Source organism: Loxodonta africana, chromosome 27 (genome assembly GCF_030014295.1).
Source record: "Loxodonta africana isolate mLoxAfr1 chromosome 27, mLoxAfr1.hap2, whole genome shotgun sequence".
Lineage (NCBI taxonomy): Eukaryota > Metazoa > Chordata > Mammalia > Proboscidea > Elephantidae > Loxodonta > Loxodonta africana.
Genome location: NC_087368.1, coordinates 38,164,186 through 38,234,533, shown reverse-complemented (window position 1 = coordinate 38,234,533; position 70,348 = coordinate 38,164,186). Strand labels below are relative to the sequence as shown.

General features: G+C 48.9%; 2 protein-coding genes, 1 long non-coding RNA gene, 2 other non-coding genes and 1 pseudogene across 8 annotated transcripts; 2 read left to right on the top strand and 4 right to left on the bottom strand.

Annotated features, from left to right (window-relative positions):
- The first annotated feature begins 15,596 nt into the window (after window positions 1-15,596).
- On the top strand, window positions 15,597-15,706 carry LOC111752175 (U2 spliceosomal RNA; annotated as a pseudogene).
- Window positions 15,707-29,388: 13,682 nt separating this feature from the next.
- RPSA (ribosomal protein SA) lies at window positions 29,389-35,709 on the bottom strand. Its single transcript, XM_064277525.1, has 7 exons — window positions 35,608-35,709; window positions 34,063-34,229; window positions 32,704-32,822; window positions 31,167-31,412; window positions 30,304-30,432; window positions 30,027-30,192; window positions 29,389-29,546 (listed from the first exon to the last, which is right to left on the bottom strand). The coding sequence occupies exons 2-7, from the start codon at window positions 34,193-34,195 to the stop codon at window positions 29,452-29,454; spliced, it is 888 nt and encodes a 295-aa protein (XP_064133595.1). The 5' UTR covers window positions 34,196-34,229; window positions 35,608-35,709; the 3' UTR covers window positions 29,389-29,451.
- On the bottom strand, window positions 30,954-31,104 carry LOC111752173 (small nucleolar RNA SNORA62/SNORA6 family). The gene has a single exon (XR_002787176.1). It is a non-coding gene; the product is annotated as a small nucleolar RNA SNORA62/SNORA6 family (small nucleolar RNA).
- LOC111752172 (small nucleolar RNA SNORA62/SNORA6 family) lies at window positions 32,893-33,043 on the bottom strand. Its single transcript, XR_002787175.1, has one exon. It is a non-coding gene; the product is annotated as a small nucleolar RNA SNORA62/SNORA6 family (small nucleolar RNA).
- On the top strand, window positions 35,456-47,914 carry LOC135228774 (uncharacterized). Of its 3 annotated transcripts, none has more exons than XR_010319629.1 (4): window positions 35,456-35,700; window positions 42,729-42,873; window positions 46,723-46,885; window positions 47,768-47,914. It is a non-coding gene; the product is annotated as an uncharacterized LOC135228774 (long non-coding RNA). The 3 variants fall into 3 exon arrangements; XR_010319628.1 differs by having other exon boundaries at window positions 47,699-47,914; XR_010319627.1 differs by having other exon boundaries at window positions 46,723-47,914.
- Window positions 47,915-47,979: 65 nt separating this feature from the next.
- On the bottom strand, window positions 47,980-65,756 carry SLC25A38 (solute carrier family 25 member 38). Of its 2 annotated transcripts, XM_064277522.1 has the most exons (7): window positions 65,623-65,756; window positions 58,748-58,869; window positions 58,463-58,547; window positions 57,411-57,590; window positions 56,463-56,631; window positions 53,860-54,026; window positions 47,982-52,181 (listed from the first exon to the last, which is right to left on the bottom strand). In XM_064277522.1, exons 1-7 carry the CDS (start codon window positions 65,689-65,691, stop codon window positions 52,059-52,061), a joined length of 915 nt encoding a protein of 304 aa, XP_064133592.1. In that variant the 5' UTR covers window positions 65,692-65,756; the 3' UTR covers window positions 47,982-52,058. The 2 variants fall into 2 exon arrangements, with proteins under 2 accessions (XP_064133593.1, XP_064133592.1); XM_064277523.1 differs by lacking the exon at window positions 53,860-54,026 and having other exon boundaries at window positions 47,980-52,181.
- Between the last annotated feature and the right edge of the window lie 4,592 nt (window positions 65,757-70,348).

The following is a 70,348-nucleotide window of genomic DNA, read 5'->3' as shown; positions in this document are numbered from 1 at the left end:
GAAAAGATTGAAGTTATCAAGGATTTCATTTTACCTGGATCCACAATCAACACCCGTGGAAGCAGCAGTCAAGAAATCAAAAGACGCATTGCATTGGGCAAATCTGCTACAAAAAACCTCTTTAAAGGGCTGAGAAGCAAAGATGTCACCTTGAAGACTCAGGTGCACCTGACCCAAGCCATGGTGTTTTCAATCACATCACATGCATGCGAAAACTGGACGATGAATAAGGAAGACCGAGAAAGATTTGACACCTTTGAATCGTGGTGTTGGCGAAGAATATTGAATATACCATGGACTGCCAAAAGAACGAACAAATCTGTCTTGGAAGAAGTACAACCAGTATGCTCGTTATAAGCAGGGATGGCAAGACTGCGTCATACCTACTTTGGACATGTCAGGAGAGATCAGTCCCTGGAGAAGGACATCATGCTTGGTAAAGTAAAGGGTCAGTGAAAAAGAGGAGGTCTCTCAAAGAGATGGATTGACACAGTGGCTGCAACAATGGACTCGAGAATAACAATGATCGTGAGCACAGCACAGGACAGGGCAGTGTTTTGTTCTGTGGTACATAGGGTTGCTATGAGGCGGAACTGACTTGACGTCACCAAACAACAACAACCACAATTACTGAAACCTGTATGTTACATTGCATGGCAAAAAGAAATTCTGCTTATGTACCTTAAGGTTCACAGACCTCAAGACCGTGAAATTATCCTGGGTTGTTTGTTTGGTTGGGTCCCAGCTAATCACATGAGCCCTTAGAAGCCAAGAATTTTCTGGCTGGAGTTAGAGAAATGTGCCAGAAGAGGAGGTCCAAGAGCCTCAAAGCCTGAGAAGAACTTGATCCACCATTGCTCACTTGAAGATAGAGGGGGCCAGGGACCTCAGTCCTACAACCACAAGGAACTGAAGTCTACCCACAACCTGAATGAGCCTGGAAGTAGGTTCTTTCCCTAGAGCCTCCAGATAAGAGCCTAGCTATCCGACATCTTGATTTCAGCTTTGGGAGAGCTCCTCCAAGCCTGCTGGACTTCTGACCCACAGAATTGAGAAAATAAACAAGTGCTGCTTTAAGCCACTAGATTTGTGGTAATTTGTTACGCAGCAACAGAAAACTAACACACCCTCCTGTGCACCACTGGAAATCCATTCATCTCTCTTAATTTTTGGCCTCCCATAATACATACTCTACGGCAGTGGGTTCATAATACGTACACACTCCACAGTCTGTCTGTATCAGCTATCCTTGCTGCTCCAGGGTCTAAATGCTGCCCTCCTCTCACCATGCCCATTCTCTCCAAATATGGACACTGGCCAGTCCCATAACTACCCAGAGCAGTTACACAAGGTTTTCACCTAATGCTTTAGGGGTGAAAGAAACCCCAGAGTGGCCTGCATGGGCTGTTGGAGCCCACAGGTCCAAACCCAGTCCCAGGGCCCAGCCCAGCTCCAGCAGACTTCCAGGTCATGGCAAGAAGCCCTTCCATGAGGCTCTTCCATCCTCCCAAGCCTGCAAGGGCCTGGCCCCCAGTTCTTTTGGCCCCAGCAAGAGAAGGAGGCTCTCATTTTCCACCCTACAATGGTTCATCATGGGAACAGATAATCCTGCAAGAAGAAAACACTTTCTCAAACCACAGAGTAACTTCCTTGACCCAGATAAGGCAATCGTAGTAGCTAATCTACATTTTCCCAAATGCTAGGTTGCTAAGCATTAAACAGCACTAGTGAAGAACCCCAAATCTCTGGTTTAATTCCATATTTAGGAAAGAAAACATTTGTCTACTCGGTCCAGGGAACAGTCCTGTTAAACACACAGTACACTCACTCTACTACAAAGATGGCAGGAGTTCATTAGGCTGCTTTCTGTCTTCAGATTTATGGTTACCTAGGAGTTTTCTCTGAGAAAAAGTGGATGCTTTATATTTGCATATCTAAAGAACTCATTTGGTAGTTTTTCCAAAGCAAAGAAAGTCTGCTAGGAAGTCAGTCTCCACTTCCAGAATGATAAAACTGCCAGCTGCCTCCAAACAGAAGTTCTGCCATTTACAAACAAAATGAATGTTCTGTCTTTACCAGGCTCCCTGCTGTAATGTCTTAAGGGTAGGGACTTGAACTTGACCTTGGAGAGACTGTTTCTTGGTTCTGGAAAAACAACCACAAAAGGTTCTTTTATAAAACCCATTAGAGTTCTCTCATAATTATAGAAATCCCAGGGGGCTTGCGGACCACCATTCATCTGAATGCAAGTATTATACCAAGAAGTGGCCTCTTTGCTCTGCTGATGCAGAGAGAGATCTGTTAGCTGAGTCACAGCTCAGCACATCTTGCTGCTTCTTTGGAGAGCTATGGAGCATATATCTCAGTGCGGGTTCAGATGACTGACTACGTGTAATTATTAACTGTCTGGGTACAGGTCTCACTGGGCAGTTGCAGCCAGCGGTGCAGAGCTGAGATGGAAATGTCTGCAAGAGGGGCATGGCTGCCTACTTTCTGTCACACCTGAGAAGGGGCTGTGAATGGTTCCGGAATGGTGAGGTCCCAGGCTTGGGGTGAGTGAAGACTGAGATATCAACAGGAGCTCCTGTCAGTCTGTTGGGCTCTGGTGTGACTGAACTGTTGAGGTAGGGGAGACAGACCATGGCCTCCAAAACAAGGTATGTACACCCCAGCAGGGGGTCTCAAGATGTTTCATTGGGGTGCAGGAAGATCGGTAGGAGACTCTCCTTTTTATGTTTATTCTTATCTATAAAGATAAAAATGAGATCGTTACATTTAACATTTAATGTATGTATTGACCCTGCCACCCTCACGCTGCACAGCCAGCCACCTGCCCCAACCCAGGCATCGCTGACCTCACCCAACCCCTTGATTTCAGCTTACGTGAAATACTGCAGCTTGTGCCTGGTGAGTGGATGTGCTGACTATACCATCTGGTTTTAGCTAAACTTACCTTTACCTAGGGAGCTAACTAGTAATTTAAAAATATTTACGATCGTACTAATAATATCAGCCCAAATGAATTCAAAGAAAATGGACAGAGCTGATTCCATCCCTACTCCCAGGAAGAATGTTTTATGAGACCCATTAACAAAGAAGGGGAAAAAAAATACCTGGTAATATTTTTGGTGAGAACAAAATGTTTTGCACCGTTAATAAATAAAAATTATGCTTAAAATATTATCTATCTCATCTTCACTTTATTTTTTTTAATTTTAATTTTTGTGAATTTGAACTGTATGACTTTAGTAAAGAAGAACATGCATGTTATCCATAAAAAATCAATGGATGTACAGCCTGTTTTGAGTTCTGGGCTCCACCATTCACTAGCTGTGGAATCACTAGTTTTTGAATCTCAATTGTCTCGTCTGTAATACGTGGATAATATTCTCTACCTCACAGATTCTGTTGAGAAGCTTTGTTTTCAAAATGTTTGGTGCATCTTAGGGATCTCACAGGTTTTGGCTCACGTCCCACGGAGGGAGAGCTCTGTGCTGGGATTCGGGTGCTCATACACGTAGGAAAGTATTGATTGAGAGCCTTTTCCCAATTTTGGCAGAAGTACCTCCTCCAGCAATGCAGACTTCCTGTCGACCTGCTAAAGGACGTCAGTAAAACCGGAGTGGCCATCTGGGGCAGCTCTTTACTGAACTCGCTCTGCTTTCAGCAGATGGTCATGCTTAGAAAGCAGTGACCACATTTATGAAACGATTCCTCATAAAGTGGTAGACGTAAAGAACCAAGGCACACAAATAAGTATCTCACTGTTAGTCTGTAATTATCATTTGTAATTAAAGGGCAGCACTTACACACTCTTCGTCAATGAATACTTGGGAATTATCTGTAAAAGTTCTAGATTTTTTATGTTTTTTCTTGGTTTTTTTTTAAGATTTGGGGTGCTCATTTAAAAACCTAATTACTATTAGATTAAATAAGACTTTGAGTTAAAAGTTTGTGTAATCAGGTTCCGGTATGAATTTCGATATATGTGATCTAAAATGCAAGTATATTCCTTCTAAAATTGCATCATCTGAACCTGGTCATGAGAACACATCAGATCAGACCCAAATTGAGGGACATTTTACAAAAGAACTGACCTATAATCTTCAAAAATGTGAAGGTCATGAAAGAAAGTGACCATCTGAGATACTGGTCCAGATCAAAGGAGGCTGAAGAGATAGGACAACCAAATGCAATGTGTGACCCTGGGTTGCTGCCTGGGACGACTGGTGGGACCTAGATGTCTATAGATTCAATGATGGTATTTTCTCAATGTTCACTTTTTTTATTTAAACCATGTCTGTAATTTAACCTCAAATTGTTCAGACAGAGACTAAAGCAAATGTAGTGAAGTGTTAACTTCACATTTGTGGAATGTGAGTACATCTGTGATTTTCTGTACTGTTTCTGCAACTTTTCAGTAAGTCTGAAACGATCTTTGAAAGCCTCTCACCAAGAAGGGCATTCTAACATAAAACAGCATATCTGTACATCTGTCTGCTTTCTGCCTCCATTTTATTTACAAAGCATTAAAAATTTTCCCTCATTTTCCCCTATACTCTAGACAAGTTCATTACTTTACTGGCCTGCCACATAATCCTTTCTTTTTTCTATCAGCCACACAACCGAAACTGTGATTTCTCGTGCACAACAAAGCACTAATGTCTTGCCATTCCAGGTTGCTGGTCTACAGAGAGCAAAGTCCTAAAAAGGTCTGGACTTTTTGTTTGGCTAGCATCCCCCATACAAAAAACCCAACTGTAGGAGGGAAGAAGCTGTTCTTGTACAAGAAAAACTCACTTTCGAATCATCACAAATAATAAAAAGAAGCTAATCACAGCATTGGTTGAGATCCAGAACTACGGGACTTTGAAATTGAGGGAATCTGAGTTATAGTCCCAAGCCTCCCCCAGGCTCAGAAAATTCTAAACGTTAGCAGGAATTCTTCAGGAGGGCCCCTGGCCCTCATCAGAATAAGCTTGGTGTCCTCTGACTTTGTTTCCTCTGCCCTTTCATGCCTTGTTATCAGAGCAAGTTTCCCCCGGGGTATAATGAAATGTCCCACACAAAAATTTACACTTGCCACTTGAAGCACAAGGTGAAATAAGATGAAAACCAATGGAATTCCCTTACCTTCAAATAGCAGTTGTTGCCGTGAAACAGATTCTAGGCTGTACCAGGTCCTGGGGGGGTTGAGGCTACCTCAATGCATGCAGAATATATAGGGAGAGGTTATATATCTGGGTTTTTCATTACACAAGGTGTTTTCAATGGGTCCTCAGCCAAGATCCACTTAAAAACAAAAGCTACAGAAAGGCTACAAAAAGGCCACACAAAGTCTAAACAAAAGGCCAAAGAAAAGCCAAACAAAAGCCAAAGAAAGTCTAAACAAAGAGTGAAACAAAGACAAAAACAAAGGCCAAACAAAGACCAAAACAAAGGGCGAAAGAAAATCTAAACAAAAGCTAAATTACACACCAAATCTCTCTCTCTCCCTTTCTCCCTCACACACACACACCATATCCATGCTATTGACATGTTCCAGCCTCCCACCTTCTACTTCCCACATAATCTACACCCCATGCCACACGTCTTTCCTCACCAACTCTATCTCACGTCAACCCACATGCCAGGTCCAACCACACCACACATCAGCTCACCTCACCAAACCACACACATCTCCACCACATCCCAAGCATGCCAGCCACCATCCCACCTCATCACACCATGTCTCAACATATATACCATAAACCACGAACAAAGTCAGAGCCACAATAACAAATTCCTATCATTGGGCTCCTGTTTCCATACTCCATGCAGATTAAATACCCATCCACACTCTCCTCCCTCACACACACACACACACACCCCCAAGACTAACGTTCACACATGCATGTCCTTGAACACTTAATTTTAACAAGAGTAGCTTAGTCTATTTACAACTGACATGAATTTGGAAGATTCTATGACAATTACCCTATGCATTGAAATTTGTGAAAACTTTTATAAACCATCTGTAAAAATGGCGTGGGAGAGGCATCTTATCTCCTCTAACTTCATAAGGGGGAGAGAATCACCACCAGCATCAGCCTAAGGCTGATTCCTGTGAAGTAGAGGTCAGACATACCTCCTCTCTACAAACTTTTTACCAACTCTGACACCAAGCATCCCTCCCACAACATTCTCTATTTCTCTGCTGGGTTCGATAACTCATTGCAACGGCCACACCAAACTCACAGACAATACTCATGATTATGAGGTTTATTAGAGAAATAACAGGTTACAGTTCAAGATCAGGAACAACTCAATATATGCTTCTTCAGTCAGGGCAGCTTCTTGGCTGTGCCTACAGGCAGGCCTCTCTCTAGTCCTCAGCCTCTTGGTCCTTGGTCCTCTTGGATCACCCTGGAGTCTGCCCTGCTCAAGCAAGTGTTACAAAGCTCTTTAGCTCCACTAATAAGTGCCCAGAGGCACCTCACTCTGCTAGCAAGCCTTCCTGCCTGAAGGTGCTCAGCTTTCTCGATCCATGGTCCAGGAAGCCCGCTGTGCCATCTCTTACCAGCCTCCTGGTTCTGCTGCCCCTGCTGGTGCGGCTTCTCTGCAGCCGCTTCTCCTGGTCTCTCACCATCTCCAGTGTTACAGCTCTCTCTCTTCGTGTCTAGGTCTAGGAGGTTCTCAGCCCAAGAATCCCAGGTCCAAAGGTTGCACTCCTTTCCTAGCTCTTCTTTCTTGGTGGTAGTGAGGTCCCCCCGCCCCATTCACCTCTGGGATAGCTCATTTTAAGCCTAGAGGGACAGTGAAACTGACCAATCCTCTCATTAGGGTTCCATATACTTTATTTTCATGGTCCTACCCCCCACAAAGGTGCCATGCACCTTATTTGCATTATTAGCAAGCTATCCAATCCCCTGAATGGGCCACAAGCACCTCATTTGCATAGTCCCACCCAGTCATTTGGTGAGAGTTACAAGTCCGTGGCAAGAAAGGCCATATAAAAGCGATCCATCGCACCTCACCATCTCTTATGGTGGATTATTTCTGTAAATGATGAATCTCATTCAATTAACATGGTACTGATTTCACTCTTAGACATTGACATTTTCTTATCACTTCCCAAAAGTTTGGGGCCACCCTATTAGATTCTATAACTGAGCTTCTGTTAAGTTTTATTTTAAATACATATAAATACACGCTAATGATTAAAAGGATTTCTGAAATGAAATCAACCAACAGCTGCTTTGCTCTAGAATTCCCAGCATTTCCTGCATAATAGTAAAATACACTTATCAACAGTATTGTCAAGTCTCCTTTCAGGCTCTTGTCTCAGTATATGCGAAAAAGTATCAGCCAGGAAAACCTTGAAGAGGCAATCTAATGAGACTGCAAACATCCAATATATGTCTCATTGTACGCTAACGCATTGGCTTTCTCTGAGTAAGGTAATGTCTACATGTATGCTGGTGGCTTTTGCTCTTTCTGTGAGACTGCACTTTGCTTTTGCTGTAGTGAATATGGTAGAGGAATGGGGGTAGACTAAGATGGTTCAGAGCACGGCCTATGGGATAATCACCTCATAGGATTAAGATGAAGACTAAGTCGGTTAAGAAATTTACAGTGCTTGGAATGGTGCCTGGCACACAGTGGATACCAGGTCAAAGTTAGGTGTTGCGGTCCTGACTCTATAGAAGCTTGCCAAAAAGAGAAGGGTGAGCATGCTGGGCCAGTTCAGACTAGAGGGCTCCCCAAGACTATTCCCCTGAGATACTCCATAAACCTTTTTATGGATTGAATTGTGTCCCCTAAAAATATATGTTGTAAATCCTAACCCCTATGCCTGTGGTTATAATCTCAGTCGTTTAGGGATGAGTTGTCTTTGTTATGTCAATGAGGCAAGATTAATGTAGGGTGTGTTTTGAGTCAATCTCTTATAGGAGATAAAAGGAGTAGATTAAGCAAACTGAGATGTGGGAAGATAAATTGCAGGCCACTTGGAGATCTCCAAGGAACCAGGAAACAGAAGTTGAAGAAACAAAGACCTTCCCCCAGAGCCAAGAGAAAGATTTCCCTTAGAGCCAGTGCCCTGAATTTGGAATTCTAGGCTCCTAAACTGTGAGAAAATAAATTTCTGTAAAAGCTATCCACTTGTGGTATTTCTGTTATGGCAGCACTAGATGACTAAGACAGTCCTTGAACCAAAACTATCCCCTAAAGTCACCTTTTAGCTAAATAACAGATTGGCTCATAAAGAATATTACCAGTGAGCACTACGTACCTTTAAAAAAAATCATGTGTAGGAGACCAAATGGTCAACAGTGACCCCAAAGCAAAGATGAGGGGGTAAGGGGACAGGGAAACCAGGTTACTGAAAACAAAACATCCAGAAGGGGGAAAAAAAAATGACATTTACACACTGAAAAATGTTAACCAACGTCTCTGAACAATTTGTATAATTGTTAAATGGGAACCTAATTTGCTGTGTAAACTTTGACCAAAACACTAGTAAAATGTAATTTTTTTTAAGAAGGGTGAGCAGCAGTTCTGACACATTTCCTATTCACAAAGCAGTTGGCAACTACATCAGACGACTGAGAAAGCGCACCATGACAGAGTGGTGTATTGTAAAGGCTTATCTTCATTAAAGGACCCCTCTGCTTCTCAAACTTTTCTACAAAGGCCTTTAAGGGCAAGTTTTGGTGACATCTCGTCCTGAGTCTTCTACTCTGTAATGTACGGAGTGATACACAATTTATGCAACCAAAGTATGGAGGTCCCACAAAACACCCATGACACCATCTCTTTTTATTCCTATTTAAATGTTGACATTTGCCCTTTATTCAGTGTCTGGAAGGCTGGCTAGGAGGCCACACTTGGGTCAGTTGTCCCTCCCCTTGAATGGCACCCTTGTGCCAGGGAGGGGAAGACCTCCCAGGACTTCAAGAGGACTTAAACAGATTGCTGGAACTACAGAAGGTTTCCCCACAGAAACTTTGACTACAACTGACAAACCCTCATAGCTCCTGTAAGTACTTTTTTTTTTTAATCAAAGTAATGCTGGCACAAAGCTATCAAGTATTAAAATGCTTATGATGAAAAATAATAGCCCATTTGCTACCTTATTCCAACCCATAATCTCACTCACCAGAGGCAATCACGCTAAACATTTTTTTTTCTATTTCTTCTATATTTGCTTCCATGTTGCTAAATAATTCACATACACAGCCATTTATATACTTTTTTATTGTAGGCTATTCATCTTCTGTTGAGTGTTTCATTTTCTTACACTCTATTCCTTCCTATTTCCCTCACCCACTGAGTATAGTTATGTCCACATTTATATTTTTATGAATATGTAAATAGTACTTCGTATAGAACCTCGTAAGGAACTGCAATAGCTTCCTTTTTTTTTTTTTTTTTACGTTATTGTACTTTAGATGAAGGTTTACAGACACTAGATTCTCATTAAACTGTTAGTACACATATTGTTTTATGACATTGGTTAACAACCCCACATGTCACCATTCTCCCTTCTCGACCTGGGGTTCCCTGTTACCAGCTTTCCTGTCCCCTCCTGCCTTCCCGTCCTTGCCCCTGGGCTGACGTGCTGCTTTAGTCTCGTTTTGTTTTATGGGCCTGTCTAATCTTTGGCTGAAGGGTGCACCTCAGGAGTGACTTCATTACTGAGCTAAAAGAGTGTCCAGGGGCCGTACTTTCACGGTTTCTCCAGTCTCTGTCAGACCAGCAAGTCTGGTCTTTTTGTGTGTGTGTGTGAATTAGAATTTTGTTCTACATTTTCCTCCAGCTCTGTCCGGGACCTTCTATTATGATCCCTGTTAGAGCAGTCAGTGGTGGTAGCTGGGCACCATCTAGTTGTACTGGACTCAGACTGGTGGAGGCCATGGTAGTTGTCATCCACAAGTCCTTTGGACTAATCTTTCCTTTGTGTCTTTAGTTTTCCTCATTCTCTCTTGCTCCTGCAGGGGCAAGCCCAGTGGAGTATCTTAGATGGGCCACTCACAGGCTTTTAAGACCTAAGACGCTATTCACCAAAGTAGAATGCGGAGCATTTTCTTTATAAACTATGTTATGCCAATTGAGCTAGATGTGTCCTGAGACCATGGTCCCCATATCCCCCATCCCAGCAATTTGATCCCTCAGGGAGTTGGATGTGTCTATGGAGCTTTCATGGCCTTGCCTTGGACAAGTGTACTGTCTTACCCTTCACCAAAGTTACCATCTATTATTATCTATTTACTGTTTTTCCATGTAATAGTTCCTTTCTTTGTATAACTTTGTTTCTCCTGGGGTTAGTAATTGTCCTGTTTTTGCTTTCATTTATTTATTTTAATTTGCTTAGTTTTCATTTACCTGTCATTCATCTTTTCCAAGTACTGATGTGGCACAACTCAAAATAACAGCTGCAAATATCCGTTGTTGGCAGAGAATACTGAATATACCACAGATTGCCAGAAGAATGAACAAGTCTGTCTTGGAAGAAATACAGCCCGATTGCTCCTTGGAATCGAGGATGCTGAGACTTCATCTCTTGTACTTTGGACATGTTATCAGGAGGGACCAGTCCCTTGAGAAGGACATGCTTGGTAAAGCAGAGGGTCAGCCGAAAAGATGAAGACCCTCAAGAGATGAATTGACACAGTGGCTGCAACAATAGGCTCAAACATAGCAACAACTGCTATTTTTCCTGTAAAAATCTAAAAAATAAAAAAATGCATATTTTGCTTTACAAATAGCTATAATTTTTTTTTATAAGACCAATTAATGATTGCAAGTAAATTATAATGAATTGATTGACCAAACCTGAGGGTAACAAACCTAGATGGTTTTTCATGTGCCCTTCAATCTTCACTTCCAGAGAAAGTATCTCTCCTCCACAGTTTTGACCTTGATCCTACAGGGTTTTTTTTTTTTTTTTTTTTTTTACGATAAACAGAGGAGTATGATACCAGTTGAGCTGCCAGCCGCTCAGACAAAGCATCTGTGTTTCCAGGCTCCCAATGTTTCCCTTTCTCTCTCTCTGCTACGCCAGGGCCTGGTCACCATTGTGTTCTGGCCAGTGGTGATAATAGTGTATGTTGTGTTCCCTGGTTAAGGGGTTGTGTGATATCCAGTTTGCCGTGCCGAAGCTCATCTGTAGGAGATAGGCTCTGTCATTAACCCTCCTAATGTCAGGTAGTTTACCCTGGGAATATTGCCATTAGACAAGGAGAGGCGGGAGTGGAGGCAGCAAGACGCAAGGATTCCAGCAAAAGGAGAGACCCAGAAAAAGTACACATCAGTGTGACTCTAATTACTGATATCAGTTATCCAGAGACCAAAAAATGTGCACAGTGAAGAAGGTAACTCCAACATTGACGGAAACAATCTTTGAAAAAAGATAGCTACCTTTGTTTTAATCCTGTGCTTGCCGAGCATCTACCATTTTGTTACCTGGTAGTTTGAGGAGACGGTACCTTGAGGAAATCATACGTCCCAGTAACCTGTTTCCACTGTGAGTTAATAGGTGGGAATTAAGGATGAGACTATTTTTTTTAAAGCCTATAACACTGCCTGTCTTGCAATCAGATTTCCATAAACAGAAGTTACCTACTGTAATTTTGAAGTCCCAGCGTGGTGAAAAAGGTTAACACACCCGTCTGCATCTGCTAACGGAAAGTTTGGAGGTTCAAGTCTACCCAGAGGTGCGTCAGAAGAAAGACTTGGCAATCTACTCCCCCAAAATCAGCTACCGTGAACCCTGCGGAGCAGAGTTCTGCTCTGACACACATGGGGCCACTATGAGTTGGAGTCAACTCGACGGCAATCGGTTGGGGGTTTTCCTTACCCTAAATTATTGCCCCTGGAAACCCTGGTGGCATAGTGGTTAAGTGCCACAGCTGCTGACCAAAGGGCCGGCAGTTCGAATCTGCCAGGTGCTCCTTGGAAACTCTACTAGGCAGTTCTATTGCCCCTGAGTAACCTAAAAATCCGGTTTCTGACGCTGTTAATCTGAAGCCCACCGAAGGCACAGAGAGCTCATTGATTGATTATGCTGAGAAAAGCCTATTTTAACATAATTTTTGCCGCAGTTTTCACCCAAGTTTCCCATTGTCCCCCTGCCCTTCACTCCAAGTTCAGCTTCTCAGCTGGTGGCACGGGTTGAGAACAATCTGTACCCTGGCATAGGAGAGATGGCACCACTCACTCCCCCACGCCCTTACAGCTCTCTAGGAAGAAATGGGTTTCACACTGGGCATTCTCAGTACCACCCGAGCTATCTGCTCACTGTCTCAGGCTCTCTCTCCTGGGCCAAGAACGGCTCCTCTCAGCAGCCCGACTCTTGGACTCCACTGAGCAGATGGCTCCGAGACATGACCTCAGCGAGATTTCTATTAAAAACATATGCCCCGGCCAATTAACATTGCTCTAAAAGTTCAGGGTCTGCCAAGCCTAGTCAGTGACCAGTGATTTTTCACTTAAGGCAAACTTGGCCAGGTCCACCCCAAATTACTAACCAAAAAAAACCAAACCAGTTGCCCATGAGTGGATTCCCACTCATGGCTACCCCATGTGTGTCAGAGTAGAACTGTGCTCTATAGGGTTATTAACGGCCAATTTTTTTTTTTAAATAGATCACTGGGCCTTTCTTTCAAGATGCCTCTGGGTGGACTTGAGCCTTCAACCTTTTGCTTAGTAACTGAGGACTTAACTGTAGCTGAGCACTAAATTACTAGATTCACTATTCATTCCCAGCGAGGAAGTGATGTGTACAATTGTACAATTACTTGTATACCCTTGTGACAAAAAATGTTAAATAGTTCTTACAGACAGGGTACAGTAATTATTTCACTGGCCAATAATTTACCATTACTTTTACAGCGCTAAATGCTGGAAGCCTGGCAAACCACACTTTGAAATCACCTGACGATCAATCATCAATAAAGAGAATTTCACACGGTATTTGAAGTAAAGAGAAGAGCAATGTCTTCCCACTTTATAAACAGAAATGTTGAAACAGGAAATGTTTTGTTTCATAATACATTTACTACCATGATTAAAAAAAAAGTGAAATGATTAAACAGACAGGTAATAACACTGAAAAAACAACTAATTCTGTTCTTGGTCAAACCAATGTATTAAACATTTGTTATAAGCAGCCGTTATTTGTAAGGAAGATTCTTGATTCATTTCAAGTAAAATATGTGCAGAAATGTAACTTCTTTGGTGTTGAGTCTTGTCAGCAGTGGCACCGTCCCCTCACGTAATGCCGTTTATATTTTTACGACAGTGGCTAATGAAGTGTCAATGCCATTTCAAAGTTATATTAGAAGTTTCAGAAATGTTTGGAAAAGTAAAAAAATTTGATTGGCACACGAGTACATTCACGGCTATGTCCGCTTAATATCTCTGGGTTCTTTACACAGCTCTTCTCCACAGGCTCTTATTCTGTTTTTTTTTTTTTTTTGATGCTGTCTTGAAATTTCAAATTCTCATGGACTCTAGACTTTCTGGAGCCATGGAGGCTGGATGAACCCCTGAAACGTGCTCTGAGATAATCTTAAACCTTAAACCAAAAATATCCCCTGAAGTCCTCCTAAAACCGAACAATAATTTAGCTTAACTAGTGAAGAATGTCTGCATCATACTGTTTCAAGAAGTATCTATATGGGATCAAACCGACCATAGCAACCCAAAAGATTAGATAGGAACCTTAGGGGGGAGTGAGTTCATGTTAATGAGGGAGGAACAACTCAGAAAAGAAGGGTGAGGATGGTTGCACAACTCCCAGAATGTAATCAATATCAGTGAATTATACGTGTAGAAACTGTTGAATGCCTGTGTGTTTTGCTGTGTATATTCTCAACAACAAAATACATTTTTTTTAACTTAAGTACAAAAAAGACACTTCAAAGAAAACATGTGAATAGTAAATAAGCACATTAAAAGATGCTCAAAGTCATTATTCGTTAGAGACATGTAAATTAAAGCCACAGTGAGATATCACTGAAGACCTATTAGAATGACTGAAACTGAAAACAAACAAACAAACAAACAAACAAGCACCTCACAATACCAAAAGCTTGCAAAGATGGAGTGCAACGGGAACACTGCCGGTGGGGTTGCAAAACAGTAGAGTCACTTTGAAAAACAATTGGCAGTTTCCCATAAAGTTAAACATTAGACTATCTGTAACAGGATTAAATGTTCCAATTAAGACAAAAATTGTCAGACTAAATAATAAAACAATATGCTGTTTCTCCTACTGTCTTCATTCTGACCCTTCAGCTTCTCGCGGGGAGAGAGTAGGATGTGGGAGCTGCAGAGCAGGGCTGCTAGAATCTACCAGGCTCACACCTTCCCAGGTCTCCACTTCCATGGGGACACCTGTTGGCAGGCACCCTGTCCCTTCTCAGCAACAACCGCACCCTCTGCCAGGAGTTTCACTTTACTGCCACATGGGGTGCTCCCCGAGGGGCCTCTGTCTGCTCATCTCACGGCCTAGGTCAGGACCCTGACAGCTTCGTTATTACCGCCTCTGTCCAAGTGCAGGACCCGGGAGGCTGGTCAGCCAGGATACCCCCTGCTACCACGGCTGCACTCACCTGCCTTCAACGTGGCTCTCTGTTTAGTTTGAGGTTGGGCAGGTCCCTCAGCCCCAGTCTCACATGGTGAATCTGAAAAACGGAGATATTAATAGGTACTAGTTTTTTTTTTTTTTTAGTTATTCTTACAAGTTCCTGGGTGGTGCCAATGGTTAACAGGTCCAGCTGCTAACTGATAAAGAGACTGGAGGTTTCAGCACCCAGAGGAACCTCAGAAGAAAGGCCTGGTGATCTACCACCGAAAACTCAGCCATTGGAAACCCTACAGAGCACAGCTCTACTCTGACAATGTGGGGTCGCCATGAGTTGGAATCGATTCTACTCTGACAGTGTGGGGTCGCCATGAGTTGGAACTGATTCTACTCTGACAGTGTGGGGTCGCCATGAGTTGGAACCGATTCGATAGCCAACTGGTTTTCTTCTCTTGGTTAACTAGAAGCTGGGGGGCGGGAGGGATGGGAGTTACTGCCAACGGGGCACTGAGTTTCTGTTTGGGGTGACGAAAACTTGGAAACGGATAGTGGAGATGCTAGCACAACATGGTGAATGTAGCTAACGTCACTAAACTGGACACTTAAAAAATGGTTGAAATGGCAAAATTTTTGCTGTATATATTTTACCACAATAAAAGTTTTTAAAATTAAACAATAAAAGAAAGACACAGTGTACTTATGAGACAGTGACTAAACCAAATATCAGAATGAATAAAACAGATTGACTTCTATACTTTGTTGTTGTTGTTGTTAGGTGCCGTTGAGTCGGTTCCAACTCACAGCGACCCTACGCACAACAGAATGAAACACTGCCTGGCCCTGCACCATCCTTACAATCGTTGTTATGCTTGAGCTCATTGTCGCAGCCACTGTGTCAATCCACCTTGTTGTGGGTCTTCCTCTTTTCCGCTGACCCTGTACTCTGCCAAGCATGATGTCCTTCTCCAGGGACTGATCCCTCCTGACAACATGTCTAAAGTTTGACTTCTATACTAGCAATGAAAATACCATTTCTTGGCCTTTTGGCTAAGACCAAGTGCAGTATCTGGTCTTGTCAGTTTAAGATCTGAAGGGGCCTTGGTGGCCCAGTGGTTAAGAGCTCGGCTGCTAACCAAAACAGCAGTTCGAATCCACCAGCTGCTCCTTGGAAACCCTATGGGGCAGTTCTACTCTGTCCTACAGGGTCACTATGAGTCGGAACTGACCCAACAGCACACAACAACAACTAAAATTAAATATACTTTTGGTTCTGATCCCAAAACAAATGTCTGTGTCTGTATTTTCCTCCTGTGGAGGAAGGTGTCTATGTAGTTCCGAATTTTCTAGGTATGCGTTATGTAATCAGTTACCTAAGAAACTTTCGAACAATGCCTGGAAGAAACAGGCTCTGAGACCCTAACTGCTATTATCGGCAGTTGTAAAGCCGAATATCAATAAACACAATAAGAGAGGGAGTGATGAGATGGTCACTTCTGCCTCCAAAAATAAAATTAAAATGCTGCTGTTGCTAGTTGCTGTCAGGCCACTTCCAATTCATGGCGACCTCACATGTGCAGAGTAGGGTTTTCTGCTCTACAGGGTTTTCAAAGCTGCGATGTTTCAGAAGCAGATCACCAGGCCTGTCTTCCGAGGCACTTCTGAGTGGATTTAAACTGCCGACCTTTCAGCCAGTAGTCAAGTGCTTGACCGTATGTGCCACCCAGGGACTCCAAAGTGGAAATAAAAGGTATATCTGAGCCCTTGGCTCTAAGCAGTCATGTAAGAGACAGCTAGTACCTGTCTTGCCTCATACCTGAAGGTGTCTTATCTCACCGCCTGCTAGGATACCAGGAGCCTTGGCAGGACGGAGCTGTCAGTCTGGGCAGCCACAGTCTCCTGCCCGTGGGCTGCTTCTCAAGGAGTTTGTCCGTCCTTGCCCTTTCTGCCCCATTCTCGTTCTACACATCACTCATCCTTGAGGCCTAAGAAACATTCGACGTTATCTCAGGAAAGAGTCTACTATTTTATCATTAAGTAAGTTGTTTCTTCTAAATTTCTTGAAACTTCCTTTAATCAAGTTGATAAGTCTCTTTCTTTCTCATTTGTGGGAGATTATCTGGTTTTGAGGCAAATAAGGTTTTGTTTTTGTTTTCCTTTTTGACTTTAGAATTGTGTGAAAGAGAAGTACGGTTCTGGGCCTACCGCTCGCCTCTGTCTGGGTGTTAAACGTGACCGAACACAGATACTAAATCACCCCGACAGATAGCACTGCTGTCGCCAGAGGACAGTCTGAGGGCTTTAGGAGGCAGATAAAGTCATCTGATCCTCCCAACACACCAAGAAGACGATTCTCCTCTCTGACATGTAGATGAAGAAACCATGGCACAGAGAAGTTAGGTAACTTCCCCAAGGTCATGGAGCTAAACTGCAAAGACTAGATTTAAATCCAAACTGTCTGGCTCCTGAGCCCACACTGAACACTGTAGTGGAATGCACCTCTGGACTTGTAGGACTCCTGGCATTTTTTTTTTTTTTTTTCCAAATCATCATCTCCCTCCCTTTATTATGGCAAAGAAAAAAAATTTCCAGGAGTACCTCAAGGACTGTAACCCAAGTTCTGGGATCACACTCATTCAGTCATTTCTCCAACAGCTACCAAAATACGACTACTATGGGCCAAGCTTTGTGAGACGCTCTGGGGACAGGACAAAGGCCATGGCCTCAAAGACACAAACGGACAGCTCAAATGTACTAGAAGAAGGCTTGGAGAATGGTGAGTGGAAGATGCCATGAGAACACAGAGCAGGGTACTTCATTCAGCTGAGAAGAGGCTTGGAAGCCTTCATGGAAAGGACTTCCAAGCTGAGTCCAAAGGAACGAGTAGGGACTTGCACAGACATCCCAGGTCCCGTCCCAGACTCCGAGCCCTATTCAGCTGATGGGATTCAGATGGATAAGGAGAGGTCAGCACACCCAAGACAGAAGAGCTCACAGGAGAGGTCCAGATCTGTCTGTCTCTTCCTGTCTCTCTCTGTCTTCCACCAGTCCCCAGTGGAGGATCCCTTCTCCTTCAATGTCCTTCCCTAGAAATAAGGAGACTGCACTAAAGTGTTGGCATCACCATTCTTGGCAGTGGGGCAGGTGATGCTCCTGCTGAAGACTGCTTGTCATAGATTGAATTGTGTCTGCCCAAAATACCTGTCAACATGGCTGGGCCATGATTCCCAGTATTGTGTGATTGTTCACCATTTTGTCATCTGATGTGATTTTCCTATGTGTTATAAATCCTATCTCTACAGTGTCGATGAGATGGGATTAGTGGCAGTTATATTAATGAGGCAGGACTCAATCTACAAGATTGGATTGGTTTTAAGCCAACCACTTTTGAGATATAAAAGAGAGTAGTGAGCAGAGAGACACGAGGACTTCATACCACCAGGAAAGCAGTGCTGGGAAAAGAGCATGTCCTTTAGACCTGAGGTTCCTGTACAGTGAAGCTCCTAGACCAAGGGAAGATCAATGACAAGGACCTTCCTCTAGAGCCAACAGAGAGAAAAAAGTCTTCGCTGGAGCTGGCACCCTAAATTCAGACTTCTGCCTACTAGACTGTGAGAGAATAAATGTCTCTTTGTTAAAGCATCCACCTGTGGTATTTCTGTTACAGCAGCACTAGGTGACTAAGACACTGCTCTTGGCCACTTACTCAGTCGGGAACTCTTCCAGCCTCTGCAGAGCTCCGGCAGATGCACCTTCCAACAGCACCATGAAATGTCAGCTCTGGTTTCCTCAAGCAATGATGACGGCCCACCCTCTCCCAAACCCACTGCAATGTCTCAGACCTCCAACACCTTCAAGTTCATAAGCTGTGCTCCACAGAGGGCCTCTCTTCTGTATACAGCCTCTACTCCCCTCAGGAGAGCCCATGAGAACAGCCCAGACCTACCAATACAAGCAAACGAAGGACCACATTCAGATATTGGTAGTTTTGTTGGCAGCTCTGGACTAAGTGAATGTTACCCTGTCATTCAGTTTTAGTTTATTAATAGTTTTGAGAAATATTCTCTTTTTAAAAATAATATATACCATGTTGTTGTTAGTTTCCACCAAGTTGATTCTGACTTAGGGTGACCCCACGTGTACAGAGCAGACCTGCTCCATACAGTTTTCAACGCTGTGACTTTTTGGAAGTAGGTCACCCAGCCTCTGTGACCCAGCAATTCCACTCCTAGATATACACCCAAAACATTTGAAAGCAGGAATGCAAACAGACACATGTACCCCAGTATTCACTGAAGCACTATTCACAATAGCCAAAAGGAGGAAACAACCCAAGTGCCCATGAACAGATGGATGGATAAACAAAGTGGTATAAAATGGCATATTGTTCAGTCATAAAGAGAAACGAAGCTCTGATACGCGCTACAACATGGACGAACCTTGAAAAAACATCACGCCGAGTAAAATAAGTATTTTGAAACACAAAAGGATAAATATTGTATGCTCCCCCTTACGTGAAATATCTAGAATAGACAAACACATAGAAACAAAAAGTCTGTTAGTGGTTACCATGGACTGGAGGTAGAGGAGGTGGGAGTCATTGCTTAAGGGGTACTGAGTTTCTGTCTGGGGTGGTGAAAGGCTTTTGGAAATAGATAGCGGAGACGGTTGTACAACATGGTGACTGTAATTAATGTCACTGAATTGGACACTTAAAAATGGCTAAAATGGCAACTTTTATTATATTTTATCACAAAAAATTAAAAAACAATATAAACATAACATATAAAATCAAAACCAAACCCACTGCCATCAGGTCAGTTCTGACTCATAGCAACCCTATATGACAGAGTAGAACTGCTCCATAGGGTTTTCAAACCTGCAATCTTTACTGCCACGTCTTTCTTCATGAAGTAGAGCAGCTGGTGAGTTCAGACTGCCCACTTTTTGGTTAGCAGCCGAGCGTTTAACCACTGTGCCACCAGGGCTCCTTAACATGCGTGTAGTACATAATAAATTGCATGCATAAACATTTTCTTGGTTACTAAAAGAAAGAAATGTTATTCTTGAACATTGGAGATTACACATAAATGCATATCCAATTCCAGTGATAGTCAGAAAAAGCAGGAGAGTCCTCATTTATGTAGACTTGGTTTCATGGAGCCAGTAATCAGAAAAAATAAATGCTGAATGGCAGGGTTACATCCAGGCACGCAAATAAGGAACGTGTCCCAGCTGGCATCGTCTGCAGGGCCTTTGTTAGGCACACAAAGAACCTCAGTCCCTTCACATTCTACTTACAAACGCCATCAACTTTGTACAGATTCCAGCCTAGCAAGTCCTAATTACAGCCATTTGATAACATGGGATCCTAAGCTCTTCACAAATTGTTAACATTTTGTGTATCATTAAATCGCAGTCATTGGTCTGAAAAACAAACACAAGGCCAAAAGCCAAGACCCAGTGAAGGTTTTGGCTGAGAGGAGAATCTATTTCAGGAAACCCACTGTGGAGGCTGTATCTTAAGGCCAGTATTTTCATTTGAATATTTGTTGTTGGTTAATTCTATTTTACTCGTTTCTCAGTAAATGTCAGTGAATCACAATGTTCAATGTGATAACTTTATATTTCATTTTTATTATGGAAAATTTAAATGTACACAAAATTAGGGAAAAAATTCATCACTTAGTTCCCCACTTTTCCTTCCTGTTTTATTTCCCCCACTCCCACTCACCACCCTCACACACACATTTTTAGGGGGTGGGTCTGGAGTTTTAAGATCAAATCTCAGACATGTTTCACCCACAAATTTGTGCTATACACTGGATACTCTAACAGACTAAGTGACCACAACGTCATTGTCAAGCCTAACAATTTAACAATTATTCCTTAGTTAACAGGAGTTCTCAGGTGGTGACGACAGTTAAAACTGGTTTCTAGCAGCTAATGAGCACTTTGCAGCCAGAGCATTCTTCAATATTCATAGAAAACAAGAAGAGGCTGAATTGAAAATACTGATATGATAACCAGTAAGTTGTATTTGTTATACAACAAGTAAAGACAGGCATCTCAGTTTTTACACTTCAAGCCAGGGGGCCACACCTCGAGGATACAATGGTGCTAAGCACTTGAGATTTTCCATTGTCAAACTTCTAGAACAACAAATATTTAAGTGAAATTTCTATCCTATTCTACAAAGTCTTGACTCACTTGAAGTAGAAAGAAACCAAGACACTAAACAAGTCAAGAAAAAGTCTTAAGTACCATAAAATATGTATTAAAAAACCCAAAACCAAACCTGATGCCTTGAGTCGATTCCGACTCATAGCGGCCCTATAGGAAGGAACAGAACTGCCCCATAGGGTTTCCAAGGAGTGACCTTTTGGTTAGGAGCCGAACTCTTAACTCCGTCACCAGGGTTTCCAGGTATAAAGAAAGGCATTAGAACTTGAAACGCATTTTACAGGGGAAGGAGTGAAGCAGCAGCTGAATGCTCAGATTTGAAAATAACAAACTCACGGCCCTTAGGCGCTCTCAGAATTAATCTACCCATTCCCTATAAACCGTCTCTTGAACTTTGTGTGTTGGAGACATTCCATCCATTGATTTGTCTTTTGGATAACTGCCAATTCATATCAGTCAGCCATTGTGCTCAGCAAGCAGAAACAGTAAATTCATGCCAATGCTTGAAAGCTGGGGTTTATTGCACACACAAAATATTCACAAAAAGTAACTCTTCATGCTGTTGGAGACGTAAAATTGAAACCAAAATCCCCTGCCAATCAGAAAACCTCTCCACAAATGTAGAAGAGAAAGAAAATAGTTTACGGAATAAGCATTAAACCAGATGGTATGCGTCATAGACAACTTGCTAAAGGGGCTGCAAAGGAATCCGGCCCCTTATAGAGCTGGTGTTGTTAGAAGAGCCCTGGCAGCACAGTGGTTAAAGTGCTCGACTGCTAACACAAAGGTCGGCAGTTCAAACCCCCCAGCCGCTCCACAAGAAAAAGATGTAGCAGCCTGCTTCCGTAAAGGTTTACAGCCTCAGAAACCCTGTGGGGCAGTTCTACTCTGTCCTATGGGGTCAGTATGAGTCGGAATCAACTCCATGGCGGTGGGTGGGTGGGTTTTTGTTTTTAGGTGCTGTTGAGTGGGCTCTGAGGAAAGGCGAGCCTGTGTACAACAGAAGGAAATGTTGCCTGGTCCTGCGCCATCTTCGTGACCATTGGTCTGCTCGAGTCAACTGTGGTGGCCGCTGTGTATTCTGAGTGCCTTCCAACCTAGAGGGCCCATCTACCAGCACTCTGCTGAACAATATTCTGTCCTGACCCACAGGGTTTTCACTGGCTAATTTTTGGAAGTAGATCACCAGGCCTTTCTTCCTGGTCTGTCTTAGTCCAGAAGCTCTGCCAAAGCCTGTTTGCCCTAGATGACCCTGATGGTATCTGAAATAGCAGGAGCACAGCTTCCAGCATCACAGTGACACACCAGCCACCACAGCACGACAAACTGACAGATGATGGTTTATATAGCTCAGCAGATGCGAATCATCTCATAATTGTTCTCAGGATAAACAATAACTAGTCCTCAACTTAGTCCTCAACAAGAGGGCCCAACAGCACCATTTGTCATGCATTGCTGCCCTAAACTCATGTGGTAACCAAGTAGACACCTGTGTTTGCTGATTGCCTTCATCCAAGTGAGAAATAAATTTCATTGTCTCACTGACTTTGGACACATTATCAGAAAGGATCAGCCCCTGGAGCAGGACATCATGCTTGGTAGACGGTCAGTGAAAAAGAAGACGACCCTCAACAAGATGGACTGACACCATGGCTGCAACAACGGGCTTGAACATACCTCCTATTGTGAGGCTGGTACAGGACTGGGTGGCGTTCTGTTCTGTTGTACACGGGGTCACTACGGGTCAGGAAACGGCACCTCACAACAATACAGAAGCAGTTTTGTAACTTGGGCAACTTAGGTTCCTAACCTCCCACGGAAACGGGGAGATGGGGGTGCTATCTTCCTTGATAGTTACATTTCAAAGAGATGGCTCCCAGGTCCTTGAGAAAAACATTCCTAGTTTATAAAACTGGCAAAAGGCTTATTTATTTAGCTTTTTAAAAATTTACATACATATCAAGTGGACCAGGAAATATTAGAACTTTTCTAAAGAAAATGCTCTAACGAAAGGGAGAGGGAGAAGTCTCTTTCCTTGTTTTGTACCCAGGAAAATTAATTTTCTTTTTTGATTTGTAATTACCTTTACATGGCCTATTAAATGCAGGTGGGTGTATTTTAGAAAGCCTCCCAAATTCTGGACTGTTGGATTTTGTAATTATTTATTTTGGTTAATGTAATAAAGAAGGAGCTCTTGTGGTACAGTGGTTAAGCGCTCAGCTGCTAACCGAAAGGTCTGCAGTTAGAACCCACCAGCTGCTCCTCAGGAGAAAAGACCTGGTGATCTGCTCCCGTAAAGATTACGGCCCAGGAAACTGTCCTATAGTGTCACTAAGAGTCGGCGTCAACTCCACGGTACCCAACAAGGACAACAACATCCAGACTTTGGTTCTGGAGGCCAGAGTGCACCAGCCGGAGGATGGGGTTGTGAAGCCAAAGGCAGCTTTTCACCTGAAAACACTTTGAAGCCCATTGGCTAATACAGACATCCCTCGATATGAAGGATTGTTTTATCCTTTAACTTGGTGGTCTTTACAAGCTTCTCCAGCAAAGAACACCCCTCCCTTTTAGCAAAGAAAGAAAAGATGACACTGAACCCCCAGGGTTTCCGGGAAAGCAGCCCAAATAAGGAAGAGTGGCAGTTAAGCTTTCGTTTTTAAAAGCTGTGATATTTTACTCTGAAATACATCTGTTTGTTTTAGTATAAAATGCCGGCTACCCTAGAATCTTTGAGTAAGATTGGCACTGCTTGAAAATGCACCGTTTTAATCCTGGATCCTAAAGACCCTCTGGGTCCTGTCAGCCCCCAGCTCAACGAACAAAGCGTGACCATGTCTTCGCTGCACGCAGAATGCCAAAGAATGGTCAGGAGTTCACCTGACAGAGCAAAAACTTTTCTATTTTAAATAGGCACAGAAGAGACTTCCTTTTTCTTTACCCTCTCCTCAGATATTCCTAAATTTGAAGGGGAAGCAAAGTCCTGTGGCAACGTGTAGTTTCACAATAGCTAATAAATTGCCGGTAGAGCTCTTTCCCGTAACGCCAGCTTGAATTACTGATACCGGCAACAATCATTAATGCATTACGTCAGCTAAGGTTGCTGTGTTTGGTAGCCATCGAGTCAGCTGGCTCACGGTGACCCCACCTGTGCACGTAGAGCTGCTTCGCAGGATTTCCAAGGTTGTGACCTCTCAGAAGTAATCACCAGGCCTGTCTTCCGAGGTGCCTCTAGGCAGGTTTGAACTGCCAACCGTTCGGTGAAACACATTTTTAAATAAATAAGCAAAAATAGGTTCTCTCCCTCTCTGAGGACAAGTGTGAACAGCTGCTGTAAGGGAAAACAAACGTAGGGAGGAAGAGCGCAGGGGAAAAGGTACCGGTGATGGCCTGGAGGGAGCAAGAGCAGGACTCCTCCTGGACATCGGCCTGGACGGAGAATTTCAGCAGGAGGAGAGTGAGATCAGCCTGCAGAGGCAAGCAGAGAAAAATTGTGACGTTCTCTATTGGTCACATGGAGAGTTTAGTTTCTAAGCTGAGCAAAGGCAGTTTATTACCTAAAACTACTGAATTCTGACCATTATTACCCCAGCAACCAGCACGTGTTTGGCTCACCATGGGTTCCCAGTGCATAGTTTTGGGGTAAATAAGTGATTGGATAAATAACTATTGTCTCAGCCATAAGTCGTAGGCCCTTCATTTTTGCAATCACTGTTATTCATCCCCTCTTTAAAATTATTACCTTCAGGGGCCCAAATGAGATTAGCAGGCAAGTGGGGGGTGGGGTGCAGGGTGGTAGGGGATGGGAAACACACAGAGTCCAAGGACTTAAAAAAACAAACCAAACCTGTTGCCATCCAGCCAATTCCGACTCATAGCGATCCTAAAGAGAACTGCCCCGCAGGGTTTCCAAGGAGTGGCTGGTGGATTCGAACTGCTGACCTTTTTTTCGTTAGCAGCCGAGCTCTTAACCAGTACACCACCGGGGTTTCCAAGGACGTAAAAGAGACCAGTTACTGACCTGATGTGTTCTCAAGAGAACCCCCTGAATATCCAGGCCCAGCTGAGTAGACCAGGGAGCTAGTCGGGTTTTTCAGGCCTTGACAACCTCTAGTCTAACCCTGCAGCTGGACACAGATACAGGGTAGTTTTTTAGAGACCTTTTACCATGCTCTTACCAGCTACCACCTGAAGCCACAGCTTAGGGGAAGATGAAAGAGCCGCCATCAGACCATCCATGCCTGGGAGTATGACACACAGAAAGCTTTGCACTTCTTTTCAGACGTGCAGATACCAGTTTACCAAACCTGGGGAGGTGGGTCCTTGTCCGGCACACTCAGACCTGCCAATAATCTTGACGCTGGCCTTTGAAAAAGAGAAAGTAAATCTACTGCAATGCGCAGAGCAAAGAGCCAGAAGGGAGTTCCTCAGCTCTGACGCCCTGAGCTGTGGAGAAGCAGGGCTTATATGTGATTTGGCAGCAAGGTGGCAGCTGCGCAGACATACTGGGTAGGGAAAACTCCAGAAGGCGGCCAGGAAACAGGAGGCAACGTGGTTCTTGTCAGACCTCTCGCTTCAGAACAGGGTCTAGGTGATTATTTTTCTCCTGACTGGTTCCTCCTGCTGCTGCTTCCTCTATTGAGGTCAGTTAGTGGTCACAGCTGGCCCTTCTGCACACACGGGCAAGGCCAAATCTGGCTTGGGCTGGTTTAAGGACTACTGAAAATTTACCGGCATTCGTAGGGTCAGGTTACACCAGTCCCCATCTTGCCACCAAGCAGCTGAGTGACCCCAGGAAGGCAGCCTCACTGCTCCCACACTAAGCAGATTGCCAGGCCTTTCTCCCGTGGAGCGGCTAAGTGAGTTTGAACCACCAACCTTTCAGTTAGCAGCCAACTGCTTAACCACTGCGCCACAAAGTACTTACTGTTATCTACCAAGTGATAGGTGCTGTGCTAGGCTGATTTCAGTGGGGATGCTCAGATTTGCCCTTGTATTTGGGACAATGTAGAAAAATGTGTGTTTATTTTCCAGAATCTTATGAAAGAAGGGGCCCCTAAGTACATAGGAAAGCAGGAAAGGGGGAACTCTACGAAGTTCTGTATGAGAGTCAGAGTTTCTGTACGCTTAGAAGGAGCCCTGATGGTGCAGTGGTTAAGCGCTCGGCTGCTAAATGAAAGGTCAGCAGTTTGAACCCACCAGCCACTCTGCAGGAGAAAGATGAGGCAGTCTGCTCCCGTAAAAATTTACAGCCTTGAAAACCCTATGGGGCAGTTCTACCCTGTCCTATATAAGGTCACTATATAAGGTCACAGCAGCGGGTTTGGTTTGGTTTTATATGATTAGAAGACAAAGTCTCAAGAAGAGCGTCAAGAGCTGGAAGCTGTGATGGGGGCAAGCAAAACCTTACGCCATGTGGTACATCAACGTGAGTTCCCAAGACCAGGCAGGACAGGGGAATTGAACGAGTTAAAATTCCGGGAAACCTGCTCCTGTGTGGACAGAGATCTCAGCGAGGGGCTGGGGGGAGAAGGGGGGCCTCACCTGGGCCAAACCAGGGGACAGGAGGGTAGAAACCTTGCCAAGGAGGAAGAGGGGAAGGGGGCTTCTCGGAAGTCATAGAACAGCCTGTGCCACACTACCGTCCCTGGGGAGACTCGGGCACTCTTGTCAACAGGATCTCCACAATCTGGAACCAACTCAACGGCAATGAGTTTTTTTTTTTAATGTCAGTGGGGTGCAGGGGAGTAGCCAGTGGCAGGCTGGGGGGTGGAGAACCCCTGGAAGTAAAGAGATTAATTATTACTTAGATTCAGCCGTGTCCTGAGTGGTCCTCCATCAGGTGAGCACCACCAGGCCAATGAAGAAAGCAAGAATCGGACAGCGGATACAAAGGATGGCCATTCCAGTTTGTGCCGCTAGATGGCACTGGCTGGCCGCCGTCATGGGGCAGCTTCTGGGTCCCCCAGGGTGCGGTGACCCCAGTCTGGGGCACAATCTCAGCAGACAGGGAGATGAGATCTAATTCCCAAAGGAACACGGATGTAGAGGGTGTGAGGCCCAGGGCAGGCTAAACCCAGGTGAGTAGCGAATGAATCTGTGAATGTCTCGACCTACTATTTCCTGGTTTCCACCATGCTGAAAAGAAACTAGCCGACAGGGGACAGCATCTCTCCAAATTTAGACTAGAAAGATGATGCCCTGTGTGGGACCCTTATGGGATTGCCAGACCGCAGGCCTAATGGAGGATGTGGGGCGAGGAGCTTGAACCCTGGAAGGGTCAGCTGTGGCCAGGCTGAACCTTGGGAAGGGGGTGGGCCGGGTAGCCCTGGAGGGGTCAGCTGTGGCCAGGTGGAACCCTAGGAAGGGGGTGGGCCGGGTAGCCCTGGAGGGGTCAGCTGTGGCCAGGTGGAACCCTGGGAAGTGGGTGGGCCGGGTAGCCCTGGAGGGGTCAGCTGTGGCCAGGTGGAACCCTGGCAAGGGGGTGGGCCGGGTAGCCCTGGAGGGGTCAGCTGTGGCCAGGTGGAACCCTGGGAAGGGGGTGGGCCGGGTAGCCCTGGAGGGGTCAGCTGTGGCCAGGTAGAACCCTGGGAAGGGGGTGGGCCGGGTAGCCCTAGAGGGGTCAGCTGTGGCCAGGTGGTCAGAATCGATGGGCCAGGATACACATTCACAGCACAGGTTCCATGGAAACACCGTCTTTCGCTCCTCGTCCCCTGGATAGCTCCCTCACAGCCTCCTCCACCCCATAACCTGCTTCCAGAGGAGCTTCTTACCCCACAGCCAGTCCTTCCTGCTCCCAGCCCGTCCCCAGCCTTCCCCACACCTGTCCCTTAAGCAGTTCGTGTGGATTTGCTGACACCACCTGTACACAGGGACCGCTGCAGGTCCATCCACTGAGGGGCCCCCACCTGCAGCCCCAGAGTGTGAGGCAGAACTTGAAGCTGATGCACCAGCCACAGGGCCCTTCTCATTCCAGAGCTGCAGGGTGGGGCCCTGAGAATGTGGTCAGAGGGACAAGGGTTTTGAAAATTGGGTCTCAGCGCCAGGAGTCACTCATGCCACATGACTGCAAACAGGGCCGTCGTTCAAAACCTATCTATTCTCAAAGCTGGACCCTACAGAGCCTGCCAATGCAAATGCTAATAGAACAGCCAAGTTACTAAGTCATTTTTTTAATGGACTACCTTTTAGAATTAGCAAACACCTGCCAGTGAGCCACCTCTACAGAGCTAGCTGCAGCCTTATAGAACACAACCAAACACAACCCACTGCTGTTAAAAGGGAAAGCTTAAAGAATCCCACTCCTGGTGTCTGTCAGGCTGTGAACTCCACTCCCTGAGGAAGTGACCCTATAGTGGGAGTCCAGTGCAGTGACAACAGGGTTTGTATCCCCTTCTCCCCAGATGAGCACACTGCAGGTCCTTCTGTACTCCTCGGGGTCCCCCCCAGATGAGCACACTGCAGGTCCTTCTGTACTCCTCGGGGTCCCCCCCAGATGAGCACACTGCAGGTCCTTCTGTACTCCTCGGGGTCCCCCCCAGATGAGCACACTGCAGGTCCTTCTGTACTCCTCGGGGTCCCCCCCAGATGAGCACACTGCAGGTCCTTCTGTACTCCTCGGGGTCCCCCCCAGATCAGCACACTGCAGGTCCTTCTGTACTCCTCGGGGTCCCCCCCAGATCAGCACACTGCAGGTCCTTCTGTACTCCTCGGGGTCCCCCCCAGATCAGCACACTGCAGGTCCTTCTGTACTCCTCGGGGTCCCCCCCAGATCAGCACACTGCAGGTCCTTCTGTACTCCTCGGGGTCCCCCCCAGATCAGCACACTGCAGGTCCTTCTGTACTCCTCGGGGTCCCCCCCAGATCAGCACACTGCAGGTCCTTCTGTACTCCTCGGGGTCCCCCCCAGATGAGCACACTGCAGGTCCTTCTGTACTCCTCGGGGTCCCCCCCAGATCAGCACACTGCAGGTCCTTCTGTACTCCTCGGGGTCCCCCCCAGATGAGCACACTGCAGGTCCTTCTGTACTCCTCGGGGTCCCCCCCAGATGAGCACACTGCAGGTCCTTCTGTACTCCTCGGGGTCCCCCCCAGATGAGCACACTGCAGGTCCTTCTGTACTCCTCGGGGTCCCCCCCAGATCAGCACACTGCAGGCCTCAACTGAAAGTTCCTGCTGCCGACAGTCCTGTCACGTGACAACACAGTATCAGTAAGAGGAAGTAGGGAGAGGAAAGTTTTCTGTGTTTTCTAAAATTAACCCCATATTTACACCTCAGATCTGGAGCCTGGAATGAAAAAACAAAAACTCTCACCCAGTTAAGACGGTACAGAACTGCCAAGGTTTTACAGCAGAACGTTATCGGTGTGGGAGGTGGGAGCTGTCCCCCCCCGCCGTGTCACAGTAACAAGGTCACAAATTCTCAACTTTGGGGCTCCCGCCACATCCACCTACGTACAGCCACTTACACACGTCCTTTTCAGAACAAGGATGGTTCTTTACCGTGAAGGCAGGAAGCCCAGAGAACACCCCACTGAAGAGCAATGCACCTTACAACGAGCTTCAGGAGAATGGATGTCAGGTGACCCACAGCAACCTCCAGACATCTTACCCGGAATAAAAAATCAACAAAGGGACATGACCTTTACAAACCGATGTTTATTTTCCGTCAACCTCATTTCCATTCTCTGAGAGACTTAGAGCAGCTTAAGACCACTCAGTGGTAGTTCCCACCCACTCGGTGGCCTGAGCGGTGGGGGCTGCCGACCAGTCTTCAGTTGCAGGCTGAGCACTCCAGTCTTCTGTTTAAAAAAATAAAGTAAAAGCCATCAGCTGTTAAGAATATTTTCCCCATCCTACCCGCCCCCTCCCCGGAACCACAGAGACACGCACCAGTGGGGAACCAACCAGTAGGGGACCACACAGATACACACCAGTAGCGGACCGCGCGGACCGCACAGACACACAGCAGCGGGGAACCGCACAGACACACAGCAGCGGGGAACCGCACAGACACACAGCAGCGGGGAACCGCACAGACACACAGCAGCGGGGAACCGCACAGACACACAGCAGCGGGGAACCGCACAGACACACAGCAGCGGGGAACCGCACAGACACACAGCAGCGGGGAACCGCACAGACACACACCAGCGGGGAACCGCACAGACACACAGCAGCGGGGAACCGCACAGACACACACCAGCAGCAGAACCGCACAGAAACACACCAGTAGCGGACCACACAGACACACACCAGTGGGGAACCGCACAGATACATACCAGTAGGGAACTGCTGAATGGGCACAGAGGGCACCTGCACGCCTTCAGACCAGTCTGCAACCTCAGGCTGAGCCGCAGTAAATTCAGGAGCAGGAGCAGTCCATTCACCCTGAAATTCTTCCTTGGTGACAGCCTTTTCAGCAGCAGCCTGCTCTTCCTTTTCAATCTGGTTTTTAAAAAGTGAAAAACCTTATAGGTACAGACAAATTTTACTTCCAAGAAGCCAACAGGCCCAGGTGTTCCAAGGCTTGTGTGTCCACGAGCCTGTGCAGCTCACCTCTTCGGGATCTCTGTAGAAGTACAGGTCAGGCATGACCTCCCACGGGTGCTCCCGGGAGATGGTACCCCGCATGCGCAGAACTTCCCGGGCCAGCATCCACCACATCAGACCCACCGAGTGCGCTCCCTGCAAGAGCGCTAGGTTACAAGGGACCCCTGGCCACCCCAAGAACCAGCAACTCCCCATTCATCTGACTTGCCCCCACACTGAGGTCCCTTGGTATCAAGAAAGGCAAGTCTCAGTCTCAAAGTGCTTGTAAAAGAATATTCCATAAACCAGTGGTTCTCAACCTTGACTGCAAACTGGAATTGGAAATTTTCAAAAAGACACTTCTGTGAATGCCCCACCTCAGGCAACTAAATTAAATGGGGGGGGGGGGGGGACGGGGAGGAGGGCTATAGCCTGGACACTGGTATTAAAAACTGTATCTATCTCCTTGGGCCATTCCTGTGTGCAGCCAGGGTTTGAGGTCAGTTACAAACATACAATCTGAACCACACAGGGTCTACCTTTTCACCAGGTTAGTCTGAAAATACAAAGGCCAGTGCCCAAGGGGCCTGAGCAGAGCAAGAAACAAGCAAAAGAAACACTGGCTGATTTTCAAAACATTCTCCTCCCTCCTCACAGCTCTTAAACATTAGAGTAACATATGTAGCAAGGATTACTATCCAACTCCACTCATTGGGCCAAAGACCCTCATGGTGTTAGCGAGAAACTTGCCGTCATGTAGCACACTACCTACACTTGTGAGTCCATCGCCAGCCAACGGCCGGACTCCAAGCTCTAACAATGTGCACAGGAACGTACGGCTGTCTCTAGGGCACGCGTCCACCAGCCCGTCTGGATCACAAAGGCCTTACCTTATTGTTGCACGGGATAGCAATGTCCACATAGCGCAGAGGAGAATCTGTGTTACACAGAGCAATGGTGGGCAGGTTCACGTAGGACGCCTCTGTGAGAGGCTGGTGGTCGGCCCTGGGATCGGTAACCACCAGAAGACGCGGCTCACGGAAGGCTGCCTGGATCTGGTTAGTGAAGGTTCCCGGAGTGAAGCGCCCAGCAATCGGGGTGGCACCAGTGGCAGCGGCAAACTTCAGCACAGCCCGCTTGAAGAATTAAGAACACTGAGTTGGCAGTATTCCACATGGTTTCATAGGAAATCTCCACACGACAGTGTGCCCCAGCTCTGTAATTACATGGAGCAGTGTCTCGTCTGAACCCCTTCTTCAAAAAGGAAAGCATCAAATAAAAGCACATATGCCCCCAACTCTAGGCCCTCCCCTACAAATGCTGTCTCCTCCCCCTACTTCCCTGTGGCTCAGTTTCCTCACTTCTGGAAGCTCCAGAGCCAGACTCCCTGGTTTCAAGTACCAATAGGCCACTTTGTGAGTGACCTGGAAAAGTTATTCATTTGCCTCCAAGTTCCTCATAGGGTTATGAGAATTACATAAACCACACGCAGTACCTGGCACCTAGTAAGCACTCATAGCCTCTGGTCAAATTCAATCACGTCTACCCTATATAATGTGGGGTGTGTACCCAGCTCTCTCTACTGTTCCCTTTTTCTCCATGGATCTCATCCATTTAATTTCCTGTATCCCTTCAAGCACCTAGCCACCAGCTCGCCCAACCCAGATGCTCACTAAACTTGTGCCGAGGAAAGCAGGCGCGGTCACTCTTCATTCTACAGCAGGAATTAAAGCTGCCCTTCCTCCACCAGGCACCACACCGTAAGGGTTCCACGTCACATGCTAAACACTCCGTCTTAAATTCATGGGAACCAGTTTTATTGTCAACTTAAACATTAAAATAGAATCAGTCTCACTACACAATTCTTAGATCTGTCAAAAACCAACAGTCAAATATATTTTTTAAAAGAACCTAAAACAGTGAATGAATATACTTGCTAGTGCTATTATGAGTCAATGTAAGAAATCCACTAACAGCCCAACAGGAAAACAAAGGAGAGTTGTCAAAAAGGAAATGGGGCAAACGGCTTTACCTCACTAGTCATTTTTTAAAAATAAATTAAAATGCTTCATTTAAACTGGCAAAGATTCTTAACTAAAAAAACTCTCCTTAATGAGACTTGGATCAGGGAAGATTTTGAAACAACTTGCAGTTGACAATTACTTTTTGACTCAGCTTTTCATCATTTTAAATATCAAAACAAAAACCTCAACATATCGGTAGCACGTCAACTCCAATCTATTAGGTTGAACCATGTGAAATTGATACGTCAAATATAGGGAGCTCCTATCGTTCACACTAATTTGAGATTCCTAAAAAATAGAATCTTGGGTCATTTCAATTTTCTTACCCTTTTCTCCACACCCCAAAATGTGCATGAGCTTTATTATTTTAATAATAAAAAACCAAGAACGCTGTTCCACTGACCTGGCCAGTGTTCCTGGAGGATATGACACTGACGTCAGCCGGATTTTCAATGGCAACAATGGCCCGAGCTGCCAACAGAAGCTTCTCCCAGGTCCTCTTCAGGTTTATGATGTAGATGCCTAGACGTGGGCAGAAGGCGCTGTAACACCGGACCTGGCTTTGCACAGGGATACTCTTCTCAACAGCTGAGGATGTGGCAGCGAGTACTATCAAACTCCAGTCACAGAGGCGAGCTCTACTGGTGTTAGCGAACACCCTGCCATTGATATAGCACACTTCCGACACTCAGAAGTTCACTGGCCAAGACTGGCCTCCACCCTGAGCTTTAACAGTGTGCAGCCCTCACCCCATCACAGGTCACACTAGTTCTTAGCCACTTCTGGCCTCTGGCCACTCCTCTACATCGTCTGCACTGGAGCCAGACTCAGCCTACAACTCCTTTGGAGAATGCAACTCCAGGCTTCAATCCTTACCTTTCTCTACTTCTAAGGTGAAGAATTGCCACTGCCAACCTTCCACACTCTCACCACAATCTACATTCCCTTTTCAACCCTTCCAAGCCAAGGTCAGTTTATTCCCATCTCTTGCCCTTTCCTGTCAGAATTCAGTTCAACAAACCTGTAATTGGTACCTACAAAATAGAAGTCATTAACAGAGGCTAAAAAAAAAAATTAGGAGCTCAACGAGCTTCCTCACTGAGATTGTTATGGTTGTATGTCAACGTGGCTGGGCCATGATTCTCAGTGGTTTAGCGGTTATGTAATGATGTCATCACCTCCACGATGACATCTACTATAAGCAGCCCATCAGCTGACAGGGTGTTTCCTTGGGGGTGTGGACTGTATCCAACACACGCGGGCTTTCTGGCAAAGCTCTCTGGCTTTGGCTGCTCTGTATCCTGCATTCGGCTCGTCCGCATCTGATTTCCAGTTCTTCAGGTTTGGGCCAGCAGCCTGCCATCTTACCCATGGATCTTGGGTTTGTCAGCCCTGCAGCTACCACAACCTGGCACCTGACCCAGGGACTTGAGACTTACCAGCCTCTACAACCGCGAGCCATTTCCTCGAGATAACCTCTGTATATAATATGCACACTTTATTGTCTAGAGAAGCGAAACCAGTAGACAACCTAGCCTAAAACACCTCCTTGGAAGCTCAACCCCAATTCCATAGCCAAGTAATTACCGTACTTCCCCCCCATAACCAGAACTCTTTCACTTAAGTTTTAAAACTTATTTCAAACTGTGTCTGATTTCATTATTCAGCAGAGCTCTCTCAGGGATCTCAGATATAAAGAACTTGCCCCACCCAATACTGCCTCTCAGAATGTCAGGGTTAAAATTTTAAAGCCATAACTGACCATCACTTTTCCTTTTGTAGATGTACTGTTCCATCTGGAAGTCAAGGTTGGTGCCACCTAAGTGCGTTCCTGCTGCAAGAAATTTGAGGACATCCTCCTCCTTCATCTGCAGGACATCAAGGGCTCCGGACATTGTGACAGTTTCCCCTTTAAGTTACGCCAGGAACCTGCAAGGCAAGAGTTACCAATCCAGCCTTTCATTGCAGCTAGTTAAGTGGGGCGGGGTACAGTCTAAATACTCTGGAAACTTAGCCAACTTCCTATTTAAAGGCACCCAAGCACCACCCCTCTCAGGGTCAGCTATTCATTCCTTAGAAGGCCAGTGAAGGGGTAAGACACAACAAATACCACACATCAAAGCTCAGCAAATCTCGCTGGGGAAAGCGTGGCACAGGGACTGGCACAAAACCCAGGTGATGCGACTAGATGGAAACAGTGAACTGAGACTCAAAACCTTCTCAGAGTGCACAGGGCAGAAGGGAAACAGATCTGAATAGAGCAGCCACGTACGAGGACACACAAGGGAAACGTGGACAGGTTTCAGTCATTTCAGAGTGGACTGCATGCAAGTCCTTCGGAATCACTTCACTGTGAGGGCACAACTAGTTTTCCTCAAAACCCTGCCAAGGACCCGACAACTACAGACACGGCCAACGAGAACGGGAAAAACAAAGCAGCCGTGAAGCTGGTGTATCTGGCGGCCTGGGCCTGCGCTCACTGCCAAGGGTCGGTCCAAGTCAAAGCAGTGAAGCCCACTTTCTGCACCCCCCCCCGCACCCGTCTACCGAACCCCAGCCCTGAGGCTCCACGAAATCGTGGGGACCAGGACACCCAACCCAGCCCTCAGACTCCGTGGGCTCTGTAGGGACCCGGGCACCGAACCCTAGCCCCGAGCCTCCGTGGGCATCGTGGGGACCCGAGCACTGAAGCCCAGCCCCGCGCCTCCGCGGGCATCGTGGAGACCCGGGCACCGAACCCCAGTCCCGAGCCTCCACGGGCATCGTGGGGACCCGAGCACTGAACCCCAGCCCCGAGCCTCCGCGGGCATCGTGGGGACCCGAGCACTGAACCCCAGCCCCGAGCCTCCGCGGGCATCGTGGGGACCCGAGCACTGAATCCCAACCCCGACTCTCCGCGGCACCGTGGGGACCCGAGCACTGAATCCCAACCCCGAGCCTCCGCGGCATCGTGGTGACGCGGGCACCGAAACCCAGCCCCGAATCTCCACGGCATCGTGGGGACGCGGGCACCGAACCCCAGCCCAGAGCCTCCGCGGTATCGCGGGGACCTGCACGTGCGCGCACCAAACCCCAGGCCTGACCTCAGCGCGCGCGGCGCGGACCCGCTCCCAGGGCATTGTGGGGCCCGCTCCCAGGGCATTGTGGGGCCCGCGCCCGGCACGTGCGGACCGGAGGGCCGGCTGCCCAGCGCGCGGAGAGCCCCGCTCTGCCGACCGGCGCCCCTCCCAGTCTTAGCGCCCCTCATTTGGGCAGGACGCTGTTCCCGGTGACCTGGGGGACGCCGCGGACGCCACAGGGGCCTTACCCAAGACAACGCCGTATGGAACCCCCTGTGGGCAGCGCGGAAAGGATAGCAGGGCGGAAGTGACGTCTTTATATACTCCGCTGTGAGCCAATGGTAAGGACAGCAGAGCGGAAGGAGGGCGGAGCCCGGAGGGCGGGTTTCCTCTCCCGGAAGGCGGGTCTGCGGCGCCGGCGCGGAGCTCCGCGGAGGGTGCTCGTGGCGGCTGCGTCGGGCCCGGCGTAGCGGCGTCACGCCCCTCGCGGCCCCTCGCCCTTTAAGTCCTGTCAGGCTGTGAGTTCGAACCCCGCCTTCCCTACCTGTGAGATTAAGGCGCACCCTCACCTCTCCAAGCTGCAGCTTTTCACCTGTAACGTGTTAAATGCACAAAGCCTAAGTGTTCGATGAACAAAACCTGGAGATATTATTCTGATTTTTTGGAGGACAATTTAGCAGGATGAACCCGAGGTTTTAAATGTTCACTTACGAGAAACTTTCCTGGAAAAGAGGACAAGACTGCACCTATGGTGTGCGTGAGGATTTTTTTATATGTGAGAAGAGACTGCAATATTCATCAGGGGACTAGTTAAATATTTATTCCATCAATGCAACACCGTGCAGCCCTTAAAAAATAAAAAAGAGATACAGAATGAGGGCAGTTAAGCAAAAATAAATACCGACGCCCTATACGTTAAAGGATAATTGCAAAGAAGTGGCCAAATTGTTCATTATTATACAGTAGTTCTCAACCCCAGCCACACTTTAGAATCACTTGAAGAGCTTTTAAATATTTCATGCCCTATAGTAGACCAAAAAAAAAAAAAAAGATTAAAAAAATGGCTCTCCAGATAATTGTAACATGCAGCCAGGCTGAGAACCGCAGATAATACTAACCAAAAGGTCGGCAGTTCAACTCCACCAGGTGCTGCTTGGAAACTCTATGGGGCAGTTCTACTCTGGCCTATAGGGTCGCTCTGAGTTGGAATTGACTCAACGGCGATGCGGTTTTATATGTACGTACATATATATATATATTTTTTAGCCACAGTAAAGAAATTTTTAAAAGGAGTAGAGAAACTTGGTGATTTTCCTCCCATTTTTTAGTATTTTTGAGATGTTCTATGAGAAATAATAGATTGAAACAAAACAAAACCCCACTGTATTTTAACAAAGAACTGACACAGATGAAAACAGTAAACTTAAATCATTGCACTTTTAAGAAGCAGCCTTAGAAATTGCTGGAAGTATCTGGAGACATTCTGACTCTCAAATGAAAGGATGACTTTTTAAAACTAGCTCTCTGAAAACTGAATGGCTGGTTTCGTGGAGAGTTTTCTGTCACTGCAGGACTTCTCTGGGGGCGGCCTCTTGGGACACCCCCAAACCATCTTAGCCACTCTTTCCCCTATGCACCATGGCATTTCACCAATACATCTTTATAACAACCGGAACATTCTATTACAGTAATTTTTAGGCGTTTGTTTCTCCACAAAATCTGAAGCTTTTCCCCATAAATTAACTTTTGTCCTTGAGAACTCATTTGCGTGATCAAAATTCCTGGCAAGGTAATGGGTTGAGACAAGTTGGAAGATGAAAAAATGTACTATAGTGGCTGTAATCCGCAGGGCAGCACTGTTGGGCCTAGGAGGCACTTGTCAAAGGAGGGTTGTGGGCTCCCATCAAGTGTCCTGACCTCCCAGACCCCTGGCCCCCTGCATCTTTTATCCATGCCCACTTTTGATAAACAAAAATTGCACAGTCTTCATTTTGCAAACTTTGATTTCTGGGGTGTGTATTAAAGGAAAAATTAAAATTGGGCTTAAAATTTCTTTTTCAAACATCAACTTATGAAAGGCACTGTGATTTTTTGAGCCACTTTCCACATGGCATTGAGTGGCTAGCGGAGCCCCTGTTCTGATTTGGAGCTGAGAGTCCAGAGACCTAGAACATGGGGCACCTTGCTCCACTTCACCCTCTTGTCTGATATCCAGTTGTCTTATGTTCCTCTCCACTCACCTTGTCTATATTAGCCTGAGCAGTGTTCCAAAATTTCTCTTCCCTCCTGGCCCCAAAGCATTCCCTCAGTTAAATGGTATGGCCCCTATGTCCACTAAAAGCATTCTGTCTATAACTTTCCTCTTTCGCTTAGCATTTTGATATCTTACAGTAGTTCATGCATTGGAATCCCAGCTCCAACACATGTTAACTGTGACTCTGAACAAGTCACTTTGCTTCTTCCAGGAAATAAGAGCTTAGCTAAGAATGCAAGTGAACAGAGAAGGTACAGCTGATGTGCAAGTGAACAGAGAAGGTACAGCTGATGTGCAAGTGAACAGAGAAGGTACAGCTGATGTGCAAGTGAACAGAGAAGGTACAGCTGATGTGCAAGTGAACAGAGAAGGTACAGCTGATGTGCATATTCTTCTGAACCAAAGAGACATTTTACTGCTCCATAAAAAAACAAAATTACATATCAAATATAGGAATTCAAAGGTTTAAGAATTAAATCACATGTATATTCTTAAAAAAAGTTACATTAACTAAAAAGGACACAGTTATCCCTGAAATGGAGACAGGCCTGGAAATTCGGGGTCGCTTTGGTCACTCTGGCCCTCAATCTTCGAACATTCTCACCAAAGATCCTCATTCTTACACAGGCCCAACAGTCTTATGCAACTGCCAGCTGACCCCTGCGTTGAGAAGCAGCCACATCTCCAGGATGTTCATCAGCAAGTTTACTAGGAAGTCAAAGTTCACGAAAGTCCAGCTGGGTGAGCTCTCAGAGCCAGCTGAGCTGAACCTCCGTTTATACAGATGGGGAAGTGCGGGCCCATGTGATATCCAAAGTTACACAAAAGGGTTAAAACACAACCATAATGAAAGTGCAAACGCAGTCCACAGTGGACTCTGTAAACACCGGTCTACATACAGGTTTTCTTCGTAGTGGGATGGGACCCCAGCTGCACCCTGAAGAATGTGTGGTACACAGGAAGCACAGAGTGAGAAAGAAGGGCATTTCTGGTAGAAAGGACGGTACGAATTATAATAGCACATCCAAGAGCATTCATTCAGCGTTCATTAATCCACATGCCTCACGTTGTGCGAGGGGCTTACTGAAGGAAGGGCAAGCCATGTGGTGGCCAAGACCCAAGGCAAACAGGCAGCACAGAGGAAAAGGAAGCTAAGGCCTGAAAGAGGACACAGAATGTCATCCTGAGAGTGGAGTGAATCCTGCAGGTGGTGGAGAGTCAAGGGATCACTGACAACAGGGATGGGTTTTATGAAGAGATTTAGGAGAAGCCTAGGTTAACTTCCAACTTGTTGAGTTAAAGTGGTCGTGGGACAACAGAGTAGGTGGGGATGGCTAGCCGGTGACTAGACATGCGTAGAGGTAATGAGCCAGGTGGGTAAGAGAATTAAAAGGCAGGTATCGTTCATTCACTAAATACGCATTGCATGGCTCTTCTGCGCCTTGAGGCATAGAGGGAAGCTGGGGATACAGCAGTGAACAAGACACATGGCCACTGTCTCACGGAGCTTATGATTGAACTGGAGAGAGGCTGAACAACCGATCCACAATTATTTAATCACAGTAGTGCTGAATGCTACAACAACAAAAAAAACATAGGGTTTCTGAGCACCTATAAGAGAAGGAACTGACCTAGCGTGAGCTGTTAGGGAAGAGTTCCCTGGGCAAATGATGTTTGAAGTACAAAAAGGACTTCCTGCGTGGGGTGGAAAAAAGTGTTCCAGGCAGCCCAAAGGTACTGAGGCAGCAAGAAGTGGAAGGAAGATGAAAACATGAAGGCACCAAGGGTACAGAAACAAGCAGAGACACAGGTAAGACTGGAGGCTGGTTCACAGAGTCAAAAGGCAGATCAGTCTGGCTGCAGGCAGTAATGTGAGGAAAATAAGGTGAAACACAAAGCATAAGACCATGTACCCCAGTTCTTGAATTCCTGTCCAAGGACATTAGGCTCAACACCAGCACCAAACTACAGAGGCTGGATGGGTGGAAGGGGAGGGTGCAGTCAGCGAAGGAAGCACGTGATGAGACAGCACACAGATAACCAGCCTGGACTTCCATGTTTTGATAACAGTTATCTTAGTTATGTAGTGTTGCTGTAACAGAAATACCACAAGCGGGTGGCTTTAACAAAGGGAAATTTATTCTTTCACATTCTGGGAGGCTAGAAGTCTGAATTCAGGGTGCCAGCTCCAGGGGAAGGCTCTCTCCCTCTGTTGGCTCTGGAGGAAGGTCCTCGTCATCAATCTTCCCCTGGTCGAGGAGCTTCTCAGTGCAGGGACCCCAGGTCCAAAGGACACACTGTTCTCCCAGCTCTTGTTTCTTGGTGGTATGAGGTCCTCCTGTCTCTCTGCTTGCTTCTCTTTTTTATAGCTCAAAAGACATTGACTTAGACACAATCTAATCATGTAAATTGGGTCCTGCGCCATTAACACAATTTCTGCTAATCCTGCCTCATTAACATCATCCAAACCCATTGCCATCAAGTGGGTTCCGACTCACAGCAGCCCTATAGGACAGACTAGAACTGCCCATGAACATCACAGAGGTAGGATTTACAACACACAGGAAAACCCTATGAGGTGACAAAATGGTGGAGAGTCACACAATACTGGGAATCATGGTCTAGCCACGTTGAAAGATATTTTGGGGGACACAATCCAATCCATGAGAACAGTTCAAGAAAAAAAATCAGAAAACAGCATTTTTTTTAAAGTCTGCGGAGTTCATTTATCATATAAATAAGCACAGTAAAATCTTTGAAAAATAACATATACAAAACAGTATAAAAATACAACTTTTGACAGGAATAATGCAAAATGATGACAATCAGTACAATGCAAGGAACTATCTTATAAAGCCGTCCTTGTTTTTCAACCTTCCTCATCTCAAAAGTACACAAGTTTAGTTAAAATTGATTCTGTAACAAGTGATAACTTTTGTTGGTTTCTCATGGAGATGAAATTCAGTGCGGACCACTCTGTTCCTCGCCTGTAATATAAATGCACACGTGTTCCCAAAAGAACGCGAAGCCCTGAGCAGAAGCCTCCCAGTAAACTCACAGAATGAGCTGCTGAACCCAACACTCTGCCAGGAAAACCACGCCAGCATCACCGTAAGGGGTGCACCCTTCTGTGTGCTTGGAAGGCAGTACCGTGGGACGGAAAGAGCAGGGGACTGACTGACGTCCGCAGACCTGGGGTTGTCCGCAACTCGCCTCTTAATCATACCAGGCAAGGTATTAACTCTCTGAGCCTTGGTGATGCCTGGTAAGATGAAGATGCACCAGCTGTACAATTCCGGGGCCGGTTTTGAGCACATTCCTCTCTTCTGCCTCACTAAGCTGTAAGTGCTTTTAATGCAAGAGCCACGTCACGCTCGATCTGGACTTTGTCATTGTCTACTCAGCAAAGTGCAAAAAATGAAGGGTGTTCAGTAAAGATTTGTTAATGAACATTGGTCAGCAAAACCATCTTCAGTTCGCGTTAGCTAAAATGGTTTCTATTTACAGGTTGGTTGGATCCGTCTTCATTACTACAGGTTCCCGAGGGGTTGACAGGAAAACTATTAAAGAGAGAAATTAAGCAGTGTGGGTATTGGGAACATAGTTGAAATGACCGTTCAAATAGTTTACAGTTTTCCCCTTTAAGACTTTTTTTTCAAGAGCTTACCTCAAATGAGGTGAAAAAAAGTTTTGAAAAGTGCTAAGTATCATATGCAAGGTATTAACATTAAATCTTTTTTTTTTTTTTTTTTTTGAGAAAAAGTTACCATACCTTGGGGAGGTAAGGAACCGTTATAGCCACGTAGTTAGGGCATGAATTCTAGGACCACTCTGCCTGGGCTGGACTTCAGCTGCTAGCTCCGTGCCTCAGTTTCCATCTGTTAGAGTGGATGTGTGGAAATACTAGTGGCGCAGTGGTTAAGAGCTGTGGCTGCTAACCAAAAGGCTGGCAGTTTGAATCCACCAGGTGCTCCTTGGAAGCTGCGTGAGGCAGCTCTGCTCTGTCCTTTAGCGCTGCTGGGAGGCGGAATCGACTTGACGGCAGTGGGTTTGGTTCGTTTTTTTGGTTATAGTGGGTGTGCGTTCAGCGCTCATCGCAAAAGACTGTTGGAAGGATTAAACGGATCCGTAATACCTGTAAACCTCAGAGAACAGAAGCTGGCACAGTGAGAGCCAGGTAGTGTGTGTTAGTATTGTTATTGTGATCATTTAAAACTTTTTCTGATTGGCTGTCTTCAGGTAGAAAACTCCCTGACTAAGAAGCAGATTACTCTTCCATCCTGGTATGATGGATCACTATAATTGGGCCGTCCTCTAAACTACAGTCCATGTATCAATCTGCAATTCCTGACAACTCATTCATTCGCTGAACATTTACTGTGGAGTACAAACTGGGGGGAGTCTCTGAGTGCTGCAGAGTTACTGCGCTCGGCCGCTAAATTAAAGGTTGGAGTTTCGAGTCCATCCAGAGGCACCTCAAAAAGAAAGGGCTAGTGACTTACTTCTGAAAAATCAGCCACGGAAAACCCTAAGGAGCACAGTTGTACTCTGACACACATGAGGTCTCTATGAGTTGGAATTGACTTGAAGGCAACTGGACAAGCTGGGGAGACAGAGATAAAGACGAGACAGTGTAGCTCCACAGAGCAGCCCTTGGTAATGACTAGGAGGGCTGGGTCAGGCCAACACCGAGTGCCACGGCAGGATCTCGGGGCAGGCAGGGACTTAGAGCTCCCCTAACAGGCAGCTCCTTCACGTTAGAACAAGTTGACAGTGTCAGTACCAGCTTTCTTTGGCGTCTGGCTTACCACGTTTTCCTGCCAGGGACATCTCGTGGTCAGCACATTGTTTTCGTGGAACTTTTTAGCGTATCTTAGTTTTTCACAGATAAATTTCCTCATGAAAACCTTCTCATAAGATGCATTAGCTTAGAGTGAGTGGAACACACGTTCACTTGTATTTACTCACTTTGGTAAAAAAGTCGGCGATATGGCACTTATTGTCATACTGATTGAACGCTTCAGCTGGCACAGACCAAGTGAGAGGGTGTCAAGAAGTGACGTGATCTGTAGGGAAACACAGAAACATTTCGTTCTTTTTCACCCCTGTTTGCAGCCATTTCGTCCTTCTAACCGTGGTCAACACCCAGAAGATGGCTTCGGTCTGAGAGTACAGAGAGTACAGAAGCAGGCGAGCGTCTGGGCCATACAGACAGGAAGCAGCTGAGCTCCACCTCCTGGAGGCTGGGTGGGGACGCGAGGTACTCTGAGACCAACAGCACGGAAACTCCTCAAGAGGGCACTCTTTGTACCTGCAGTTTTGTGTTTTTTTTTTTGGCAAAAAAAAAGCATTTAATAAAATCTATTATTCCCAATTTGAAATCAAACAATTTAGCTGGGCATGAAAACCAAGCCCATTGTCATCAAGTCTGTTCCGACTCATAGTGACACTATAGGACAGAGTAGAACTGCCCTATAGGGTTTCCAAGGCTGTGGTCTTTACGGAAGCGGACTCCACATCTTTCTCCCGAGGAGCCACTGGTGGGTTCCAACCACCTACCTTAGGGTTAGCAGCCAAGAGCTTTAGCTGCTATGCCATCAGGGCTCCATTAACTGGACACAGAAGTGAACAACTTTAACCAGATAGAGATCCACCAGAACCCCACAGCAAGCATCATATATAATGGTGAAATTCGAGAATATTCACTGAAGACAAATTATAGTCACCTGTGTTGAATCACCACTGTACTAGTGACTGGGCCCTGGTGGCACAGTGGTTAAGAGCTCGGCTGCTAATTTAAAAGGTCAGCAATTTGAATCCACCAGCCACTCCTTGGAATCCCTATGGGGCAGTTCTACTCTGTCCTGTAGGTTCTCTTGGAATCGACTCGATGGCAGCTGGTTTGGTTTTTTTTATCAAAAGACAAGAAAAAAAATTATTCTATGGATTCCAACTTTCACTTTTCTAATTTTAATAATTGTGAAATCGGGGTTTGTTTTATAATCTCTGTGGTATGACAGTTGAATTGGCAGCATGTTTGCTTTCTTAGTGACACACAAAACGGAAACGGTGCAGCTCTCAGTTTCCAGTCTCTGCAGAAAGAAAGACGTGATGCAGCAAGCACAGAACAGATGTTCCCACAAGTGGGGGGCCACTGAGGAATTTTAGTTAGGGGAGTAACGTGATGCGGTTTAGTTTTTAGAGGGACCATCCTGATTGCTGTGTAGAATGGGATCACACAGACACAGACAGCAAGGTGGGGAGGATCTGCTGGGAGCTTTGCAGTAATGTAGGTGGCCTGGGTTAGAGAACCGGTGATAGAAACAATGGGAAGTAAAGCCATGAGACAATAAGTGGGTCCAGAATTTCAACTGAAGTTCATTGCTGGCTGGGACTTGGAAGACAGCGACAGTGAATCGTGGACTTTGTGTGCTGGCATCTGATTTATTGATCCAGGGGGACTGGGCTAGGAGAATTCCAGAATCCTTGCCAGTTTTGTCCTTCCAATTATGGTTTCTTCTCTCCCCCAGCCCCTTTTCCCTAAACTACAATTTACTCTTTTTTTTTTTTTAAGCGTGGTAAGTATATAACAACAGAACATTTGCCATTTCTACAGTCTTCACGTGTACAGTATATTAACATTAACTACATCCATTGTGTTGTTCGAACGTCACCGTTAACCATTCCTAAGTTTTTCCATCACACTTAACGGAAGCTCAGTGTTCGCTAAGCCGTGTGTTTTCTTTCCCTGTCGCTCCTATCCACCCCTGGTACCACTCATAAACTTCGGCCTCTATACACTTGCCTGTTCTAGATATTTCACATAAGTGGTACCACACGATATTTGTCCTTTTGTGGCTGACCTATTTCACTAGGCATAATGTTTTCGAGGTTCATCTGTGTGGTACCAAGTGTCAGGACTTCATTTCCTTCATAGCTGAGTAATATTCCGTTGTATGTATAGACTACATTTTGTTTATCCATCTGTTAATGGACATTTAGACTGTCTCCACCTTTTGGCTACTGTGGATAACCCTGCAATGAACAAGTATCTTTTTGCATTCCTGCTTTTAATTCTTTTGGGTATATGCCTAATGGAATTGGTGGATCATATGATAATTGTATGGTTTAGCCTTCTGAGCAACTACCAAACTCTTTTCCACAGTGGCTGCACCATTAAACATTCTCACTAGCAATGAAAGAGCCTTCCAGTTTCTCCACATCCTCGCCAGCACCGTTGTTTTCAGGTTTTTTAATCATAGCCATCTTAGTGGGTGTGAAGTGATATCTTATTGTGCTTTTGATTTGCATTTCTCTGACGACTAATGATGTTGAGTATCTTTGCGTGTGTTTGTTGGCCATTGGAGTTTCTTCTTTTGTGAAATGTCCATTCTAGTCCTTTGCCCATTTTTTTTTTTGACTGGGTTATTTGTCTTTTTCTTGTTAAGTTTTAAAAGTTCTTTACATATTCTGGATATTAAATCTTTATCTGGTATGTGGCTTCCAAAAATGTTAACTCTATGGCATTGAAATTTTCCAGCTATGATGATGGTATTATTTCTCATCACTTATTCTTATTTCTCTTTATGTCTTTCAGAAATGGTAATTTTCTGTAATAGGTTCTTGCTCATCTTTTGTTCGTCATTCATCAACATCATTAAAGCAAGAAAAATAATCAAGGGATATTTTTCTTTTCTGTTATATTTTCTAAGTGGTTATTGCTACTGTATTCCAAACTATTGATTTCTAGAATACTGACCCTTTCTTCTCCTTTTCTGATCTTAATGCCTTAGCTAGGACCGCCCATACCATGTTAAATCATGGTGGTAATAGTGGGCATACTTGTCTTACACCTAAGTTTTTAAACACTTTCATAGCTGTATTAAAGTATAATTGATGGTTTATAATCATCTATACATGTTTTAATTGTACAGTTTGATGAACATTTACATATGTGTCTTCTATAAAACCACCGTCAAGATGAGAATACCAGTCACCCCAAGTGTCCCTGCGTGGTCTCGTAATCCCTCCCTTCCTTCTCTTCTCTTTCTCAGTCACCACTGATTTGCTTTCTGTCACTATAGTTTGCATTTTCTATAATGTTATGTACATGGACTCATACGGTGTGTACTTTGTCTGGTTTCTCTCACTCAGCATAATTATTTTGAGATTCATCTATGTTGTAGCATGCATCAGGAGTTCATTCCTTTTTATTGTTGAGTTTGGCTGCTAATGGAATGGTTGGCAGTTCGAATCCACCATCTGCTCTTTGGAAACCCTACGGGGGCAGTTCTGCTCTGTTCTATAGGGTTTCTATGAATCGAATTTGACTCAACAGCACCAGGTTTTGGTTTAGTATTACAACTTGTTATCTAGTCACCTATTGATGGGCATTTGGGTTGTTTCCAATTCTTGACTCTTTTAAATACAGCTGCTCTGATTATTCACATGCAACTCTTTGTGAAGACGGTCACATGCTTTCATCTCTCTTGGGTAAATAACCAAGGAGTGGAATCTTATACCTAACTTCAAACAGGACATCTTTAATGTCTCACATTCAGTATGTTTCATTTTACTTTTCTGCTGTTATTTTCCTTTGCTTTTATGTCTTCACTAACATTTGAACTGCATATATGTATTTGGAAACTGGAGCCCTGGTCGCACAGTGGCTAAGAGCTCAGCTGTTAACCAAAAGTTTGGCAGCTAGATCCACCAGCCGCTCCTTGGAAAGTCTATGGGGCAGTTCTGTTCTATCCTATCGGGTTACTATGAGGTGGAATCGACTTGACGGCAACGGGTTTATTTGGAAAATATCTTAATACTTTTTGATGGAAAGCAAGATAAAAATAGCTAAATATATGTCATTAACCACTTGCCTCTGCTTCTCTTCATTTTCCTGTTTCCCCTCACAAGTGAACCAAGTCCACACCTCCAGCACACAAGATTCTTTTGGACTTTAATTTAGTAGTAGTCATAGTAATGATAATAAATGTTATTGACATATTAGTAATAATAGTAAACTCTCAATGTGCCATGTATTACATAAGCACAATACTTGCAGTATGTTAATTAACTAACATAACTTTTATCTTTCCTCTTTGACATGCAGAAGCTACCCTTTCCAGAGGCTGAGAAATATTAAAAAAAAAAAAAAAAAAACGGCCCCAAATCCAGAACGCGGCAGAGCGAGCACCTGCACCGACATCTTTCTCAAGTGAGAGGCAGAGGCTTGGGGAGGCAAATCACCCCTGAATGAGAACCACAGATTTAAGGTAACACAACTAGTAAGATGAGGATTCCAACTTGGCCGTCTAGACCCACAGCCTGCACTCACGGTCCTTCTGCTGTGCTGGTCCTTGGCATCTGTTATGGATTGTGTCTCCCCAGAATATGTGTTGTAAGTCCTAACTCCTGTACCTGTGGTGATAGTCCCATCTGGAAATGGGTTTTGTCATTTTAATGAGACAGTATTAGTGCAGGGTATGTCTTAAGTCATTCTCTTTTGAGATATATAAGAGATTAAACAAGGAAGTGGGCAGCAGAGATGCGGGAAGAGAGATGCCATGCCACATTAAGGTCACCAAGGTGCCAACGAATAGAAGCTGAAAGAGACAAGGGCCTTCCCCCAGAGCTGAGAGAGAAAGAAAGCCTCCCCCTGGAGCCAGCACCCTGAATTCAGACTTCTGGCCTCCTAACTGTAAGAAAATAAATCTCCGTATGTTAAAGCCATCCACTGGTGGCATTTTTGTTAGAGCAGCTCTAGGTAACTGAGATAGCCTCCTTCTGTAAGAGCTTTCTTATGTTATTGCTCCAAAATAAGCATAGATCTGGGCCATGACTCAGCAGACTCAGAAAGATCAAAATGGAGTGCCTGCCCACCACCACCATCCTTTGGCCATATTTTTTTATCTGGTTAGTACTGTAAAATGCAGCTCTTCCCTGGGCTCTCAGCCTTGCCTCTCCTGAATCTATGCACTGTTCCAGGTAAATCCTATTGGGACTTTTCAAAGTCTTTGGGTTTCAGTGCTGCCAGGAATCCTCCTGGCCTGGCCTCCAAGCTGTTTCTTGGTCTTCCCTGCTCCCAGATGCTCTTGGCCTGGCCCCCCTTGCCCAGGGTGCTGTCTTCAGTTCCCTTCCCCTCTTCACCTATACAGCACTAGCCAAGGCCAGACCCCCAGATGCCCCTGCATGACTGACGGGGAGCTGGAGTGTCATCAAAGCGTCCACATCAGACAGGTAAGCTGGCTAAGAATTTCACCAGGCTCTTAACAGAACATACATGTCACTGTTCAGCAGGTCCTGGTCCTCACCAAATCCTAAAATCTCAATTAAAAAAAAAAAAAAAAAGGAAGGACTGTCATAAAATCCAAGTTACAATTTTCAGTTTGTGTTTAATTGGCTACTATCTTGTTGGGATGGATGCATGACGTATATTCGAACTGGCACTGACGGAGCCGTTCATTCCTCAGCACAATGTCCTTGGTGAGCCCCTGACCAGTTCTTCACACGCATTAGAAAAGCTTTCTAAGAGCCTTGCAGGTTGTAAAGGTCCTGTTTTCAAGGAAAGCCAAGGAACAATATTCAAACCAAACCAAACTCAGAAAGCCAAATGCACCATGTGATGGTTAATTTTGTGTCAACTTGGCTAGGCTATGGTTCCCAGTTGTTTGGCCAAAAGCTAGTCTAGTTGCTATTCTATGATCTAATCTAAATGGTAATGTAGCTACCTCCCATCATGTAATCTATTGTAACGTAATCAATCAGATGGAAAGGCAGTTTCCTTAGGGTGTGTTCTGCCTCCAGAATATAGATATTTTGGCAGAACTTTACACTGCATTCTTCCTTTCACCTAACCTACAGTTCGGGGACTTGCCAGTATCCGCCCCCAGTCACCTGAGCCAATTCCATTAAGTAAATCTATGTGTGTATATCTCACTGGCCCTGTTCCTCTAGAGAACCTTGACTAAGACACATATGCACGAGAAAACTACTTTCTTCTGAGCCTAGTGGTGAGGTTTCCCAACTCAAGATAAGGAGCACGGTGCTGACAGACTCTCTCACCAATTCTGAGGAAAAAGGCAGGATTTGACTTTTAATTCTTTCAAATACCTTTCTCAGATTAGGACTAATAAAGCCTATCTCATTTTTAAATTCCTATAATCATAACCACTAGTTTAAGGAAATACAGCAGAGGAACATGGTAAATGACAACACAAGGCTGCGTTCATCAAAATCCAGAATGTGGGACAGTCTACAGGACAAATAATCCAATTTCTTCAACAAATAAGTGACAAGAAAAAAGGTTAAAGGGAAGGAAAAGTATCATAAATTAAGACTCTTAAGAGACTGGACCAATGAGCAACATCATGATAAACGGAGAAAATATTGATGTCAAGGATTTCATTTTACCAGGATCCACAATCAGTGCATACGGTAGCAACAGTCAAAAAGTCAAACGATGCACTACAGTTGGCAAATCTGCTGCAAAAACCTCCTTGAAGTGTTAAAACGCAAAGATGTCACCTTGAAACTAAGGTGCACCTGACCCAAGCCGTGGTGTTTCCAGTCACCTCATACGCATGCCAAAGCTGGACGATGAGTGAGGAAGACCGAAGAAGAGTTGATGCCTTTGAATTATGTTGTTGGTGAAGAATATTGAATATGCCGTGGATTGCCAGAAAAACGAACAAATCTGTGTTGGAAGAAATACAGCCAGAATGCTTGTTAGAAGCAAGGATGGTGAGGCTTTGTCTCACGTACTTTCGACGTGGTATCAGGAGGAATCAGTCCCTGGAGGACATCAGGCTTGGTAAAGTATAGAGGGTCAGCAGAAATGAGGAAGACCCTCAACAAGATGGATTGATACAGCGGCTGCAACAATTGGCTCAAGCGTAACGATTGTGAGGATGGCACACGACTGGGCAATGTTTTGTTTTGTTGTATACAGGGTCCCTGTGAGTCAGAACCAACTCAACGGCACCTAACAACAGAACAGCAGTCTTTCATTAGCCTCTTCTCGGCAGAGCAGAGATGAAGGGAGGGGAAATAAGCCCAGAGGCATCTCTGGGACCCTGCTGCCCCTGCCCCAGCACCACTCACATTTGAAAGCATAGCTGGGTCCTCCTCTGGCCTTGGCGATGCCAGATCAGGCTAACCTGTCAACCCTGGACTGGTGGCTGTGAGCCCTCGGCCAACTTAGTGTCTAAGGGAAGAAGCCACTCAAAACAAGACCTGGGAAAGATACGTAAAATACTCTATATGAAATAGGGGCTGTGAGCAGATGTCAAAATATACTGTGTATTCTGGATAGTGGGGATCAAGGCACACCTTTGTGAATATGACCAAAACCACTGAATTACACTCTTTAAAAGGGTGAACTTTACGACATGAGACATTCTCAATAAAACCAAACTTGATGCCACTGAGTCGATTCCAACTCACAGTGACTCTATAGGACAAAGTAGAACTGCCCCATAGGGTTACAGCCATTCTAGGAGGTAGGAAACATTACTGTCCCCATTTCCCAGGCGCAGGGTCAATAACAAGTCTAAGTGAGTAGAGAGGCAGGTTTTCCACCTGGGCTGCCTGGAACCAGAGCTGTGTTCTTAGCCACTAGGCCAAGCTTGCCCCTTCTGCTTCCAGGATAAAATAACGGCCCTTTCCTAAATTTGAAAGGTGACAGAAAAAATCCAAGTACACACCGGAAGGGCCTATAACACGTAAAATAATAACAAGTGTTAGCGAGGATGTGGAGAAGCTGGAACCCTCATGCGCCGCTGGTGGGATCGTAAAATGTTTCAGCCACTTTGGAAGTCTGACAGATTCTCGCGTGGTTAAACCTAAAAGTTATCAACCCATGAGGAATTAAAACATATGTACACAGAGACTTGTTCACATGTTGCATGAGGGATTAAAACATATGCACACAGAGACCTGTTCACATGTTGCATGAGGGATTAAAACATGCGCAGAGACTTGTTCACATGTTGCATGAGGAATTAAAACATATGCACAGAGACTTGTTCACATGTTGCACGAGAAATTAAAACATATGCGCACATAGAGACTTGTTCACATGTTGCTCGTAAGAGCCCAAAAGTGTCAACAGTTCGAATATTCATCATCTGATGAATGGATAAATAAAATGTGGTGTATGCACACAGTGGAATGTTTGGCCATAAAAAAAGAACGAAGTACTGACACATGCTACAACACGCATGAACCTCAAAAACATTATACTAAGTGAAAGGAGCCAGACAGGAGAAACCACAGATTGTATGGTTCTGTTTATACCAAGTGTCCAGAAAAGGCAACTTTATAGAGACAGTAATTAGTGGCTGTCTGGGACTGGAGGTAGGAACGGGGATGAACTGTAAATGGGCATGAGGGATCTTGCTGGGCGTCAGTTTTCTCTGATTTATGGTGATAGTTGGACCACTTTGTAAAGTTATGAAAAATCATTGAATTGTACACGTGAGATGGGTAACCTGTGTGATCTGTAATACCCCTGAGTGGTGTGAACAGCCTGCACCCGACTACTAACCTAACGGTTGGCAGTCAAACCCACCCAATGGCATCATGGAAAAAAGGCCTGGCAATTGGCTTCCATAAAGATAATAGCCAAGAAAACCCTATGGAGCAGTTCTGCTTTGTAACACATGGGGTCGCCATGAGTTGGAATGGCAGTGGGTTTGGTTTTGTTCAAAATGAGGGCTTCAGGGACCTATGTGGGTCAAGAGTCAGTGACCCTAAAATTGTTTTATTATTTTAAAACAGAACGACAAGACTATTTAGGTTTTCCAAGCAGCTTCCAATGATAAAGTGCTTCATTTTATTTATCTGAACTTTAGTTCCAGAAAATGCCAGAACAACTTAGAGCTGAAACAGTTCAGGGGCCAAGATGGCATTTATTTAGACAACATTTATAGACTAGGAAGCCACTGTCCCCATTCTTCAGAGCCTCTAAGAAGTTGATAAGCAATCAAGTAAATAATGGTATCTTTTCTTCCTCACCCTAACATCCTTCCTCAGGTACAGTCTTCAACCTGGTGAGAGTTGACTCCCCTCCTCAGACCCACAGCAGGTGGCCTCCGGCTGCTCTGGCTTCGTGATTCCTTGCCACAGGGTATCCAAGGAGACATCGTGGTGTGGACGGATGGCTAACGCAGACCAGCTGATGGAGCTCTCTCTGGACAACGCCTTTTCACGTGGGCTTGCAGCGTATGCAGACCTTTCTCCCAACTTCCCAGTGTGGTGTCTGTACGGGCGACTCCTCTTGTGGGAGACTTCTGGAGCATAAGCCAGGCCCGTTTTTCTCTACTCGAATGGGGCACTGAAGGCAACGTTTCTGCCAGGCTCTCTGGAGTGGACTTCATCTTACGCCAGGACAGTGAGGGAAACCGCCACGGCAGAAATCGAGCCAGGCCTTTCGCAGGCCCCTCTTGGTCAGGACTTGAGGCCCATCTTGGCCATCATCTCTTCGTAGACTGTCCATGCCATTGCTGCCATCAGAGTTCTGCGGAGGGCCCGGGGGACCCAGCCTTGGAAGAAGCCACGCAGCCCATAGTCCTGTAAAGACAACGAGTGTCAGACTCCAGAAGCCGAGCAGCAGCACTAGGAGTTAGTCACCGGGCACGACAGTGCGTGTCCGTGTTACCCCACGTCACCCCGTGTCTGATTCTTACTTCTAGACTTTTACATAATGCCAGAACTGTGATTAATGGGTGTAGGGTGACAACCAATTGAACTTAACATTTTTTTTTTTGCATAGTTGCTAGGCTTTATCTTTTTAGGCTTGCTCTATCCAGGGAAATCGATCTCAACTGAAAATCTCTATACAGGGTTGCTGTGTACAGTTGTGTAGTCCGTGCACTGCACAGAGATACCAAGCCCAGAGTGTCAGCTGAAATCCAGACACAGGTCTACTTGCTAAGCCCTGGTTCCAGGATGAAGGAAAAGGTGCCTTTTTACAATTTCTCTGCCTGGAGGGAGCACCTTTTTGTAATTCACTGTATGCTCTCTCTTAGTGGCCCTATTTTTATAAAGACAAAACACCTCTTCCCCCTCCTTCACAATCTGGGTTGATTTGCTCATTCCTATTGTCATCATAAGGAGCCCTGGTGGCACAGTGGTTAAACGCTCAGCTGCTAACCCAAAAGTTAGAGATTTGAACCCACCAGCTACTCCGCAGGTTTGGCAGTCTGCTTCTGTGAAGACTGCCACCGCCCACTCCTGTTGGGCCGATTCCAACTCACAGCGACCCTACAGCACAGGGTAGAACTGCCCCATAGGGTTTCCAAGGCTGTAAGTTTTTATGGAAGCAGACTGCCACATCTTTCTCCTGCAGAGCAGCTGGCGAGTTCCAACCACGACCTTCCGGTTAACAGCCAAGTGTTTAACCACTGCGCTACCAGGGCTCCTCTGTAAAGATTACAGCCTTGGAAAACCTACGGGCCAGTTCTGCTCTGTCCTAGGGTCGCTATGAGTTGGAATTGGGTTTGGTTTGGTTTTACTGTGATTATTGCTGCATTTGCCCATATTATTAAAGAACGTATTGTTTCATACTTTGTAATTTTAGGAACAGAGAATAGGAATGCAGGCAACCTAAACTGTGTTGAGGAGTATTATCAAGGTCACAAATATCTGCTTATTTCTAGGGTGAGACTGATGCCTATGCTTACATGTTTCATCTATTACACAGAAGAAGGAGAAGTGCAGAGCCATCTGACAGGTGAACCTAGTGTGTAGTAACAGTGCACGTTCCAAAAGGGCTAACTCAATAGCTTTGAGATAGCACTTTAGGGCACATTATACTTTCTATCTTCAATGACAGTATTTGTCCATTTGTATTGGAACAAACTCCTAGAAACAAAACAATGCATTTGGTTTTTTTCCAACTACATTTACTCCTAGGTCCTTAATTAGGTGCCTGGGTCTCTGCCTGATCCAGCAGGTCTGGCATGGAGTCTAGCAATCCAGCCACTAACCCAAACCAAACCAACAGGCCAGTGGTTCTCAACCGCGGCTACAGATCAGAATCACGGAAGAGCTTTTCAAGGTACTGGTGCTGGAGCCCTGCCCCCCAGAGATTCCATGTCATCGGCCCAGGCTGTGGCCTGAGCTTGGGGACTTTTAACAGCTCCCCAGGCGACTCTAATGGGGTGGGAGTGGGGGGACTGAGAAGTACTGCTCTAGAGAAAGAGGTCCTTAACCACAATAAGAACAAATACTTATTCTATAGCCTTACTTTAAAAATGAGTGCAACTGTTTGGCCAATCCACCGGAATTTCACCGGGGCAAGCTGCATGTGAGTTTTGATAACGTCTGCAGGCTGAGTTACCAGTGAGGCCAGAACACCAGCAAATATTCCACAGCTGAAGTTCACAAAGGGAATAAAGACTGCATCCAACTGGTCTGAAACATGAGAAAGGCAACACTCAGTTACAAACCCCATTCGTCAGACAAACATCAGTGTAAGCTGCCACAAATTCTGCCCCAAAGGTCTGGATTCAAACAAAGCTAAGAATTAACATTTTACTGTACAACTAAAAGATGTACATGGAATGATGGAGTTAGCAAATTGCCTTTTTACAACCATTACCATCATGAGGAATGATTCAGGTTATTGTTAGTTCTCGCTCATGGCAACCCCATGTGTACGGAGTAGAATTGCTACATGGGGTTTTCAAGGCTATGACCTTTCGGAAGCAGATCACCAGGCCTGTCTTCTCAAGGCTGACCTCTCGGTTAGTAGCCCAGGGCTTAACTGTTTGTGCTTCCAGGGACTCCACAGTGAAATAAACCGGATATTTGCATAGATTCAACACTTTTCCCCACAAAGACTGGGGAATTACAAAAGGAAGACAGTTGAGATTCCAACAGAGACACCTGGCAGATAGGGTTAACGTCACCCACGATGGGTCAAACCGATGTCTTGAACTTCTTGCTCTAATACACCAAGGGTGCAACATCACATCTGTGGTCCTCGTGCCAACAGAGTACAACAGAATCTAATCACAAGAAAACACCAGCTAAATCCACACAGAGGGACATTCTGTAACTGGCCAAGGGGCCATGGTGGCACAGCAGTTGAGAGCTCAGGCTGCTAACCAAATGGTCGACAGTCTGAACTCACCAGTCGCTCCTTGGAAACCCTATGGGGCGTCCTACTGTCCTGTAGGGTCGCTGAGAGTCGGAATCGACTCAACGGCACACAACAGCAGCAACATACCCTTAAAAGGAGCTCGGTGGGGCAATAGCTAAGCACTCAGCTGTCAATCGAAAGGTCAGTGGTTAAACCCACCAGCCACTCTGCAGGAGAAAAGACTTGCTTCCGTAAAGACTATAACCTAGGAAACCCTAGGAACAATCTGCTCTGTCACATGAGTTGCCATCGACTCAACAGCACGTAACAGCATACTCTCAAAGACAGAAAAACAAAAATTGATACATAGCACATTACTGGGACAACTGGAGAAATGAGAATATGGACTGCAGACTGAAGAATTAGATCTATGTTAAATTTCCTAACTGTGACAACTGTACTGTGTTTATATGAGAATATCCTCATTCTTAGGAAATAACACACTGAGGTATTCAAGGGTGAAGGGGCATGGTACCTGCAACTTACTCTCAAATAGTTCTGAAAAAAAAAATTATATATATAGAAAGAGAATGTTAACGGGTATATGAAGTTATTCGTACTATTCTTGTAAGTAAAATTATTCACAAATAATTTTTTAAAGATGGACTAAGGAGTTAAGAATGCGTATCCAAGCTCCTTCACTGCCTCAGCTTCTGGTCTGCAGAGTAAGGCTGTGACCTGCAGCACTCCGTGTCCTGGTGACCGGCCAGAAGCAGCAAGTCCCCCAGAGAAAGAGGTTACGACTAAGGGCGCATTCCAGTTACGCTGAACCGCCCGCCCTCAGGACCGTTTGTACATCTTGTTAGTAATATGTATAACATACAGTGTTGCAGCAGACAACTTGTTGATGTTACCGTTCTCATGCCAATCCCCAAAGACAAATAAAAATCAGATTTATAAAGATACTGATAATAAAAGACAATAATAACGAAAACTAAAAAAACAATGAGGTATTTGACTTACGTCAGAAGCGACTTACAACAGAACCTCCTTTCTAAGTTGGGGACTACCCTTCTACATATAAAGCCCTCCAAACCGCAGTGTATCCCCACAGCCACGGTAGGCATCTCAGCTTTCCCAATGAAATGACCTCTGTCAGAACTTCTGGCTCGGATTACGCGCAGACACAGTGCAGTTTCACCCTGAGGGACACGTCTCCATCCGCCCTTGCTCTCACGGGTGGGTGTTCGCGGCCCGTTGATTTTGCCCATTTCCAGTCCAGCACAAGCTCCCTGGTGGGACAGGCGGCCCCTGGTGGGCCTCCTGACCAGACGCCCCATCTCCACCCAGACGGAGGGCTCAAAACCACAGGAACTGGCAAAACAGGAGGGGCAGTGGAATAACCATTTTCCTTCAAACTCCTAACCCTTCAGTGTTTCCCAAACGTGTCAGATTAGGGTCACATCAGTTGCTTCTGGAAAAATTCAGGCTCCCAGGTCTCACCCCACAGCTTCTGATTTAGGGGCCTTGAGTGGGACAGGGACCCAGCAGTCTGAACACCCCCCCACCCCAAACTCCAAGACTCTAAGTCCTCTGACGTAACAGACAAAACCAAGGGCAGAGCCTGTGTCTGAGGCTGCTCTCAGCACCCTGAAGCCAGCCCCGTGTGCAGCAGTGCTGAGAACCACACTCTCCTGCCTCAGAGGCAGTGCTAGGACTGGATGCCTTGGGCTATCTCTTCCCGCCACCCGTTCTGCTATCCATACCTTGGGGCACTATGTTTTTGGTCTGGGTGTAAAACATTAGGTAGATTCCAGAAAAGGGTGCGTCACGAAGGAGGGTGGCTGTCAGGCCGCTGAAGAGCCCGCGGTGGCCCTCGCTGCGGTAGATGCTCCTCAGGGCCATGGAGATGCTCTGGTAGCTGTACCTGCCGCTCTGCAAAGGGAACACACCGAGGCCGAACGCTGAGCCCAGAGACCGCAGTTACGTGGCACCACCGGGCTCTAGTTCACCGGGACTTGGCCTGCCTACACAAAAGCAACATGCCAAGGCCGAGCGCTGACCCCAGAGACCGCAGTTACGTGGCACCACCGGGCTCTAGTTCACCAGGACTTGGCCTGCCTACACAAAGGAAACACACTGAGGCCGAGCGCTGAGCCCAGAGACCGCAGTTACCTGGCGTTACCAGGCCCTAGTTCACCGGGGCTTGGCCTGCCTACACAAAGGGAACACACCGAGGCCGAACGCTGAGCCCAGAGACCGCAGTTACGTGGCACCACCGGGCTCTAGTTCACCGGGACTTGGCCTGCCTACACAAAAGCAACATGCCAAGGCCGAGCGCTGACCCCAGAGACCGCAGTTATGTGGCATCACCGGGCTCTAGTTCACCAGGACTTGGCCTGCCTACACAAAGGGAACACACCAAGGCCGAGCGCTGAGCCCAGAGACCGCAGTTACCTGGTGTTACCAGGCCCTAGTTCACCGGGGCTTGGCCTGCCTACACAAAGGGAACACACTGAGGCCGAGCGCTGAGCCCAGAGACCGCAGTTACGTGGCGTTACCGGGCTCTAGTTCACCAGGACTTTGCCTGCCTACATGAACGGTTCTCTGACCTCACTGGCCACTATGTTAAATTACAGATCAGAAGCTGACGTCAGTGGTCCCTTGACTCTCTTCTACCCAAGAGCCCAGGACCCTAAAGTGGTCAGACTCACCTCATAGCGTGTCTTGATCACAGTGATGGGTGACATGCAGACCCCGGCCACGGAGCGAGAGCCCGCCCCCAGGATTACTGACTCCAGGGCCGTGGGGGGATGGCCTCGCAGGAAGTACTGCTTCAGGGAGTAGAGAGTGCCAAAGTAGATCCCGACACCAGGGACGCATCTCACAATGGACTGCAGACAAACATCAGAGGAAGGAGAGAAGTCAGACACTGTCTTTGCTGGGTTTTCCTAAAAGGTGATCTTGAGACGGTTTGTGTGCAAGTGGTTTGTTTAGAAGGTGGAGGAGTGGAGAAGTGAGACAGGAGGGAAGGTAGCCAACAGAGGGCATGATATCACACCAGTTACTGCCGAGGGCAACTGGAGCTTACATCCTTTGGGGAACTGTGGGAGCCACGGCAGAACTCAGGCCTCAGAGCTATTCCTCCACCTGAGGAGTGAGGGGAACAAACAAACAAACCACTGCCACTGAGTCAGTTCCAACTTGTGGTGACCCCACTGTGTTAGAGAGTACAACTGCTTCACAGGGTTTTCTCGGCTGTGAAGTTTACACAGTGCTCAGCTGCTAACCAAAAGGTTGGTGGTTCAGACCCACCAGCTGCTCCACAGGAGAGAGATGTAATGGTCTGTTTCTGTAAAGATTACAGCCTTCGAAACCCTACGGGGCAGTTCTGCTCTGTCCTCCAGGGTCGCTGTGAGTCGGAATCAACTGGACGGCAGTGGGTTTAAAGGGCAGGGGTGAGCATTAACTCCCTGGCACCTCCAGCAAAGTGAGTTCCTGAGGCCAGAAAATGCCTTCAGGCAAAGAGATGCAGGTGTGGGCGTACTCGAGTGGCAAGGGTGGGGGTAAAAGCTGCTCCAGGGTCTCCCACTGCACCAGTGGGTCCCACTTCCCCAGACCTCAGACACAAGTCAGTGACAGTGTCAGGGACGCCCAGAAAGACCATGCAGGTCCTCCACCACTTCCAACTCACACGTCCTTAAAAGCTGGTGAGGTGGATCAGTGGAGAGGGAGGAAGAGAACCCAGACCAAAAAGGCGGCTTACGGGGGACATCCCTTTCCAGAGGCCCAAAAGACTCTCTGTGCGAACCACCTCCAGGAGCACAGCAAACATCCCAACATGACTGGACCTGGAGATAGACAACATGGAGGCAGAGAAGGAGAAAAACAAAACCATTTAGATTGTTTCTTCATAAAAGAACTCTGCCCTCAAAACCGACCTTGTACAGACCCCAGGACGGGGTCTATACAAAGTAAACCAGTAAAGATGCTTCCATGTCTGAAACGTTGGAGCCGGGTCCACAGTGAAATGTGGGGCACTGGTACCTACCCGTGGGCCAAGGGCTGGAGAGTCTGGAGGCGCGTTTTAATGAGATCAAGAGGTTGAAAAAGGATGGTCGAGCAGGTCCCACTGATGGACCCACACACGAAAGCCTTGATTGCTGGGTGTAACTGCAAGACAAGAGGGCACAGTCAGCAGCTTTGCCTCAGCAACCCTCACCTTTATGCACATTGAGACCACCGGATTCCCCTGCAAGGGTCCTCATGGCTCCTCGTGTTATCCCATGCTCCAGAGAAGCGAAGACTGTCGTTAGAAATCAGTAATCTCAACATGCTGTGGAGGACACTGCTCGCTGAAAGAGGGGTCGGTCCCTTGGGAGAAATCTCTCGCTGGTCTCTGTCCTTGGGTGGTGCAGATGGTTAACGAGCTTGGCTGCTAACTGAAAGGCTGGATGTCTGAGTCGACACAGAGGAGCCTCAGAACAAAGGCCTGGCGATCTACTTCAAAATATCAGCCACTGAAAACCTTGCAGAGCTCTACTCTGACGCACACGGGTCGCCGTGAGGCAGGGTCAACAGCACCTGGTTTAGTAGGGTCAGGGACTTTGCTTCTACTGGGGGACATGTCTGTGTCCTTTTGTGAATCATGCCGCTGACCACGCCTCCTTACTGTCCTGCTGCTGAAAGTACCTGGCTGTCTCCTGAACCTCGCAAATCACTGAACACGGCGTTTCAGCTCTGAGCCGCTGGCTTCCAGGCTCTCTTGGCCTTAGGACCTGTAGATATTTAGCGGAGCAAGCCAAAGGACGTAACACCTTACGCTCAGCCACATTTAATATGTATGTGCCTCTTCTTTGACAACCTATGAATTTCCTTAAACTTTCCCCTTCTCTTATGCTTAGATGCAGGCAGCTCTATGCCCCAGGCGCCTTCCTGGGTTTGCTACTTCTCCTTTATCCCACGAGAGGCACCCCAGGAAGGGCAGACTCCTCAAAGGCTGACTGGACCTGCCTTGAGCACCCTCCAGGGGCCTCTGCTCCCAGCACTGCTGCTGTGACCGGGCAGTGTCTTCTCTCCAGAACCCAGCCTCGGGACCACAGATGGTGTGAAAATTTAAAATCCAACCAGCACACAAAAACCCTTTTCCGAAAGACACACCTGGCAAGTTCTACCCAAAAAGACCATCTCTCACCGTTACTATGTGAAAATTGTGCGGTCATTTTTTAACAGACGGCACACCACTGTCCTAAAATACCGTAAGATGAACACAAAACTGTGTTATACGCATAACTACCGTGCAACTCAGAACTGAAAGTCTTGTAGTCTGTAGAATTTGGTTCACAGAGAAATCATTCCAAATTCTACCAAATAAGCAAATCAAGTTATAACAGGAATTACTTAAAAGACTGTTAGAGGAAGTTCAAGTCAAGGTATAAAGGGAATTACTTAAAAGACTGTTGGAGGAAAGACAAGTTCCTATAATTAAATCCTGCAGTTTATAACCACTTTCAAATTGCTTCTAAAGTATTAAAAGGTGATGGAATTAAAACAACAGGTAAAAACAAGCAAAATGTAAAGGTTTCAATAGGTCCGCATCAGCAGCCATCTCCACCCCAAAAGAGGAGCTTACGGTTCTGTTCCTCAGCCTTGGTATCCACAAGCCGCTCTCACCTGCACGCTTGGCCTCTCCCTTCCATGGGCATCTTCTCTGCCTGGAACCATGCCCAAAGGCTCCAGTCTTTCCAGCCTGGACTCCACACCACCGCCACTCCCCCTCTGCCAGTCAGTCCTCAGGCCACCAGGATTTACCATCCAGCCCCGCTCCTTCACTAGAGCCGCCTCTGCCTGCTCACCGAGGACCTGCCAAGTCCCAGGACCCCTTTCTGTCCTTAGCTTGGTTGGCCTCTCAGGTGCCTCTGGAACAGCTAACCAACTCTGCTCTCTTTTCTGGCTGCCCTCTCAGTCTCCTTCCCCTGGGCCTGCCCCTCAGATATTTGTTTCTCTTATCTCCTCCCCTGCAGCTCTCCAGTCTTCCCCACACCCAGTCTTCACACACACACCCCCATTCTTCACACACATGTCCTGGTGGAGCCTCATCTCCAGCCCAGCCCTCTCTCCAGACTATCTCCTCTCTCCCAGCCTCCTCAATCTCCCCTCCAGTGGCCCACAGCCATCTCATACTCAACACGTACAAACTCACTTCCCTCTTCTCCAACCCATACTGGGATACCCCAGGCAGCCAACCTGGAAATCTGGGTGACACCGAAGGCCGCTCACTCGACCTACCAGTCATGACCAGGTCCTACTGACTGACCCTCAGTTTCTCAAAGTCTGCCCATCATTAATCCACCCTAATGATCCTAATGGCCTCCTTAGCGTCTCCAGTCTCAACTGTGCCAACCCGTCCTTCACTGAGCTCCCAGAGCAGCTCGGGTCAGGCATCTACATACAGTACCTCAAAATCTCACAAGATCCCTGAGTTAGGTCTCCTAAACCCGTTTTACAGGACCAGGAGCTCACAGAAGTCAAGGGTCGTAAATACAGAATTTGAAGCTATTGGTCAGGACTCAAGTTCACACTCTTTTCCCCGCACCCAAAGTCTGAAGTGGAAATCCAGAGGATGCTCCTGTTGACCACTGTTGCTTCATCTTGAGACACTCTCTTCCTCGGGCTTCAGGGATTATGCCGTCCCGGGTCCTCCCCCACTTCTCTGACCTTTCTGCCTTCAAACATTCCCAGCCCCGGCCAGTGTTCCCATGCCCCTCCACGGCTTCTATTTCTATCCTTTTATCCACACTTGCAACCTCTCTCCAGAAGTCCACACTCACATCCACCTACTCAGCTGTCCCACAGGCACCGCAGACATTTCAAAACTGAAACCCATCTCTCTCCCCAACCTGCTCCTCCTCCAGGGTGTCCTACCCCAGCGAATGCCCATCCACCGAGCCACCCAGCCGCTCAAGCCGGAACCTGGGTGCCACCTGCCTCTGTACTTGCTCACTCTACCTCCTTACACAGCACTCAGACCCACCCGCTCCACCCTTCCCGGTCACTCCCCTGGCTCAGAACCCTGCCATCCCCTGCCTTAGTGACTGCGACCACTTCTTCACCCACCTCTTCACCGCATTTCTTTGGCCCCCTCTAATCTACCCGCTGCCAGTCATCCTTTAAAACTAAATCTGATCACAAAGCTTCCAGGTTCAAAACCCCTCAATGACAGACTTCATATTTTGAATAATTTGAATTCACCAACTTAAGAAAGAAAAAAGAAATGGAATGCAAATACAGGTAGTGATAAATACATCAGAAACCACAAAGTGTCATACAGGCTTCTCATTAATACTCATTGAATTAAAATAAAAAACAAAACCTGTTGCTGTCGAGTTGATTCCCCTTTAATCGCTACTTAATACTCTGTTTGATGACGGCCACCCTCCTGGCCTGTAAGGCCACCCTCCTGGCCTGTAAGGCCACGCTCCTGGCCTGTAAGGCCACACTCTTCGCTTGTAAGGCCACACTCCCCGCTTGTAAGGCCACCCTCCTGCCTTGTAAGACTCCTCATGAACCACGGGGCTCACCCTCCTGCGTCCTATGCACAGGGCAGTCCCGCTGCAGAGGCCCTATAGAACACAGTAGAACTGCCCCATGGGGTTTCCAAGGACCACCTGGTGGGTTCCAACTGCCGACCTGCTGGTTAGCAGCCATAGCTCGTAACCACTACGCCACCACGGTTTCAACAAAGATAACTGCTATAAACCCACAAACGAACAGAATTACACTTTTCATTTTGAGGGGTCCTAAGTTTTTTTTTTTTAAGATGGGTGGGTTTAAGATATGATCCGTAGTGGATGACATCCTTGAAGGCTGGACTTGGTATCTTCAAACAGCCCCGAAGTTATTCAAGATAAATAAACCGAAAGTCAACCTGGAGCTGTGGGGTCTCTCCCAACTCCTAGTGACCCCACAGCACCGGGCAGAACCGCCCCATGGGACTGCCGAGGCTGTCAATCTCTAGGGGAGCGGACCGCCACATCCGTCTCCCGGGCCCGCACCGCCGACCTTTCGGCTGGAGAGAAGCGCTTTAGCCGCTGCGCCGCCAGGGCGGCTATTCCAGGTGGCGGGATGGTGGTTCATCGGGGCGGCCCGGGACGCAACCAACCCGTGACCCGGCGGCGCACGGGGGACAGGAAGCCCCGGTAGCCTGTCGGTTCAGGGCTGCTAGCCAAAGGGTCGGCAGTTCGAATCCGCCAGGCGCTCCGTGGAAACTGTGGGGCAGTCCTGCTTGGTCCTATAGGGTCGCTATAGGGTCGCTATGAGTCGAAATCCACTCCGCAACACTGGGTTTGATTTGGTTATACAGGGAATGGGGGGGCGGGGGTGCGGGGGCTAGGGGCCCGGGCCGGGGGCGGGGCACGAGGGGCGGGGGGACGGGGGCGGGGCACGGGCGAGGGGCAGTGGGAACGAGGGGCGGGGCCGGGAGCCGCCCCCGGGCGACTAGGGGCGGGGCAGGGGCGGGGCAGGGGGGACGAGGGGTGGGCGGACGAGGGCGGGGCCGGGGGACGCGGGCGGGGGACGAGGGGCGAGGGCCGGGGCGGGGCCGGGGGCGGGACCGGGGCGGGGCCGGGGCCGGGGGCCGGCGCAGCGGGGACGAGGGGTGCCGAAGCCGTTGCGGAATCTTCCCGAGGGTAATTCCTACTCCGCTTTAAAGAAGAACCGAAGTCAAGGGTCCGGAGCCCGGAGCCCCAGCCAAACAGGAGGCATGTTTTCAAAGCGACAACTTGGGGACCGGAATCCCCCTGAGCCCCGCGGGGCCCCACGCCGGCCGCGCCCCTCCACGCACACGCCAGCCCACCCCGCCCATCCCGCCTCCACCAATGGCGCGCCGGCGGCTCGGCCGCGGCAGCCAATGCGGACGCCGGAGGGGCGTGGCCTGGCCGACCTGGGCCGCACTCCTCCCCGGCCGCCCGAGGCGGACACGCCCAGGTCCGGCCCTCCGCGTTCCCCGCTGCTGCCCCCGGGCGCAGGCGGTCCTGGGCGGCTCCGCTCGGGCACCGGCGGCTCCTCGGGCTCGGGGCTGCCTATCAGCGAACCCTGAGACGCCGGGCAGGGCGCCAGCTCCAAGCAGCGTCCGTGGGGCACGCACCTCGCTCCGCCCCCAAACAAACCCCAAACCCACCGCCGTGGGGTCGACAGGGACTCCGGGCGAGCTGTAGGGCGGGGAGAGCTGCCCCTAGGGTCTGCGAGCGGTCGCCTGTAGGGAGCCGGCTGCCACACCGTGTCCCCGAGCGGCTGGTGGGACAGAGCGGAGCCCCAGACCCCGAGCGGCTCCAGGCTGCGACACTCCCCCCGGGCCCGGCACTTCCGCGGATCCACCCAGATACGGCGCCGCGGCCGGGCTTCAGCTTCCTCCTCCCCGGGCCCCGGCGACGTCCTCCCCGGGCTTCAGCTCCCTCCTCCCCGGGCCCCGGCGACGTCCTCCCCGGGCTTCAGCTCCCTCCTCCCCCGGGCCGCAGCTCCCTCCTCCCCGGGCCGCAGCTCCCTCCTCCCCGGGCCTCAGCTCCCTCCTCCCGGGCCCCGACCCCCTCCACCCCGGGCCGCAGCTCCCTCCTCCCCGGGTTTCAGCTCCCTCCTCCCCGGCCCCGGCTCCTCCTCCCCCGGGCCGCAACTCCCTCCTCCCCGGGCCGCAGCTCCCTCCTCCCGGGCCCCGACCCCCTCCACCCCGGGCCGCAGCTCCCTCCTCCCCGGCCCTGGCCCCCTCCTCCCCGGGCCGCAGCTCCCTCGTCCCCGGGCCTCAGCTCCCTCCTCCCCGGGCTTCAGCTCCCTCCTCCCCGGCCCCGGCTCCCTCCTCCCCGGGCCTCAGCTCCCTCCTCCCCAGGCTTCAGCTCCCTCCTCCCCAGGCTTCAGCTCCCTCCTCCCCGGCCCCGGCTCCCTCCTCCCCGGGCCGCAGCTCCCTCCTCCCCGGCCCCAGCCCCCTCCACCCCGGACCGCAGCCCCCTCCTCCCCGAACCCCGGCCCCCTCCACCCCGGACCGCAGCTCCCTCCTCCCCGGCCCCGGCTCCCTCCTCCCCGGCCCCGGCTCCCTCCTCCCCGGGCTTCAGCTCCCTCCTCCCCGGGCCCCGGCCTCCTCCACCCTGGGCCGCAGCTCCTTCCTCCCCGGGCCCTGGCTCCCTCCTCCCCAGGCTGCAGCTCCCTCCTCCCCGGGCTTCAGCTCCCTCCTCCCTGGGCCCCGGCGACGTCCTCCCCGAGCTGCACCTCCCTCCTCCCCGGCGTCGTCCTCCCCGAGCTTCAGCTCCCTCCTCCCCGAGCTTCAGCTCCCTCCTCCCGGGCCCTGGCTCCCTCCTCCCAGGGCTTCACCTCCCTCCTCCCGGGCCTCAGCCCCCGGCCCCGGCTCCCTCCTCCCGGGCTTCAGCTCTCCTCTCCCCGGGCTTCAGCTCCCCCCTCCCCGGGACCCCCCCTCCTCCCCGGGCCCCGGCCCCCTCCTCCCCGGGCTTCAGCTCCCTCCTCCCAGGGCTTCACCTCCCTCCTCCCGGGCCTCGGCCCCCGGCCCCGGCTCCCTCCTCCCCGAGCTTCAACTCCCCCCTCCCCGGGCTTCAGCTCCCCCCCTCCCCGGGGCCCCGGCCCCCCTCCTCCCCGGCCCCCCTCCTCCCCGGGCCCCGGCCCCCCTCCTCCCCGGCCCCCCTCCTCCCCGGGCCCCGGCCCCCTCCTCCCCGGCCCCCAGCGCCGTCCTCCCCCGGACCCCGGCTCCCTCCTCCCGGGCCGCCTCCTCCCCGGGCCCCGGCCTCCCTCCTCCCCGGCCCCCGGCCTCCCTCCTCCCCGGCCCTCCTCCATCCCTCCGAAACCCCAGCCAGCGCGAGGGGGGCGGCAGAGGCTCCCCGAGGGTCCCCCCAGGGCCGGCCGTCCCGAGCCCCGAACCCCGCAGCTCACCACGAGCGTCTCCACTCGGTCTCCGACATCTTGAGGCTGCAGCAGCGCCGGCCGCGCCTTCCGAATCATCGGCGACGGGCGGCGGGTGCGCTGGGCTCAGGCCGGGCCCCGGAGACCGCTCTCGCCCGGGCTCCGGCGTGCGTGCTCGGGCAGGACCAGCCGTCGCGGCCCGCGGCCTCGGCTCCCGGCGCCCACGGGCCTGCACTCCGAGCGACTCGCCGCTCGCCCGGCAGACACCGCCGGCTCTCGGCCCGGCGGTGACCCGGCGTAAGTACCCGGCGGGCGGAGAAAGCCGGAGGGACGGGACGGAACGGTGGGCTTTAGCTTCCGGGGCGGGTCGCTCGTGGCCGCCGCGTGAGGGCGCGCGCCTCAGCGCCCCCTGGTGGGACTCCGAGACTGCAGCACCCGCGGCCTCCGCGGCGACGTTTGTGAGGTGGAGCCTCGAGGCTGGCGGTCCCCGGTTGCGGCTCCGCCTGCCGGCTCACGTTTGTCACCCCCGTCAGTGCTCTCAGGGGCCCCCAGTCGTCAGCGCCCGCGCGCAGAGCCGCGGGAAACCCGAGTCACCCGGGCGCACGCCCTGCCTCCGCGTTACGGCTCTCAGGCTGGGAACGAGTATCGCAAGCGGCCGGCCCGGGCCCATCTTTTGCATTTGGGCGCCTTTCTGTGGCGGTTTAGCTGCTGACGGTAGCCCGAAGCGTCGTGCCGAGGTGCCGCCGAAGGCGCCCCAGCGCAGGAAGGCGGAGATGTGCTTGACGAGCGTCTGCGAGCGGGACGAGGGTCTGCGAGCCGGACGAGGATCTGGGAGCCTGACGAGGGTCTGGGAGCCTGACGAGGATCTGCTAGCCTGACGAGGATCTGGGAGCCGGACGAGGGTCTGGGAGCCTGACGAGGGTCTGGGAGCCTGACGAGGATCTGGGAGCCGGACGAGGGTCTGGGAGCCTGACGAGGGTCTGGGAGCCTGACGAGGATCTGGGAGCCGGACGAGGGTCTGGGAGCCTGACGAGGGTCTGGGAGCCTGACGAGGGTCTGGGAGCCTGACGAGGGTCTGGGAGCCGGACGAGGATCTGGAACCTCACGAGGATCTGGGAGCCTGACGAGGATCTGCGAACCTAACGAGGGTCTAGGAGCCGGACGAGGGTCTGGGAGCCTGACGAGGGTCTGCGAGCCGGACGAGGATCTGGGAGCCTGACGAGGGTCTGGGAGCCTGACGAGGGTCTGCGAGCGGGACGAGGGTCTGGGAGCCTGACGAGGGTCTGGGAGCCGGACGAGGATCTGGGAGCCTGACGAGGGTCTGGGAGCCTGACGAGGATCTGGGAGCCGGACGAGGGTCTGGGAGCCTGACGAGGGTCTGGGAGCCGGACGAGGGTCTGGGAGCCTGACGAGGGTCTGCGAGCGGGACGAGGGTCTGGGAGCCGGACGAGGGTCTGGGAGCCTGACGAGGATCTGCGAGCCGGACGAGGATCTGGGAGCCGGACGAGGGTCTGGGAGCCTGACGAGGATCTGGGAGCCTGACGAGGGTCTGGGAGCCGGACGAGGATCTGGAACCTCACGAGGATCTGGGAGCCTGACGAGGATCTGCGAACCTAACGAGGGTCTAGGAGCCGGACGAGGGTCTGGGAGCCTGACGAGGGTCTGCGAGCCGGACGAGGATCTGGGAGCCTGACGAGGGTCTGGGAGCCTGACGAGGGTCTGCGAGCGGGACGAGGGTCTGGGAGCCTGACGAGGGTCTGGGAGCCGGACGAGGATCTGGGAGCCTGACGAGGGTCTGGGAGCCTGACGAGGATCTGGGAGCCGGACGAGGGTCTGGGAGCCTGACGAGGGTCTGGGAGCCGGACGAGGGTCTGGGAGCCTGACGAGGGTCTGCGAGCGGGACGAGGGTCTGGGAGCCGGACGAGGGTCTGGGAGCCTGACGAGGATCTGCGAGCCGGACGAGGATCTGGGAGCCGGACGAGGGTCTGGGAGCCTGACGAGGATCTGGGAGCCTGACGAGGGTCTGGGAGCCGGACGAGGATCTGGAACCTCACGAGGATCTGGGAGCCTGACGAGGATCTGCGAACCTAACGAGGGTCTAGGAGCCGGACGAGGGTCTGGGAGCCTGACGAGGGTCTAGGAGCCGGACGAGGGTCTGGGAGCCTGACGAGGGTCTGCGAGCGGGACGAGGGTCTGGGAGCCTGACGAGGATCTGCGAGCCGGACGAGGATCTGGGAGCCTGACGAGGATCTGGGAGCCTGACGAGGATCTGCGAACCTAACGAGGGTCTAGGAGCCGGACGAGGGTCTGGGAGCCTGACGAGGATCTGCGAGCCGGACGAGGATCTGGGAGCCTGACGAGGGTCTGGGAGCCTGACGAGGGTCTGCGAGCGGGACGAGGGTCTGGGAGCCTGACGAGGGTCTGCGAGCGGGACGAGGGTCTGGGAGCCTGACGAGGATCTGGGAGCCTGACGAGGATCTGCGAACCTAACGAGGGTCTAGGAGCCGGACGAGGGTCTGGGAGCCTGACTAGGGTCTGCGAGCGGGACGAGGGTCTGGGAGCCTGACGAGGATCTGGGAGCCTGACGAGGGTCTGGGAGCCTGACGAGGGTCTGGGAGCCGGACGAGGATCTGGGAGCCGGACGAGGATCTGGGAGCCTGACGAGGGTCTGGGAGCCTGACGAGGATCTGGGAGCCTGACGAGGATCTGCGAGCCGGACGAGGATCTGGGAGCCTGACGAGGGTCTGGGAGCCGGACGAGGGTCTGCTAGCCTGACGAGGATCTGGGAGCCGGACGAGGATCTGGGAGCCTGACGAGGGTCTGGGAGCCTGACGAGGATCTGGGAGCCGGACGAGGGTCTGGGAGCCTGACGAGGGTCTGGGAGCCTGACGAGGGTCTGCGAGCCTGACGAGGATCTGGGAGCCTGACGAGGATCTGGGAGCCGGACAAGGGTCTGGGAGCCTGACGAGGGTCTGGGAGCCTGACGAGGGTCTGGGAGCCTGACGAGGATCTCGGAGACTGGCGAGGATCTGCGAGCCTGACGAGGGTCTGGGAGCCGGACGAGGGTCTGGGAGCCGGACGAGGGTCTGCGAGCCGGACGAGGGTCTGGGAGCCTGACGAGGATCTCGGAGACTGACGAGGATCTGCGAGCCTAACGAGGATCTGCGAGCCTGACGAGGATCTGGGAGCCGGACGAGGATCTGCGAGCGGGACGAGGGTCTGGGAGCCTGACAAGGATCTGGGAGCCGACGAGGATCTGCCAGCCTGACGAGGATCTGCCAGCCTGACGAGGATCTGCGAGCCGGACGAGGATCTGGGAGCCTGAGGAGGATCTGGGAGCCTGACGAGGGTCTGGGAGCCTGACGAGGATCTGCGAGCGGGACGAGGGTCTGCGAGCCGGACGAGGGTCTGGGAGCCTGACGAGGATCTGTGAGCCGGACGAGGGTCTGGGAGCCTGATGAGGGTCTGCGAGCGGGACGAGGATCTGGGAGCCGGACTAGGATCTGCGAGCCGGAAGAGGGTCTGGGAGCCGGACGAGGATCTGGGAGCCGGACGAGGATCTGCGAGCGGGACGTGGATCTGCGAGCGGGACGAGGGTCTGGGAGCCTGACGAGGATCTGCGAGCCGGACGAGGGTCTGGGAGCCTGACGAGGATCTGCGAGCCTGACGAGGGTCTGGGAGCCGGACGAGGATCTGCGAGCGGGACGAGGGTCTGGGCCCGGACGAGGATCTGCGAGCCGGACGAGGGTCTGGCAGCGGGACTAGGATCTGCCAGGCTGGCGAGGATCTGCCAGCCTGACGAGGATCTGGGAGCCGGATGAGGATCTGCGAGCGGGACTAGGGTCTGCGAGCGGGACGAGGGTCTGGGATCCTGACGAGGGTCTGGGAGCCAGAGGAGGATCTGCGAGCCGGACGACGGTCTGCGAGCCGGACGAGCTCCCCTCCTGCCCAAGCTGCAGCGCCGCGGGCCGGTACTCCGGCGTCCACGAGCCACCGTCCGGGGGCCCCGTCCAGGAGGCGGCCCCACAGGGCGCCCACGTGACGGCCGTCGTTCCCGACGAAGCCGTGGGGAAGGTGGGGCACCGGTGACGGCGACTTAGCCGGGAGCGGCGGACGGAGTGCCGGCGAGGCCGAAGCCGGACAGCTTCACAGCCCCGTCACTCGGGGCCAGGACATGTCAGGGCCCTCGCTGCGGCTGGCTCGCGCGTTTCCAAAGGTGCTACGGTGCAAAAAAATGTTCACTGTGCGGGTGAGGCGGCTTCTGCAGGTCAGGAGGCCACGGAGGAGTTTAAAAAATACCTGCTGAACGTTATACCGGAAGAGGGTTGTGTGGAAGATCAGGTTTTCAACGCTGATGACACTGGCTTGTTTTACAAGGACGTTGGCAAAAGAACGCATGTAAAGCAAATGGCGTCCAACGCCCCTGACTTTAACCCATTCAAGGATGGTGCAACCTTGCTTTTGTGCACCAATGCCAAGGGCGACTTTAAGGGCCAACCACTGATGGTGTACAGAGCCCCAAGTCCGCAAGCACTTCAAGGGAAAAACCTCAACTGTATGCCAGTCCATTTGAGATGGAATAAAAAAGCGTGGATGACGTCTGAAATAATTCTGGAACTGGTTCCACAACTGCTTCCTCCCAGAAGTTGAAAGCTATCTCCAGGGCAAAAACCTTGCCTTCAGGGTTTTATTAATTTCGGATAATGCCCCAGTCCCTTGCCGTGAAGAACCGGAACATGCTCGCCCCAACGCAGAA

Excerpts from the sequence above, each read along its gene's own strand:
- RPSA (XM_064277525.1), bottom strand. The coding sequence starts at position 34,195 with ATGTCCGGAGCCCTTGATGTCCTGCAGATGAAGGAGGAGGATGTCCTC. Across the intron at positions 31,413-32,703 it reads CCTCCAGGAACACTGGCCAG|CGGGCTGTGCTGAAGTTTGC; the intron begins GTCAGTGGAACA and ends TAATTCTTCAAG. Across the intron at positions 30,433-31,166 it reads CTATCCCGTGCAACAATAAG|GGAGCGCACTCGGTGGGTCT; the intron begins GTAAGGCCTTTG and ends GCGCTCTTGCAG.
- SLC25A38 (XM_064277522.1), bottom strand. The coding sequence starts at position 65,691 with ATGATTCGGAAGGCGCGGCCGGCGCTGCTGCAGCCTCAAGATGTCGGA. Across the intron at positions 56,632-57,410 it reads TGATCAAGACACGCTATGAG|AGCGGCAGGTACAGCTACCA; the intron begins GTGAGTCTGACC and ends TTCCCTTTGCAG. Across the intron at positions 54,027-56,462 it reads CAAAAACATAGTGCCCCAAG|ACCAGTTGGATGCAGTCTTT; the intron begins GTATGGATAGCA and ends CTCATGTTTCAG.